Below are 72089 nucleotides of genomic sequence, written 5' to 3'. Positions count from 1 at the left end.
GAACATGCTTACTGAAAATGTTGTAATTAAGTCCACAAGTCTACATCTGGATGTATTCTTGTACCCTACTTAACTGTTCCCTCATCATCCATCATATCTAAAAACATCTTTGAAAAGGTCGAGCTGGCTGAAAAGAGTAACTCACCTAGATATTTACAATTACTAGTTTTGAAGCGATGAAAATCCACCAAATGTGGCGGATATTAAACTAATGGTGGCGGGGTCAGCGTTGAATGGCACAAATAAATACATATTAGGGATAATAAACACATAATATAGTAATAATTATATAATATACACGTACGTAGTTGAAAAATCAGAGCAATTAGATGCGACTATTTCCTGAGAGCAATAGAAAGGAGAACAAGTTCATATAGATACACCTATACGATAAAAGGGAGCGTTTTTCCACCTGTTGGCACTTTCGGGTCACGCTGCTCCTAGGGCAGAGGGGAGGCAGCGTCTGATGAGTTGCCTCTGCCCTGGACGAAACCGTCAGTCAAATTTTTGATTTTTTCGATTTTTAATGCTTGGGGTGCTACGCTCCAAACTAGGGATCCATGGACTAAATAACGAGGGAGTAAGTTGCTCCTCATTTAGTCTGGTCCATCATCAAGTGGATGGGGACTTAGGATCCCGCAGATCCTAAACAACAACCTATATATCTAATTTGCCTTATCCATTTCTTCTTCTATAGCTTATTACTCTTCTAATGCCCAGCTCATTCTAGAGGTTTCTCCCTGGGTGTTCGAATCTGGGGCAGACGAAGAAGCGTGTTCTGCATCTTCTGATGCACCTTCACATTTAGGAGACTCAGGCGATTCATCCAAACCAACCCTATAGAGGTATTTTCTGTACCCACCATACCTCATACAAGAACCGTAGGTTGTTGGTGGAGCAGTCAGGGGCCTAAACTTCCAACATGCGGACCTATTGTATGCCAATGGAAGCGATCGACCTCGCACCTGCATGGTAGTCTCCAATGACTTCCAGGCTACCTGGTAAACGACCTATGTGATGGCGACACCACATCGGCTAAGCTAACCATAAAAAGTCAACAGGGAGATAAAGAGATACTATGGTGCTCTGCATACTTCCCCTACGATGCAGAAGACGTTCCCAGTGGAACATTCATCAGAGCTATCCAATATGCCAAAAGTAGAGGCATGGGGGTAATAGCAGGATGTAATGTCAACGCTCACCACATATGCTGGGGAAGTTCGAACATCAATGCAAGAAGATCGAGACTACTGGAGTATCTAGTAGGAACCGATTTGCAGATCCTAAATGTGGGTAATGAACCCACTTTCTTCAACGTGGTCAGGCGAGAGGTCATCGACATCACGGTGGCATCTCCTGACATCGCGGCTCTGATCGGAGAGTGGAGAGTATCAAACGATATCACACTCTCGGATCACAGAGGCATTGATTTCGTTAAGGGCATGGAACCACCTCCACCCACTCCATTTGGGAATCCGAGAAAGACGGATTGGGTAATGTATCAAACAGAATTGAGCGCTCGAGTCACGATCCCTGGGAAGCGCATCAAATCCACTGCTGAAATTGAGAAGACAACCCAGATGATCACAACTAGCATGAGAGAAGCTTTCGAAGAAAGCTGTGCACTCAAGATGCCAAAGAAGAGTAAAACACCATGGTGGAACTCGGATTTGGCAAAACAGAGGAGAACGACAAGGATGCTCCTTAATCGTGCTCTGAAGGGTGAATCAAGCACTAGCTGGAATCGCTATAAAGAGGCACAGAAGGCTCTTAAGAAGAGCATAAGATCAGCTAAACGATCATCTTGGAGACGCTTTTGCAAAGAGACTAACTCTCTTGAGGCAACCTCAAAGCTGAAGCGGATTCTGGTCAAAGAACGTAGCCGGAAACTGGGTTATTTACGTTTACAGAATGGGAAGTACACAGAAAGCGACGTAGAAACGGGAAACCATTTGCTTGAAGTGCACTTCCCAGGCAGCATCCAAAATCTAATCTCAGGGCCAACAGGCGCATACAGCCCTCAACCGAGAGACTGGAATCTGGCATGCAAAGTAGTATCTCTGGAGCGAGTGAAATGGGCATTTAACTCGTTCCATAGATACAAGTCTGCAGGTCCGGATAGCATCATTCCTGCGCTAGTAATAGAAGGAATGGATGTCCTGCTCTACACATTCGGAATATCTATCATGCATGCCTAGCACATGCTTATATTCCAATTAAATGGCGGGATGTGAAGGTGTTGTTCATTCCCAAACCAGGAAAACCCACCTACACAGACGCAAAAAGCTTTCGATCGATCAACCTAACGTCCTTTCTGCTAAAAGAACTAGAAAGATTAGTAGATCGGTTCATAAGGGATACACACATTCCTAAATAGCCACTTCACCATAGGCAACACGCCTACCAGAAAGGCAAATCCACGGAGACAGCACTCCATGAACTTACGGCAAAAATTGAAAAGGCGATGTCCGAAAAAGAATACGCCTTAGGCGCATTCATGGACATCGAAGGTGCCTTCAATTATGCCTCACTCGCGGCAATTTGTGATGCGGCAAGGCAGCATGGAATCGAACCACTGCTAATCAGTTGGATCCTTCACATGCTAGAGTGGAGAAAAATCCACATATCGGTCGGCCAGAAGTCTATTGTAGCAGGATGTCTCAGGGGCTGCCCACAGGGAGGGGTTCTCTCTCCACTGTTATGGCTCTTGGTGATGGATACCCTGCTGTGGCTCCTGGAGGACAAAAAACTCTTGGCGCAAGCATTTGCGGACGACCTAACTGTAATAATTACCGGCAAGTTTGCGGGCACAGTATGTGACCGCTTGAATGCAACTCTGCACGTAATCCACAGCTGATGCCTCCGCAATGGACTCACGGTGAACGCTCGGAAGACTGGACTAGTTATGTTCACTAGGAACGTCAGGTGGGGCAGCTATATGCTACCCACCTTAGCAGGGGCGGAAATCCAGCTGGCACAAACAGTCAAGTACTTAGGAGTACATTTCGACTTCAAGTTAATGTGGAAGCATCATATCCAGGAACAATATCAGAAATCCTGCAGATTGCTCTGGTGCTGTAGGAGTGCGGCACTTGAAGCTATCCTAAATTTACCCCCCATTCACTTGGAGGTGAAACGGAAAGCGGCCAACGACGCATAGAGGCTCGATACCATTGGGGCGTGGAAAGGCGGCCAATCCAACGTGCATGCGTCTATCTGGAAATTCCTTGAAAAACATCCGGTAGCCCTGATGCCGACCGATCATATGGTTTCCAGATTCGTCTTTGAAAAGAGATACACTGTCGTAATCACCGAAAGAGAAGAATGGTCGACAAGTGGCCCTGAGTCTTTTCAGATTACAGACTTAATAATCTTCACCGACGGGTCAGTCATGGAGGATGGTTCGGGTGCAGGGGTATTCTCGGAGAATCCGATTATAGAACTGGCCCGACCCCTCGGAAAAATGACGACCATATTCCAGGCGAAGATATATGCCATTTTATTGGCAGCAGAAGAATGTCTGCGACAAAAATGGAGGGGTCGCACCATTCGAATCTGTTCCGAAAGTCGGGCGGCATTATCAGCACTAAATGGCAACAACATATCAAGCCAGTTGGTATGGAATTGTGATCAGGTGCTACTGGAACTTGGCCGACTGAACGAAACATTCCTGATGTGGGTGCCGGGGCACTCTAACATCGCCGGTAATGAGGAGGCTGGCAGACTGGCTCGCCGAGGGTCTGGATCCACAATGGTGGGGCCAGAACCAGCTCTTGGAATCCGACCATCTACTGTCAAGTCTACTCTGAAGGGTGAAATTGCAAGGATTCACGCAACCGAGTGGAGAAATTTGGACTCTTGCCGGCAAGCGAAACTCCTTGTGAAAGAGCCTAGGGCCACTAGAGCGGCATTTTTGTTGTCCCTTAAGAAGTGGGTCATGAAAACCCCAGTAGGGCTTTTGACGGGACACTGCCCCTTAAACTACCAAATGGAAAAGATTGGGGTAGTGGTTTCGGCTATGTGCAGCCAATGTGAGGAGGAGGAGGAGACAGCCCTGCACTTTTTATGCAGCTGTCCGGCATCCTCAGATCTCAGACGAAAACACCTTGGCAATGTTTTCTTCAATGAAAATCTGCACACTCTCTGCCTTTTGAGAATGTTCTCAGATTCGCTAAAGTCTGCGAACACCGTAGGCGGGAAGCCATTGAATAGGCAACTTACGGGGATAGTATAATGGGCCTAATAATGGCCTGAGTGCTCGGAGCTGCGGCTCCCCCCAATTAACTAAACTAACTAACTTCTGTACCCACCATCTCCACTTAAGAATTGAGTCAGGTTGTAGTTCGTCTCACCATAGTTTCACGTAGTCCTTGTGTTCGAACTTAGTCTATATGTCCACCGACCATTCTTCGCCCGGTCCCATGCTGTTTGCCATGTAGTCAATGGCCTCATTCGCTCGGTTTGCTTGCTAAGGCTCGCTTCCTACTTCTCGTACAAACGGCTTGTTTCATCGGCTAAAACATCCACTGGAGCCATCCCCGTAATTACGCATGCTGCTCACATGAAATTGCCCGGTAAACGGAGTATGGGCGGAGAGCGCCTAGTCCATACAATTTTCTACAATTTTTATCGTAGATGCCCAAACCGGGGCCTCGTATAAAATAACACTGTAGGAGACAATCTGGTCAGCATTGCGCTCGACCGAGATTATCACCCTGATTTGACTCAGGTACTTATTCTCAGCTGAGGTTAGTAATAATGCCCACCCAATTTGACAGAATCATGTCCTATGCTGTCGCCTACATTGCAGAAAAATTCCCTGATTCTAGAGTGAACTTAAGGGAAGTTTTCCTGTTAATTACTAAAAATTATGGTAATGTAATATTATTAACTTTATTTGAACAGATATCGGTATGGAGGGTATTTGGCAGCCCCCAGATTTTTTGGTTAGGTAGTTTCTGAGAATTGGTTCGTTAAAGAAATGACCACTTTCAACCCCCCGCACTCCTCATCTTTCCAACAAATGTCAAAACAAAGACCGGCTTCGAAAAGTACTAATCGAGACCTTTTATTTGATACCCCACAAGATTCTATTTGATGAAAAAAAAATGTACACCCCCCATTTGCATGTAACTCACTACATGCGTGAACGTTCACAGTTCCCACCTTTCTACCAAATTTGGTGTCAATCGCTACAACCGTCTCCGAGAAAAATGCGTGTAACGGACAGACAGATACTAAACCGATTTTAATAAGGTTTTGTGTTTACACAAAACCTTAAAAATGAGTTTTATTCAAATAAATCTCAATCATTGCAGGGTCGCTCAGTACTTACTTGAGCAGACCAATTATGAATCTCAGATGCAAAATGCCATCATAAGTGAACCCTCTAGAAATCGTTAGCGAGGACTACAACGACAGCGGTGACCAGGTAATCATCTTTAAACTGAGGAGGGAGTCAGAGGCCAAGGAAAAAGGATGCCTTAAGTCGACAAGGGCATCAGGCTGGTCTGTAAAACCATTGGACAGGGGAAGCTTTTTGGAAGTTTGCCTAGGTCAAGCTACTAAGACAGGCGATCCTACGGAGAGAGCTCTGCATGTCACACAATGCATCGCTAAGGCATGTGACGCATCTATGCCTAGAAGGCCTTCATTCCCCAGTAAAAGACCCAACTACTGGTGGAATAGTGAATTGGCTAGCCTTCGATCAGCCTGTCACCAAGCCAGACGGACAGATCAACGGGCGGTAAGAAGGAGTGATCAGGGCCAAAGGAGCATACTTACAAGGTAGTCCGCAAAAACCTCAAGTTTGCCATTCAATGGTGCAAGGAAGAGTGCTTTAAGAAGCTCTGCTCGGAAGCGTAAATGATGGAATTCCTATTGAATTGTGATGGGATTGTTGAGAGGACGGACATCCGCACATCTCACGTGCCGTACTCGTTTGTGGAAAATGATCCAGAGATTGTTCCCTCAGCAGTGCCAGCGAATATTGGGTAGTGGTGACTCTGGATGTAAAGAATACATTTAATTCAGGGAATTGGAACCTTATACGAAAATGCCTGGTCACGATTGGTGTTCTCACCTATCTCGCAGCTATCGTCGATAGCTACCTCCGAGAACGGACGCTCTGGTATAACATCGATGATAGACCCAAGGAGTAGGTTGTCTCCGCGAGTATTCCACAGGGCTCAGTACAATGATGTACTTAACCTTCCAGTTCCGGAGGAGGTCACGGTGGTAGGTTATGCCGATGATACAGCATTGGTTGTAGTCGCAAAACATCTAGAGCATGCTGAGTTGTACTCTTGCGAAGCAATCAGTGCTGTTAGGCTTGGTTAGAGGGCGCTAAATTGGCACTTGCGGAGGAAAAAACGGAAGCGCTGGTAGCGAAACTACGTCGGCACGTCCGAGCCGACCATTAAATATTTGGGAGTGATGATAGATGCGAAGTTTAGTTTTAAATAATAGTGCAGTATGCTTGTAACCCGAGCACAATGCTGACCACATTGCCTCCTAGTGTACCGTTACGGTCTTGAATGAAGTCCTCTAACACACTTCAAGGCCTTGATCCAACATGGATTGTTGCGCCAACGATTATTATTATGCTCGTAATAAGGGATCCTCGATAAGTATGGCCCTGATAAGAATGATGCCGAACATGCGAGGACCACGGTATACTTGTAGGCTACTTATTGCCAAGGTAGTGAGCACGATCTTGCTTTATGCCACCTCTATTTGGAAAAAGGCATTTCGTATATCATATAATGCTTATAAACTGGCTGTGGTCTATAGGAGGACAGCCCTAAGGGTGTATTCTGTCTATAGAACGGTCTAAGATGAAGCCGCCTTCGTCACCTACAGACTGTTGCCAATTGATTGGCCCAATTGTCCAAACTGCGAGGGATTCCCCGAGGACCCAGGGCACATATTCTGTCACTATCCGAGATTCAGGGACGAGAGGAGAAATCTAGTGGTAACTTGAGGTGAAGTACTGATATCGGAAAATGTGGTGAGGAGAATGCTAACATCAAACTGCGAAAAGTGGAAGAGGTGAGGAAGACGCGGTTACGAGAAATAGCTAAAGTGAACTTATTCCACCCCGTGATGTAACACCTCATGATAATTCTACGGGGCAGGAGGGGAGTCGGGAGTGGTCTGAGTCGATAAAAAGCCCACATTTTGGCGTGTTCAGACCAGGGTCTTTTGAAGATTCCTACCTCCTTACAAAAAAAAAGACAATCGGGCAGACAGTAAAGCGATTTTAATAAGATTTTGTTTTATACAAAATATTAGAAAGAGCATGTAGAGCCATAAAACTTTAGACCCCAGTGCCGCGATTGAAAAGGAGGATCCACGACGGATCACATCCCTGACCGATGTTTGCCCTGCCGCAGATGTTTTGGAAGGCGCAGTCTCTAAGGTTCCTGCTCTTCCTTGACATTTTCAGGCCATGATTTTGGGGCATGTCCCTTTTGACTCACAGGTTTAATTTCCAACCACGCAATCTTTCTCTCAAGACAATCTCACCGTCCCAGACTAGCTTTTGAATTGAAAACTCTAGTTCAGGCCATCGGAACTTCATTGATCAGCCGGTCTCCTTCGTACTAATTTCGTTCTCGCTATATGAGCTTGAACTTAAAAGTCCCTGCCGGCTGGTGGATGGGACTAGTGGTTGGATGGTAGGGTAGGGTAAAAAGGGGTAGGAAAAATTGTGCTTACTGGCTATGGAAATATAGGCTATAAGTTTGTAGATAAGTCAAACCCCTCCATGCATCTAACAAATAGACGCCGAAGCCGACGCCGTCTATTAAAAACAATTAGCATAAAATGTTAGCACATTTAAAATTGTACATTTCGAAAATTTAGATATTTTAAATTATGCAACTTAATTGAATCTGATTAGCACGACACGCATCTAACCCATGAATCTAAACTTGTTCAAGAAAAACATGAACATTTTATGATATCCGCTGTGATAACGAATCTCTTGTACAGGTTTTGCAACTCGAAGTCGGCTTGTCAGGTGCAGCCAAAATATTCCTTCGCTAATTGAAAACAAGCGGAAGGAGTTTTACTACGCATAAGAATATCTTTATTAGGGATGGATTGTATCTTTTTTGTGGATCATTCTGGAAACAGTTCTTAGGACAGAAACTTAGTTTGAGAGTTAAATATAGCTTGAGGAATATGTATGGTCGTGCCCATACAAGGGTCGTTTGCTCGATTTAAGATTGGATGAGGACCCCTCCCAGATACCATGGAACGTTGAACTTACCAAGAAATAAATCACGAATTCTTGTGGCTGAAACACCCCTTAGCAAGCGGATTACCTGGTAACTTGAGACTGACGTTATGTAGCATCTGCAGATTTTCAAGAACAAATTGAAGAAGCACCTGAACCGCCTGACCGAAAACCAGATCATTTAAACCTTTGGCATTTTGAACCTGTGAGTTGTGTGACTAACTAATCCAACTAGATTTATTCTTGTCCGTTCATCTTTAGGCGCCGAAATCTTGTCTGCTGGCTTTGTTTGTTGAGTTCGGGATGGGTCGCTGTAGATTGTAATCAGCGCCTAATAATATTTTCTTAAAGAGTCGATGACAAAGAATCGTCATTTTCTTTATTTAATTTGATGGTTTTTTATTTTTGTCAATTACGGGTTCGACAGTATTTCGCTATAAAAGATACTGCCAAAAATGGTGAAGTCAAGTTTACGACACGATTTCAAACAGTTCACACCCTGCTCTGAGTAGCTGTGCTCGTTATAGATAAAAGTAATATCCAAGATGTTCAAACTCGTAAGTGGATTTTTTGTGGGGAGTACCACGGAGGATACGCAATTAGATTTAATTTCATTCTTAGGTTGCTTTGTTTGCTCTGGTCGCCGTTGCATCGGCCGCTGTTATTGATAAGGAGAAGAAAGATGTTATCCCGATCCTGAAATCAGATTCAGAGGTGAAGGAAGATGGATCCTACTTGTTCAGCTACGAAGGTGGTGATGGAACCGTTCGTGAGGAAAAGGGATCTGTTGTCAATCCTGGAGATGAAAAGTCATACGTTGCTATGGTAGGAAGCTACCGGTACATCGATGCTGACGGACAAACTGTTGAAGTTCACTACACTGCCGATGAACATGGTTTCGTTCCAACTGGAACCATCATCCACGAAGCTGTCGCCAATGCTGCTAAGATCGTTTCACTTAACCCTAAGGTAGAGGAATAAGCTTTTGTGTAATTATGTGAGTGTAAATAAAGTGTGCAGATAGAAAGTTCTAGTTTATCTAAACAGTAAAATCTAACAAATTGAAGTATGGTAAATTTGGATCCGGTGTTCGCCCGCAATCTTTTATTGCAGTCGATTTAGTAGCTTCAGCCACTGAACTTATTGTGTCCTTTGTGAAACAGACGATTGTTTTTCGCGAATCCTCCAATGATGCTGGTAATGTGGTTTGATGAGTCTGTAAGATGCAACTTCCGTATGATACCAATGTCACGCAGCAGGAACTCCTCTCTGCTGTCTTTGCCAATTATATCTGCTCTTGTGGAGACGTCTGCGACGAAAAGCCAGGTTTTAGGCATTATTAATTCCTTCCTTCTTGAGGGGGGCGAGGGGAAAGGCCTCTAAGCACTCAGACCATAGTGGTCCATTGTACTCGATTGTCCTGTCTAACGGAGTATCCCGGATTCGTTTATGTATCGCAGGATGTCCGTTAGTGGATGTAAAGCTACCCGCTGCAGTTGCAGCACATCAGCACCAAAAATCTAGGTCTAATGTGTCCATAGGCGGAGCCCTCACATAGAAAATGTTCCGGGGATTCCGCGTCCTCATTACAGGATGGACACGTATCATCTTGGAGAATTCCTATTCTGAACATATGCCCAGTTAGTGAATTATGGTCAGTCAGAATGCCCGCAATATTTTTGCAAGTCTTCCTGCTTTCTCGACAGGATAAACTTTGCAGTATGTTTGTTTGGCAGAAGCATTAAGGCCTGGTGCCTTGAACTGTTCAACTGTTTCATTGGTAAAAGCCGCTCTCAAAGTGTCCCAATTCCCAATTGCAACACCTTCGTGTTAAAGGGTTTGTAGAAACCGCTAATTGTCTTCCTCCCACTTCTAAGACCTGTTCTCCTGGGTGGGTGTACTTCCAAGAGAGTCTCTGTAGACTCAACTCTGGAGTTCGTGAAAGTACCATTTAGTTTTCTAAGAGAGTCCAATTCGGCCGACGCATGCTTATTAGGAACTCTGTACAGCTAGGAAGTCTCCCTTTCACTTTCTATTATAGTTCCTCACAGAATGCTCTAAAAGGGCGCCGTTTCGAATGTTTTGTGAGCCTCACATATTCACGCTGTGAGTTCTGGAAGTTTAACCAGTCTCCATCCTTATTGCTTCTGCAAACACGAAATAGAAATCGTCTGGTTGATTTCCTGAGTCTTTGTAGTTCCCGGTTCTACCATGGAACCGTTTCACCGCGTTTGCCTCGGGATATAGGACAAGCCTCTTCAAAGCACTCTAAAAGTGTGCGGCTCAGAGTTTCCAATTGATCTTCAATTGCCAAAGAGTTCTTAGTGGCCTAGAAAACTCAACTTTGTCGTCAAGAAGTTAATTGAAGTTTGTCTAATTTCGTTTTTGTATTACAGGCTGTTCGCCTACAATAGTCAGATTGAATTCTAGGTATCACCCGCCAGTTTCTAATCAACTCTAACAACTTTGAAGTGCAGATTGTTATGTCCACTACTTCACTACCTCTTGGCTCCATGAAAATAGGCGCGCACCCTACGTTCGCGGTCATCAGACCAACTGAAGTGATACAGTCAAACAGCTTCTGTCCTCTAGGATTGCATTTGCTACTGCCCCAACAAATATGCTGAGCGTTCGCATCACAACCTATTAAAAGTTCAAGCCCACTTGATTTTGCATGCACTACCAGATCCCTTAATTCTTGCGTCGGCGGAGGACACAAAGAATTATACGGTAAGTAGGCAGAGGCAACTATAACGTCTCTCCTCTTACCATTACTCTGGTATTGTAAGTTGACCGCAACAAGGTCCTGGAACCGAGTGGTTGCCTCTAACAACTTTGACATCAAAATGCAGGCCCTCGGTCTCGAGGACCTATCATCGAAGAAGATCCTAGTCCCGTGACTGATCCAGCACCACAAATTCTGTTTAAACGAACCCATGGCTTTTGAACCAGAAATATATAATGACAGTCCTGCAACCTAAAAGCTGTCATTTTAGGCAGGGTCTGCCTGATCTTCTTTTTCTACCATAGATATTTCCCTTATAGACTTTCCGGGCTGGATCATCCTCGTCCATACGGATTAAGTGACCCGCCCACCGTAACCTATTGAGCCGGATTTTATCCACCACCGGATGGTCATGGTATCGCTCATAGATTTATGTAGGCTATGGAATCGTGCATCCTCATGTAGGGGGCCAAAAATTCTTCGGAGGATTCTTCTCTCGAACGCGGCCAAGAGTTCGCAATTCTTCTTGCTAAGAACCCAAGTCTCCGAGGAATACATGAGGACTGACAAGATCATAGTCTTGTACAGTAAGAGTTTTGACCCTATGGTGAGACGTTTCGAGCGGAACAGTTTTTGTTGGCTGACAACAACTGTGCGCGGATTTCATCAACGTAGCTGTTATCGGTTGTGATTTTCGACCCTAGATAGGAGAAATTATTAACGGTCTCAAAATTATATTCTCCTATCCTTATTCTTCCTGGTTGGCCAGTGCGGTTTGATGTTGTTGGTTGGTCTTTGGTGCTGACGTTGCCACCATATATTTTGTCTTGCCTTCATTGATGTGCAGCCCAAGAACTCGTGCCGCCTGCTCGATCTGCGGTGCGATCTCGCGTGCCGCGATCTCGGTTTGCCTAAAACCGTTGGCGATTTTCTTCACAGAGAGGGATTAAGGTCTGTACTCCAAAGTCATCGCATTCCCCAAAAAACTAGTTAAATATGCTCAAGAGATCGTGAATGAGACAGAAGAGTTTTTTAAGACCTTTATTTTTTATGAAGAGTCGAAATTCAACATTTTTGATCTCGATGGCCTGCAATTGGTCTGGTGAATGATGGTCACTGTCTTAGAAGCTCCTAATATTGAGCCAACTGTTAAACACGGCGGTGGCAGCATCATGATCTCGGGTGCTATAATCTCAAAAGAACTCATACTCAGCGACCTCGGAACTCGGATTTAAATCTGATGGAACACCTGCACTTTTTTTGCAGAAAATATAAAAACTACTTAACTTTTCGCCCCCCTGGAACTTGCAGATGAAATCTTATTAGGATTAATTTGTCCAAATAATGCAAACATTGAATCTTCTGCCGCATCTAAAAACGCTACTGCTCATGTTGCTAGCAAGGTGAATTCGAGGAGACCAGCTGATTGAGAGACAGCTGATGGGCAGGAGAGAACAAAGAAACTAGAAGAACATGAGTTTTGGCGACGGAGTCACATCGAACGGGAGGAGTGCCTTTGTTTTACGTTTTCAATCAAGGAAAATTTATCTAAAGACATTGTAGCTCGTCGGATTTTCGTTGCAGTTTTTTCTGAATTTTGTGGATTTTATAGCCTGAATACTAGTAAAGTTAGTCACCTAGTATGGGGGAAAGTGGAAAATTTGAATGGCAAAAAGGCCACTTACGGTGTTAAGTTTCATTCTTGCGTCAGTTTCGAAGATATCGAATAATTTCTTTTTCAGTGAAAAAAGGGGGAAAAAGAATCGCTTTTTAAGGTCTGTCTGTCTGCCCGTTTGTCCCTTTTTCTGTCTGTCTGTCTGTCCATCACACCCAGTTTTCTCGGAGACTTTAGCAGCGATTGACACAAAATTTGGTGAAAAGGTGGGAACTGTGAACGCTCACGAATACGGTGAGTTACATCTTGTTACGTCGAATTTCAGTCGCCCGCCTTTTGTCGAAACGCGCCTTTGCCAGCAAAACATATGACACTGCAAAATTGGGCGACTCTTCTTTATTGGGAAGACCAAGGGTCCCTTCAGCCAATTTCTTTCCAAATTGCGTATAGACATCACCATCAATACTACACTAAAATCTTCTTTGTAATTGTAGTAAAGCGAACCAGAACTTGCAGGCTTAACAATTGAAACGTGCTTCCCATCAATTGCGCTTACACCATGTGAGAAGTTCCATCGCGTACCAAAATCTTCAGCTAAAGCCTTTCACTTCTCAGGACAATTGGAGAAACAGCATAGGGCACAGGTAGGTTACGGCAGTTTTTTTGAGTAGATTACCGTGGTACCTTACTGCCACGGCTCGAACGCGTCCATCTGATCTGGAGTCAACTTCTTCAATACGTGCTAGCGGCCACTTCGATGGAGGCATGTGCCGTTTTTTGACCAAGACCATCCCACCAACCCTTTGATTCTCTGTATTCTGCATCCACTCGGAGTGTCGCTGAAGAGTGTGTAAATACTCCAATACACCTGGTCTATTGCTATGAGCATTTGCCAGCGCTCATGTATAGTCCGCGACATCTTGTCAGGGTCTGGAAGTGCAAGAAGCGGTCTGCTGATCAGAAGATGTCCAGGTGATAGAGCTTGAAGATCGGCTGGGTCGCTACAAATCGGCGTTAACAGTCACGAATTCTGGCAAAGAATGGTAGAAAACTCCTCAAAGGTTGGAACTATCTTCGCCTCGTCGAAAACCCGCTTCAAGTGTCCCTATGTAGGCTTGACTCCGGCTTTCCATAAGCCACCAAAGTGAGGAGAAGCACAGATATTAGCTTCCACGAGATACTGTCCTTGGCCGATAATTTGATGGTTTCGTTGGTGGAGGATTTAATCACTTTTGTGAGGCCTTTCTCCATTCTGTTGTCTGCTCCAATAAAATTTGATCCATGATCACTGAAGATCTCTCTGTAAAGTCCTCTTCGGCTGGTTAACTTCTTGAAAGCAGCTAGGAATGCTTCAGTTGTCATGCCACCAACAAGCTCCAGATGAGTTGCATTTGTGACCATGCAAACGAATAAGCAACATATCCCTTTAGTACCGTGGCTCCACGGCCCTCTGACATCTTTGTTTTAAAGGGACCTGTATAGTCTACGCCACAATATGTAAAGGCATTCACAGGGTTGATTCGAACCGGAGGTAGGTTACCCATCAGTGTATTGTTGCTTGGGTTATGATCTAAACTAAGACGTGATGATGTTGACGAAGGAAGATGGGATATTTCGCGTCTTCCAAGATGTCTGCATTTCAGAGTCTAAAAGAGGGTGGAGTTGTTTTAGCCTGCTCTAAGGGCAGGAATTACCCTTTTCAGCAGCTCGATTTCTTCTCTGAGTCGTGTTGATTGGAGCAGACAGATGATTCTGTCGAAAGGTTGATTGATTTCATCTGAGGTTAGCCTGCTCGTTGTCCTCTTTCCTCGAGGAAGTCTCAGATTGTTAAAGAATCTCATGCAGGTTGCAGTTACTTCTATTAGACTTTTAAAGTCGGAGTAGGGTTCGAAAATTTGTGGTTCAGCTATGGATGTGACAAGATTGTTGATATTTTTAATAGTGGCAGACGGTCTTGTTACTATCGGTGAGACATCTACTTTTTATGTCATCCATTCTGGGCCAGTCCTCCAAATTTTATGATTTAGCAATTAACAGGGGTTTATGCCTCTGGAGGCGCAATCAGCTGGATTAGATCCTTAGATCTGACGTGACTCCATTTCCTATTTATGCCTATTTTCTGAATCTTCGACACCCTATTAGTAAGATAAGTTTCCATTGAAGTGGCATCTTTAGTTAGGCATCCTAGAACAATATTGGACTCTGTCCAACAGTCGATTTTGTTACAATCTATATCCAACGATGAATGCATCAGTTCCGCTAGTTCGACCCCATTTAGTTCGTTCTTACGCAGATTATTGTAATTTTGGGGTTGATGTCGTTAGTAACGACTCCAGTATATCTCACCGCTGGGTAAGCCGATTCTGAGGCATCCCGAAGTCCATGCAGTCCTTTTTTGCAGTTATTAGTGGGTTGAATCTATCGTGGAATCCTAATGTTTACCAGCGGCGGGAGATCTGCCTCTAATTGCTGCCAATCTTGCAGGCTTTTCAGACGTGTTGTATTAGCAGCGCTGCTTTGACAGTTACCGGGGATCATAAATCGTCGCTACGTTAGATAGCAACCGCCTCTTTGTTAGTTTCCTTCATTTGTGTAAGTCTGTTATCTTAAACTGGAACTCGTCTCTGCTTGGGTTCCAAATTACACCCAAAGTCTTGGTTAAGGTGTATTCCTCTATCTTAAGAGGTCCAAATTCCCAATCCTTATTCGGGATCTTGAAAAGGAATTCTGGATCGATCCTTTCCCACTTGTATAAATTGAAACCACCAGATTGAAGAAGATGGGGCAGACCCTGTAATTCAGAACGCCAATCTGCTTTTAGGGCTATCGAATTGGTGGATCCCGGCGCAAATCCGGGGTGTCTGCAGTTCTTTACTAAGGCAGGCCTAGGCCAGATACCGGTTGTTTCGCCGTTGATTATGATGAAGATTGAGGAAGCCCTTTTATTTCTGGATACAGCTGAACAGGAGCTTCTTTCTTCTCGGTTCCAATCATTAAATGGTCAACGTAGAAGTATCTTTGTAAAACCTTTATAGCAATCGGATATCTTCTATCTTCGTCCTTGGCAAGTTGTATCATTGTTCGTATTGCTAGGAATCTGGCTGAGGCCGCACCATAATTTACGGTATTCAAGCGATATTCTTCCATGAGGTCATATTTGTTTTTCCCCCAAAGGATTCGCTGATAATCTTGATCCTTGGGGGCTACTTTAATTTGCCGAAACATCTTCTCGATTTCGACAGTGATATTTTCTCAATCTGGATAAAATTTGGGATTAATCTTACCCGATTTCTTGTCGGAGGCATCGAACACCACCCATTATTTAGTCGCAGTGCTGAGGGAGGGGGATGATGAGGTAAATAGAAAACATTTCTTTTGTCTCCAACGTGTGACAGTCCTTTTTCTAGATGACCAGCTCGATATATTCTTCGAGAAATTCAAGATACGTTTTAGCTAGCTCTTTATCTTTTTTAAACAATTTTTCCAGCTGTTTGTTGTTTGGAATTTTCAAGGGGGTTGGGACCTGCTTCGTCCTCAAATGGAAGCTTCACTTCATATTGTGCGTTGGGTTTTCCAGTGGACTGCTGTCTGATAAAGATTTTCACATTTTGCTTCTGCCGGACTTGGTTCCTTTTGGGCTGTTTCCGGGTCGATTTGGAAGAATCGTTCAATTTGTTTATGGAACCTTGTCATCGATTTCATGGATGTTATTTTCGTTAATTGAGCTTGTTCTGGACTCAGAGTTTTTCCGGATATAATCCAACCCAGTTTAGTTTTCTGAGCTAGTAAAGAATGACATTTCCTTTGGGCTTCTTCAAGAAGCTCTAATGAGCAAATTGGATCAAGATCATTCACAAAAATGCTTTCCTCGGGCAGCGTTGAAGTCAGTTTTGGCATAACCAAAATTTCGAGGAGAGCATGGAGCCTTAAGGGGAGCCTTGAAGTGATTTGGATTGTTCCTCTTTTCGTACGGTTGTTGTTTCGTTACCTCCGACTCCTGTGACGTTTGCAATAATGTTTTCCGTTCGCAACCCGATTCGTTTAGCAGTCTTAGATCCTGGACCGATCAGCGCTCGTCGAGTTATTCTTCGACTAGAATCTATGATTTGACCAATACGGTCGCTGGAATCGTCCTTTTGTTGAGTGTTTTATTAGTACGTTTTCTCATTGCTAGATTGGAGGATACTGATGCTGGTTCTGCATAGCGAAACAAGGTTTGGCGCGGCTTCTTGCTGGTTGATGCGAATTTGGTGCGGCCGCTCATGGGGAGATTCTTGAATGTTTCGTACCGATATATGTTATGTCCCTGTTCTTTGCAAAAACCACAGTTCCGATTTATGGTCCTATTCTTTCTAGATCGACCAGACTTTGTCACAGATATATGTGACCTTTTCTTTTCCACGGTGGGAAACAATTCCTGCGGTAATTTTAACCTGACCAGTACTTGACGCCTCCTCAAAGGAAAATCGTATAATTCTTCAAGCGTGGGCATCTCTTTTGGATATCGTAGACTTTCCTTAAACATGGGAAGTTTTTCGGCATCGAGCTTTCTCATGGGCATGCGAACCAGTACCACCAACCGTAGGTGGTTGATTGACCTGAGGAACAATGATGAGGTTACATATTTTCCTCACCTTGTTCAGCTTCTGAACATCGGGCTTTCAGGAAGATTACACATTATTATTATTATTCTATTAAGGGAAAGTCGCACCGCGTCCTTGAAGAACTATTGTGCCCCTTTTACTGGTTATAGTGTACCTGTTGATCATAGTATCTCAAGCAGGCCTGTAACCGTTAGGAACTTTAGTATGTTCCCCACTTCCAGAAATTTCAGCTTTGCATCTGGTATTAAGTGTTCTCCCAGATGTATCGACCTACTTTGCACAAGTGCCGGACACTGTCCCAGGACGTGCATAGAGGTTTCGTCCTCCTCCTCACAAAACCTGCAGGCAGTGTCCGTAGATATCCCTAGCTTCCCTAGGTGATAGTTCAGCCGACAATGACCAGTGAGAATTCCTACTATGATTCGGAGGTTCTTTTTGGTGAGGTTTAAACAATCCTCTGTACGCATGGGTTCGTATCCCCCAATAAACACCCTGGACTGCTCCATCCCTGGTAGGCCCGCCCAATATAGTTCCCTCAACCGTTTCTCTTCGTTTCTTAGATTCACAGCCATGAAACCGTTTCCAATTCCACAGAAGGGTTCTGGCCCGTGTAAAGGCATCCCTGCTCCCTTCTTGGCTAGTTCATCCGCTGCCTCGTTGCCTTCCAACCCAGCATGGCCTGGAACCCAAAGTATCCAGACCTTGTTGGACGAGCCGAGTGTATTCAGTCTCTCAAGGCATTTCCATACCAGTTTAGAGTTCACCTGGTTGGACCTAAGTGCCTTGATCGCTGCGCTCGGTATCAGTAATTCGGGATACCGCCTAGAAAGGATATCAATCTTCCTTCGATTTAGGCAGCTCCCTGCCTCACTCATACTAGCGGCCATCCTGAATATTGATCTACTTGCCTGCATCTGTATGTGCAGATGGAGAGGGGTTAATCCCAGAAGGACCTCCAGGGATGCCGTTGGGTATGTCCTCATTGCCCCACTGATACACACGCAAGCCAGCCTTTGGAGCTTATGTAATTCCCTGGCTTGTGTGCTGAGTTGGGTTCTTTCTGCCCAGATTACCGCTCCATAGGTAATCATTGGCCTTACTATTTCAGTATATATCCAAAGTAGTATCTTCGGGCTGCAACCCCATTTTTTTCCTGCTATGGATCTGCAAGTCATCAGAGCCCTCGTGGCTTTTCGACAAGTGCTTCCGACATGTGTCTTCCAGAGTAATTTTTGGTCTAGCGTGATTCCCAAATATTTGACCTCTGTTTCTCGTTTCACCCCCATATTATGTAATGTTATGGCTTTCAGGTGATCCAGCTTACGCCTCCTAGTGAATGGTACTATGGTGGTTTTGGTTGGGTTGATCCGCAGTCCCACCTTCCTGCACCAGGCACTAGTAACCCTTAATCCCGTTTGGATTCTATCACATAGGGTGTCTTCATATTTGCCCCTACAGATTAAAACAATGTCGTCCGCGTAGCCCTGGACTTGTATTCCAGTATTAGTTAACACGTCCAGGAGTTCATCCACTACCATATTCCACATCAGCGGCGATAGTACTCCACCCTGTGGACAGCCTTGAGTGGTGTTCTTGATAATAGAATTTGTACTTGTTTGTACCTCTCTTTGTCTGCTTTCTAGCATTTTGCCCATCCAGAGTGCCAGGGTGTTTCCCACTCCTTTGCGGCTTCGGGCATCCTGTATCTCTGAGTGCGATGTGTTGTCGAATGCTCCTTCGATATCCAAAAACGCGCACAGTGCAATTTCTTTTGTTTCTATGGCGTCCCGTAGTACCTCTGTCAGCTGATACAGAGCAGTTTCAGTTGACCTTCCTGCCCGGTAAGCGTGTTGAAAGTGATGTAGGGGATTACGCTTTAGAACGTTAGTTCTAATATAGTTGTCTATGACCTTCTCCACCGTTTTGAGTACGAACGATGTTAGGCAGATTGGTCTGAAAGATTTAGGGTGAAAAGGATCCTTTTTACCCGATTTCGGAATAAAGACCACTTTTGCCCGTCTCCATGCCCTTGGTATGTAACCCAGTGCTATGCTCCCCCTTACCACCCTCAGAAGAGACTCTAAGATAATTCCTAGGCCTCTCTGGATAAGTGCTGGGAAAATGCCATCTACTCCGGGAGATTTCATAGGTTTAAAAGTTCCCACTGCCCATCTTAGCCTAGCTTCTGAACATACCTCTTTTGCTAGTTTCTAGCTCTCTTTCCTTCCCCTTTTATTCCTTGTGGGGGTGTCAGGCAGATTATTGTCGCCTGCGGCCGAGAGGTAGGACCTCGGGAAATGAGTTCTCATTCTCGGTGAATGTCCCATCTTCCTTTTTCAAGCAGACAGAGGATATTCCCCCGTCTTTGGCTACAGCCTTGTACAGCCTGGTTGCTTCTGTGATCTGTGATCCCTTCACAGAATTCCCTAAAGCTGTTCCGTTTCGCTTCCCTGATCGCGTTGCTATACGCAGTCAGTGCATTTTTATACCTCCGCCAGTCCCCGGTTTGTTTAGCCCGGTTAAAGAGTTTTCGTACCTTCGTTCTCATTCTGGCTAAGTTCCTGTTCCACCATGGTACATCCCTTGATGACTTGACTGTCTTGGCCGGACAGCTGGCCTCATATGCGTCAATGACGACTGTGTTGAGGTTTTCCACCACCGTTTCCAATTCCAATTCGCCCCTGATGTCACCGCCCCCTTGAAGGTGGGCAATGATGTTGCTCAGGTGCGTTGTGTAGGATTCCCAATCCGTTCTCTTGGGATTCCTTATTATTCTTTTTATTTCGGAGTTACCCTCAATGTCGAATCTGATTATCCTGTGATCAGACATTGAGGGTTCATCCGACACCGTCCAATTCCTGACCATCCCGTTCATTAGGGTATTTCCTAGAGTTATATCTAGTACCTCTTGTCTGGTGCTGGTCACAAATGTTGGAGTGTTCCCTACGTTGTATATTTCTAACTTATTACTAAGAATAAATTTGAGAAGGTACTCACCTCTACGATTAGTGTCGCTGCTTCCCCAGACTTCGTGGTGGGCGTTGGCATCGCAGCCGAGAAGAAGTAGTAACGCCCTCTCCTCGCAATACTCCATCAGCTTTGCGACTTGTTCCGGTGGAGCCCGGCTCTCGTCTCCTGGAAAGTATCCCGATGCTACAACTGCCTCTCGAGTGCTCCTCCCGGCTTCCAATGAGACGGATAGCCACAAGGTCCCCGGTTAAGAACTCTGAAAGACATATGTATTTTAAATTACGTTTGAGAATTGTGCAAGCTCTTGGTTTTTCACAAGAGGAGTCCCAAATTACCTGCATGTCTCCTCCTTGGAGACAGCGAATCTGCCCCCGGTACAACCAGGGCTCCTGAGCCAGCACTATTCCAATGTTCTCCTTGGAATTTGCCCTTGCAATCACTGCAGATGCAGCTCTCGCATGGTGGAGGTTTATCTCTGGGCTATCCTAGTGCTGGCTCTTCTCCACTGTCGGAGTGTCACCCTCCTCCTCCGACATGGCGCTTTCCTGCGCGTCGCTGTCCACCCCGAGCCCTAGGAGTCCTAGGTCTAGGTCGTCCAGCTTCTGTTCTTCACTGGGCAGCAGGTCTACTTCCCTGGTTGATCCAGTTCTTTCCGCCTCTATGGCTTCCGCGACTTCTTCAGGGACCTCGGTAAATTTTCCACCCGATGCCTCCTTCGAGGTCTCTTTCCTTGGCTTTTCCTTGTGCACATGCGCGGGTATGTTGCCAAATCGGTAGTTGATATGACAACTCCGACGTTTAATTGCCTCCAGGGATCGGTCATCGTGAGGAGTTTACCCTTTCCCTCCACCTTCCTTCTGAAGACTCTCCATAGTCGAGTATGGAGATCTTCATTCTGAGCTATTAGGAGTCTCGTAAGGTCTTCTGTTTCTGCCTTTGGCAGAAAAACTGTCACCATGTGGGCTCCTGGTATATCATCTCCAGCACATGTTGACAGTTCTATCCCTTCCCAGCCTGGCAATCTAGGGATAATGGTTTTAACCCATTCTGCGGTGCCTTCCGTCGCGCAGTCCACCAGTATAAGGCCTGGTCGAAAGCGTATCCCGGTGAACAACAGTTTCGACGTCCAACCCTTTATCATCTGCTTGACGACAAGTTCCTCGATGATTTCCTGTTCCTCCCGAGTGAGTATTTGCTCGGGAAACCTTTTTGGCAGTGTGGTCAGTCGAATGCCCTTGACCGCACTAGCATAGCTACTGGCGGGCTTCCTGGGTCCTGCCTTCACTCCTGACCTGCCCGGGTTTTCCCCTTCCGTGGATTCAGGTCTGGGTTTTTTGGGAGCATTCCCTTCATGCGGGGTGATCTCTGCTGCTCCCCGCTTTCTCGGCTCCGGTAGAGATGGCTTAGGTCTGTCCTGAGCCTTCTTAAGGGCCTCTTCTGGTTTCAGGCCTTCCTTCAGATAGCGCAGGTACCATTTAACCCCGGCGCCACTGAGACCTGTCTCCTTCCTGACGTCTGTTATATTTATCTCAGACGTGCTTTTGCTGGTCCCTGCTCTTTGAGCAGTGGTGTTCGTTGGCTGCCTCCGCCTGATTAACCAGTTTTGGTGCGATACGGAGACCCGCTTTTTTGGTTTTCGTTTTCTTTTCTAGCTTTGTACTCATTTGATTCCCACGGGTATGGGGGTTAAGAGGTCCGCCGTGCCATAGCCCCCCGTAACACGGTAAGGTCTAACTTACTCACTGAGGCGACCAGGTATCAGTGAGGCTTCGTTCGAATACAGTCAGTTACCCCCGACTGCAAACTATCCAATGGGCACGGTTCGCATAACACCCTGGATTGGGGGAGGTGTTTTTCGACTCCCCAGTCTTCATCCGTAGCGTTTTGTTAATAGTAGGGTCACCTCGTACAGGGTGTGGCTATCGCCACTCACTAACGGTCTTGGTAGACGAGAGGCTTGGCCCCTGAAAAGGCACACATCGTCCCAGAGGAGAGACAGTTCATCCTCAGAGAGAGATAGGTTGGCCCCAGGGAGCTATGTTCCGCATCAGTCTATCCTGCAGTGCACTGCTTGACCCTAAGATTATGCATATGTAACTTGGATGATATGACGTGCATCATGGCGGAGTACTCAGTCATTATTATTGCTTGTTTGATGAATCAACTTCCCTAAGCTTTTAACTGATCTGAATCTGAAAGATTTTGAATATAAAGAATATTAGCGCCGTTTCTATGTAGATATTACCGCATATCTGAGTGAAATTACGCGGTGTTTTCAGCGATTAAATTTTTCTATTCGCTATTGTTATTTATTGGTCTTGCAAACACCGATATTTCGGGAACCAGTTGTTCCCTTCACCAGTGCTAACAAGTCTTGCAAATATCGATATTTCGGAAACCACTTGTTCCTTTTACTGCACTGATGAAGGGAATAACTGGTTCCCGAAATATCGGTGTTAGTCTTGTAAGACTTGTTAGCACTGATGAAGGGAACAACTGGTTCCCGAAATATCGGTATTTCCAAGACCAATAAATAACACTAGCGAATAGGAAAAGCAAGTTTTTATTATTTCAAATCACCGCATAGTTCCTAACCAGGACTTCTTTACGGATTGCGAGTATTTCTGCCCGATTACATCACTGCTGATTGTCAAGAGATTAGCCAGGTAAATACCGGCTTCTGGAGACTTTTTCCTTTTTGTGACCCCAAACAACCACTTTTCTTTTCAAAACAATCAATAACCAGTTTCTTACCAGTATCTCTTCTGGTAGTCAGCTGAAGCTCATAAATAAAATATAGCATTATAGATGGGCCCTTTTTGTTATTGGATCTAAAATAATTTACATATCTGAATAACAATAATGATCACCGCATCGTAATTTGTCAATTGGCAGTCAGGTCAAATGACTCAACTTAAGATATCCTCGGGAGATACGGGTAATAACGCCCACGCACGCATGTAAACAAATTCAACTCAATTAATTACGAAGATAACGTGGCTGGTGCGAGATGAATTTATTGTAGCATCGCCACACCAAGCATATTTCACATATTTTCCACCTCCAGACGATGATCAGCCAACGACGATTCAGTTGCACCTTCTGGACAAGTGTGTGAAGATGACATTCAAGCTCTGCATTTTCCAGTAATGATAATTATTCAATATGTCAGCAATGATTTCATTGCTCCGCCTTTTTTGCAGAATGCAATAAAGCTTTATAGCCCTCGCGTATGTGCTCAACAATTCACAGATGTACGCCTATGGTTGGCTCCATTATGCATTATTTCCGCTATGCTCAGCGTTAACTGTGTTGCGATGGGTTTGCAGCATAGGCAACTTTTTATAGTGGATCAGAAACGAACTAAGATAGTTTTCCTGCCGTCCTTCAATACTATCTGTGTATTAAGATCTCCTGAAACCTCTCTCGGGAGTAGACCAAGAATTCAGCACCGAGTCCAAAAAAGAAGCGACTCCTAACTGCGGATGACCAATGAATCAATGAATGATCAATTTATCGAAACTCACAATGGAGTCATTGGGGACGCACATCCTCCATTAGTTACCTGCGTCGTTGGGTCGATCTATTGCACACATTATCGTCAAATCGAGGCTTCGTTATGGAGCCTCTACGTTCTTTTCATTCATTGTTTACTTGGAGTCGAGACGACGCTAGAGTATTTACCGAAGTTGGTATTATTGATGCTACTGGGATTGAGACGGTGATGCCATTCGAATCGTTTGGATTGTTATAAATTGCGACTATTATTATGAATTAAGGTTTGATCACTTCCTTCAAAGAACTAGCGGATAGTGTCCCCAGATATCCCCAGATTCAATACGTGGTAATTTATGCAGTGAACCTTGAGTGCTTTCCTTAAGGTCCCAAAGGTCTTCTTGGTGGGGCTTAGATGGGTTCAGACAGACATGACAAAGTTGCAGGATGGCAATGATCCTTATTATTTCCATGCCAAGTCGACCCACACCTCCCAATTGTTAGCCCCGGATAACCACCATCAACCTGGTGGTGAGTTGACGTGAGTGGTGACAACGACGACTACCTGGCATGACAGCAATTCGGCAAACGATTCTTAAGAGGTTACACATGAGCTGACAGTGTGGCATTCTGTTGCCTTAGTACACGATAGTGACATCTCGTAGGAACGCCTTTCAGGTTAATGTTACAGCTACCTCCGTCCCGATAATAACCTTGACAAGTACGCTCAAAGCTATGACACCAGTAAGCTGGCAGTGCAGACTCAGTTGAGATGAACTCATAAGGGTTTTGGTCAACCCACGAGTGACCTCCCTATTCGGATAGACAATCACGGGGATCATTTAAAGGGAATGCAGTTTCCTGTAGAGACAGAGGTTTGCTGGGACCCAAATTAAAATGACAGCAACACCAATTAAAACAGCAGCCACAATAAACATGATGACACAAACGGCTATAGCCGAAATTTTTTATTAGAAGCAAACATACCACCCTCACCACTTCTGGCAGCTAAAATGGGAGAATCCACTATAAATCCCTTTGCAAGAAGCGCGAAGTTAAGAGGGTTCACTGAAAAAGTGGAAAGGCCAACTGCCCCAACGGTGAAGATGACTGAAAGTGAAAAAGGGGCTGACACCGTAGAAGCTTTCGACCAAAAAGGAAAGACTCCACCGATTTGAGTTCGGAAAAATGTCCTCGAGAAAAGATGCAAACTCCGAGCTGCGTGACATTAGTTTGTCACAAAAAAAAATGGGGATGACTTTTCCAATCAAGCGAAAATGTAAGTCATCTCTCCGGAGAGGATGGACCTCATCCAAAAGGCAAGCGTGGAGGAAGAAAGGCTATTGAAGAAGTGTCGGATGGTCCTACAGACAATGAAGGCTGCTACCATCGTTCAGCGGATAGATGTTAAAAAAGGCAAAATCGAGATGGAAAAACTACCGGATCTTATCTCATCCTGACGAAACTCCTGGAAGACAGCCGAAGAAGAGCTTAGGAAAAAGCGTATCGCTAGTGCAGAACTTAGTTGCACAAAATCTAGTGCCCTCAGCCTGCCAGAAGGGGAACAAATAATCGACAAAAGGAGGCGAGGAGAAAACATTGTGTATCTGTCGACGAAGACGAACTAAGAAGAATTCACCAAAACCAGAAGACGCTGGGGTAGGTGTCAAATCAATCCGGTGGATTCGTGCCGATATACTTGTTGAGCTTGGGTCGAAGACCGGTAAGAAGCGACCAGAGCATTCTAGGCACGGAAGCAGTAGTCTCCAGCCTAGAACTCATGTGCACCCTCGAAATAAGGGATCTGGATCGTCTCATTTACACGGAGGAGGAGGATGAGGCGATAAAAAGGGATTACTCCTACGAAAACAACCTTAAGATGAGAGTTACGACCGCTGGGCACACGAATATATAGGAGGGACTTGCAGGGTGCAGAACAGAAGCACTTTGTATTACAAGTGCGACGAACGCGGAGACAAAGTAAGGACAAAATATTGAGTCCTTTGCGAGAACCGCAGGCTTTTTGCGTTTCTGGAATCTGGCCGCTTCCCCTTTCGATCAAGGTGTCACCCACGGGAATCCGATGATTTTGCATTTTTGGTCATTTTGTCGACCCGGGAGTCGTGGAAATTTTGAATTTTCTTGGATTTTGGCCAGCCTCTCCGTCGCCAGATTTTCAGCGGCTTTGCAGCTTGCGTTTCTGGAATTTGAGCCGCCTCCCCTTTCGATCAACATATCGCATTCACCCGCGAGTCGAGGAAATTTTCAATTTTCTTGGATTTCAGCCAGCCTCTCCGGCAGAGGATTTTCAGCGATATCTTGCGTTTTCGGCATCGTAGCGTCAAAATTCTTGCGTTTCTGGAATCTGGGCCGCTTCCCCTTTCGATCAAGGTGTCGCCCACTGGAATCCGATGATTTTGCCTTTTTGGCCTTTTTGTCGACCCGGGGGTCGTACAAATTTTGAATTTTCTTGGATTTCGGTCAGCCTCTCCGGCGGCGGATTTTCTGCTTTTGGCATCGCATCGAAAAAATTCTTGCGCTTCTGGAATCTTGCCCACTTCCCCTTTCGATTAAGGTGCCGCTCACGGGAAGCCGATGATTTTGCATTTTTGGCCATTTTCTCGAGCCGGGGCTCGTGGAAATTTCCAATTTTCTTGGATATCGGCGAGCCTCTCCGGCAGCGGATTTTCAGCGATATCTTGCGTTTTCAGTATCGCTGCGTAAAAATTCTTGCGTTTCCAGAATCTGGGCCGCTTCCCCTTTCGATGTAGGTATCGCCAACGGGAATCCGATGATTTTGCATTTTGGCCATTTTGCCAACCCGGGAGTCGTGGAAATATTCAATTTTCTTGGGTTTCGGTCAGCCTCTCCAGCGGCGGATTATCTGCGATATCTTGCGTTTTCGGTATCGTAGCGTCAAAATTCTTGCGTTTCTGGAATCTGGGCCGCTTCCCCTTTCGATCAAAGTACCGCCAACGGGAATCCGATGCTTTTGGATTTTTGGCCATTTTGTCAACCCGGGGGTCGTGGAAATTTTGAATTTGCTTGGATTTCGGTGAGCCTCTTCGGCGGCATATTTTCAACGATATCTGGAATCGCAGCGTAAAAGTTCTTGCGTTTCTGGAATCTGGGCTGCCTCCCCTTTCGATCAAAGTACCGCCAACGGGAATTCGATGATTTTGCATTTTTGGCCATTTTGTCAAACCGGGGGTCGTGGAACTTTTGAATTTGCTTGGATTTTGGTGAGCCTCTCCGGCGGCGTATTTTCAGTGATATCTTGCGTTTTTGGCATCGCACCGTAAAAGTTCTTGCGTTTCTGGAATCTGGGCTGCCTCCCCTTTCGATCAAGGTGTCGCCCACTGGAATCCGATGATTTCGCCTTTTTGGCCATTTTGTCAAACCGGGGGTCGTGGAAATTTTCAATTTCCTTGGATATCGGAAAGCCTCTCCGGCGGCGGATTTTCAGCGATATCTTGCGTTTTCGGGATCGCAGCGTAAAAATTCTTGCGTTCCTGGAATCTGGCCCGCTTCCCCTTTCGATCAAGGTATCGCCAACGGGAATCCGATGATTTTGCGGTTTTGGCCATTTTGTCGTGTAAATTTTCAATTTTCTTGGATTTCGGTCAGCCTCTCATGTGGCGGATTTTGTGCGATATTTGGCGTTTCCAGCGTCAGAGCGTGCAAACTCTAACCACTCTCGAATCTGGGCCGCTTTCCTTTGATCAAGATATCGCCAACGGGAATCCGATAATTTTGCATTTTAGAGCATTTTGCCGACCCGGGAGTCGTGGAAATTTTGAATTTCCTTGGATTCCGGCCAGCCTCTCCGGCGGCGGATTTTCAGCAATATCTTGCGGTTTTGGCATCGCAGCGTAAAAATTCTTGCGTTTCTTGAATCTGGGCTGCCTCCCCGTTCGATCAAGGTATCGCCCACGGGAATCTGATGATTTTGCCCATTTTGTCGACCCGGAAGTCGTGGAAATTTTGAATTTTCTTGGATTTTGGCCAGCCTCTCTGGTAGCGAATTTTCAGCGATATCTTGCGTTTCCGGCATCGGAGCTCAAAAATTCTTGCGTTTCTGGAATTTGGGTCGCTTCCCCTTTAGATCAACATATCCGGGAATCCGATGATTTTGCATTTTGAACATTTTGTCGACCCGAGGGTGGCGGCAATTTTGAATTTCCTTGGATTTCGGTCAACCTCTCCGGCGGCGAATTTTCCGTGATATTTCGCATTTTCAGCGTCAAAACGTGGAAACTCTAGCAATTCTCGAATCTGGGCCGCTTCCCTCTTGATCAAGATATCGCCCACGGGAATTCGATGACTTTGCGTTTTAGGCCATTTTGCCCACCGGGGGTTGTGGAAATTTTGAATTTTCTTGGATTTCGGTCAGCCTCTCCGGCGGCGGATTTTCTGCGATATCTCGCGTTTTCGGCATCGCAGCGTAAAAATTCTTGCGTTTCTGGAATCTGAGCCGCTTCTCCTTTCGATCAACATACCGCCAACGGGAATCCGATTATTTTGCATTTTTGGCCATTTTATCGACCCTGGGGTTGTCTAAATTTACAATTTTCTCGGATTTCGATCAGCCTCTCCTTCAGCGTTCAAAGATACGATAGCCATTGATCGCTTTGCATTGAACGATGATTTAATTTGACGGTTGACCCTTATTTTATTATTAACGTACTCTTTGAGTATTACTGAGGAGACTTACGCATTAACTACTGAATCGGAGCTCCTTGTTGCACCAGGAATTCAGGAGAAACACAAATTCCCGGTTGAAATTTCTTAAATACTCGGGCACCCTATCCATTTACGGAATAGAAGCACTTCGATCCACTTAGCCACCAGAAGTCGTGGAAGTTCTTTTTCGTGCGAGCAGAATGATGGCACTTTTGGTGTTTCCTTTGGTTTGATTGAAGTTTTGAACACTAGTTAGTAGCCGATAGTGGCTTGCCTCACCCAAGAAATAAACTGGCTAAGAAATTCCTGAGATCCCCGTGCTTCCCACTCCCTGCCGCCGAGGAAATAAAATTCATTTTTCGCTTGGCCCCTGATTCGCGGACTGAAACGATCTCCAGCAGAAACCATCTACAATGACAAAAAAGATTTACTCACCTGCGTCCAGCTGATCAGCGGCCCATCTCACCACCCGGTCGCAATAGTTCTTACTCTTGCTAACCCCGACCATGAACTTAAAAATTCAAAATCGATGCAGCAAAAGCAACAATTACACCGAATTGTATTTCATTACAGTCAACATGCACATTCTCTTGTCAGATTGACTTTGGAAAAGGCGAATGAAATGCTGTCCATGTCGCAAAGCCGCAGATACTACAATTTAATTTCGTAGCTAAAATACTGAAGTAGGGAGTAGATAGCTCGAGAAGTAAATATGTGTACATATGTATATATATGAAATTAATATCTTTAATCATAGATATTTTCATACTCGTATAGTTTTGTGTATCTTAGGCTTTCAATTTTATGGATTATCGGTCTAGGATAAAAGGCACTTTTATACTCAATGCTTATTTACGTTACTTTAGCAAATTTAATTTATTCGGAATATCTAATTAAATTATATCCATAATTTACATTCTTAGGTCTTTTTGTTGACATTGTGAGAGCATTTTACTTAGCTGTTTATTATCCAATTCGTAAGCAATGGGGCTCGCTAATGAACTAACTCCTGTTTTTCATAATATTTTTTTTCAAACTTCAATGGTTTTTCGGGCAAGTTGTGGCTAATGAATTCTGTGTTTTGAAAATAAAGGAAATGGTTTCTTCCATTATAATTTAATTTCTTAACCCGTTCGCTCCCGAGGAGCTTTAATTGTCCTAATTTGGTTTGTTAAAATAGTGAAAAAAATTCAGGAAGGGAAAAGTTAAGTGTCGAGGAAAAGGTCCGTATTCTGGTTTTGCGGCAACGGAGTGATGGTAATAGGGAAGTAGGGAGAAAAATCAATTGTTCTAGGGCAAGCATTAGAAATTTTTTTAAAAGGTGTGCCTGAGATGGCAGTCTGCGCCGAAAATAAGGGAGCGGGAGGAGGCAGGTGATTACTCCCCGGGCCAGGCGGTCATTAAAGCAAGCATACTTGCGAGATAGGTTTGCAACTGCTCCTCAATTACGTATTGAATTGCTGGAAGGAGAAAAAGTGCTCATTTTAACGAAGGCTATGCTCGAAATGGCTGAATTGGGCATTGGAATTATGTGACTGGACTGTGGACGATTGGAGGCGAGTCGTGTTCTCTGATGATTCGAAATTCAATTTGCTGGGATCTGACAGTCCGTTCCCAGTGATGCTCTGAGATGGCGGTGAGGAAGATGGGGCGGCAGCCCTATCGGCCAAACAAAACCAAATGGCCTAGGGGAACCTCCATAGTGGCTGCACCGGGAGACGCTGTACTCACTTTGGTTTGCCGGCCGTGATGCAGTAGGCGAATGCTCCAAAGGTCTAATCAGGGCGATCAGACCCGAGCTGCACGGGGACTCATCTGAAGTGGAAAATTGGTTACGAAACCTTATCAGGGGTATACTGGTACTATGGGAACCGGGAAAGCCCCTGGACTCACATACTTCGGGTGAACTCCTGTTGTATGTGAGGACAGCTCGGTTATTTGCGATTGGCCCCCCTAGTGGAAGATTCATGGTGGTTGTGGTTGTGCTCAAGCGAGAAGAGACGTTCGGGCCTCGACGTGGTGTTGCGTATCAACACGGGTGCCGTACTCCATAGTTCGGTAGAGATTTAGGTAATTCTTGCATCCACCAGTATGAATGCTAAGCCATGCACTTGGTATAGACTGGTACCGTTGTTGCTTGTCTCAGCGGGGCTCTGATTGTGGTCACAAAATCAATCCATGTCTGAAGAGGACCGTAGGATTAAGTCTCACGGCAGGTGCCTACGTAAAACACCATGGGCTTCAGTCCGTTCCCAGTGTGAAGAAGAGACGATAGAAATTTCACCCCCAGTGTGTTGTACGAACTGCATGCCATTCTCCCTCAGTAATAATGTGGGGATGCATAACATCCAAAAGAATTGGTTGTTTTTCATTACTAAGCGGTGCTGTCAATGCAGAAATGTAGAAAAAAGTTATCGAAGAATGCATTGTTCAGACGGTAGAAGCACTGCATGAGCATTTTGATGAAGTAATGGTTTAGGACGATTCGGTTCCGTGTCATTGAGCTCGTACTGTAAATTAACAAAATTTTTCCCGGGTCAAATTTTTAATCTGTTTTATCATCAATACGGTTCTTATTCACAGGCAATATCTTGGAAAGAGGAGCTTGGCATACAGTCGCTGCCATGCCCAGGAAACAGTCCAGATCTGAACCCTATAGGGAACTTATGGGCAGTCACCCAAGGTTCAAAAATTAAAAGAGGGACGACGATGGCTTCAGTTTCGTATTATTTATTTAAAAAAAGAAACCTAACAATCAAACTTAGGAATTCAGGTTGTAGTTGTTACTTTTGATGTGCTAAATTTGAATTTTGAAACTCAAGGCCGGGATCAGCATGAGTAAGAACTGGCGGAAGCGGGACCGGCTGATGAGCTTGGCAGCTGATCAGCTGGATAGAAGAGAGGTGTCCGTTTTTGTCTTTGGAAGAAAAGAGGAGTGGAGTTTTGCAATCGTAATGAATCGTAGTGGGTATTTTTATACCTTTTGCTAAGAGAAGCCGTAAATATATCTCGTTGTTTTTTTTGCTAACGACGGTACCGACCTTCCATCAGAAGATCTCATTCAGATTCATCTCGGTCTTCTGATTCATCTCGGTCTTCTGAATATAATCTGGGAATGTTACTATCACAATACCGACATCAATTTGAGTTTTTTCCCAACCAATATACACATGAGAACTGATCGCCCCTATTAGCCAAAGGTTTCGTACCTCTAGTAACACCTGCCTTCCTCATTATCGTCAGCGTATTCTATTCCGACAAAAGTATGGGCGAACGGGCAAGGTATTATGTTATAGACGTGTCGGCTAGAAAGCGGAGGTGGCCGCAGACAGCTTAGCCTCTAAAAAAGGATAAGCCTCCATTGCTGACTATGCCCGTTTGAATTTACCATCTCAGAATTGCCGACGGACGTAGATTGCTCTTAAAATACATGGCATGGAACAGTAGATCTTCAAAGTTGAATCACTGCTTTTAAAGAAGTTCACTATGCTCTGCACTGCATCCTCTCAGAGTGAAATTAGTTATCAGTTGCGCGAGTTCGGGCAGGAATTTGTTAACGTAGTATGAATCCAAGCGTTTTTTTTTTTCATTATCCGTCTGAATCGATAAACTTGAGGTAAGGTTATGGTGAACAGGATGACCTCCTTGAAAAGAGCTGTGGTAAGTTGACTATAAAGAAGCGTTAGAAACTCAAGTGGATTCACATTCCCCGAAACATAGGATGTATAAGAAAGTTAGATGGATTTTATACTCCTTAAATTAATGAGGGTGAGTGAAGTAATTAAAGTCCTGACAACAGCAGTAGTCACATCCACAAAAGTTATCAAATGGGCATATACCCTAAGTCTCCAGCAGGGATCATAGGGCCCATTTTTCGAGGGTGATTGAGACAACGTTGCGTCAGCGACTTCACAGAAATTCAAGACATGTTAGAAAACACTTTGTTTGTAACTTATTCAGTATGAGGTCAACGAAGGGATGTTTTTTTTTTGTGAGACGCCTGCAGACCTCCTCTACTAGTGAGCGTCAAGTTTTGCGATTCACTCGTCGGCTATCCTGAGAGAGTGGATTCCACTGCATGGCGTAGCCGGCAATCCAATCAATGCTCCTCTTTAATATGTGATGCTTCCTAGGTATACAAAAATATTGACGGGTTCGATGTTCTTCCCATTAATGCAGATAGGGAGTGTGCGATGACCCGATCATAAGTCCAACTTTACTTGCCACTCTTTCCAAATCTAGAGCCATTTGGCCAAGGTCCATGATCCGGTGACAGAGTAAACAGATGTCAGCAGGCTAGTCGAGATACTTGAGGAAAAATGCCATCGTCCATTGGGCTCTTCCACAGCCTCCGGACAAGGTAGCATGAAAATTTTCACTGATTACAAGAAGAAAGAATATCGGCTATAAAATGGAACCCTGGAAGACTCCGCTTTGGACATCAAAATTCTTTCAAATTTTACTTCGAAACAACACCTAATTTTTTACTCCATTATATGTCACTCTGATAATAGCTGTTAGTTTCTCCAGAATGTTCCTCCGGCGTAGAGCATGCCAGATATATTCTTTGTTGACACTGTGGAAAGGTGAAGCAAGGAAACTCCTGCGCATTGTTCAAAAATGGTTGTTATGGTTCAAAAGAGAGATCAAGATGGCTACGGATTCGTAGCAAGGCAGAGATAACTCATTAGACGCTGCTTCACCTTTGCCCTGGGATCAGCGTGGCCGAAGCGCCTCGCAAGTGTTATAGGGTCCCTTTTATAATTCACAAAATACGACAAGAGTGCGAATTATATCCAACGGAGCATATAACACCTGCGAGCCGCTTCGGTGATGTTGCTCCCAGGGCAGAGGTTAAGTGTCCTGGTACGAATCCGTAGCCGTCTTCGTTCCTCTTTTGATTTTTGGACTTTGGGTGTTATACCCGAAAAGAGGATTCAGTGGACCTTAAAAAGTGGAAGTAAGTTGCTTTCCATTTGGTCCGGTCCGGCATCAAGTGGATGCGGACTTAGGACTCCTCAGTCCTTAAATAAAGATTGTTAAGGTGTTGATATAATTAATGCAGGAGGATAGGAAGCGGAAAAAGGGCTGCTCCCCGTCGATCAAGTTTTCGAGATGGTCTTTAATTTCCAGGATTACTTTAGCTATTATCTTTACGATGGTAGGGAGCACACAGATACTCCCCTCCACCCCAATCGCTGCACTCAAAACGGGTGCCCTTTTTTGGAATTTTGTAGATCATCCCCTTGTTCGATTTCCTGGGAAAGGTCTCGGATTCCTAACTTTCTGTACGAGTGGTAGTGGCAGATGTGCAGTAACTTGTGTGGAGATCTTTGTAGTTTCTTATTCTAGTGAAGAATTCAAGTGGATATGAGGCTTTCTGCGTTCCTAAGTACCCAGGGGGTAAACTATCTTAAATGAAAATATACACCAAGAACTACACTATGGAAACAGATTTGTAGGTTTTGTGTGTAAGATGAGTATCTATCTTGTGCGCTGCGTTACCTCTGAGTAAGGTTTCATTTATAAAGATTTTGGAAGTTATTTTTTAGTGCTGTAATTGCATAATTTGTCGTCCTTGTTGCGCATTACCCTACTGCGCTACGTTACAAAACATCCAAAAAGTTGTCTTTAATGGAGAGATCGGAAACAACAATTCAAAAACCAAAACTTGCTCAGATCCGGTTCTATGCAAAAATTAAGGGCTCAGTTATTTATTCATTCCGAATTGCTGGTTCCAATCTGTCCAGAGGAGCGTTCAAACAACTTCTGGGATGATAGCCAAGGGTAGATTTCCAGTGAGTTTTCCATATTCGGCTAAAACTTTGGAATTTGAAGGAAACGGTTGACTCGACATTTCCGATATTTCATACAATAGCTAAACGTCGAATGTTAGTGACCGGTCTGAAAAAAAAAAACACTTATAAGTTAGTTAGGGGGGCTAGTCCTCTGGAGCTCTAGAGGGGCAGTGCCTTTTAATTGCGCCAGCACAATGATTTCAGGAGATTCGAATAGCCAAACAACGATCCTGAGTGGCCGAAAACGACCTAGAGGGAAGATCTATACCAAAAACCTTAAAAGTTGCCAAAATTGATCGTGAAGGTCTGCCTGCAAATACTGAAGCTCCATTGGAGCGCCCGGCCGACATGCGCCTGCACCCCTCTGTGCTAGTCAGGCTCGGGAATATGAGGGGGGGGGGGGGTTCCTCACGTGTCATAGGGCGTGGGTCGCATCGGACCTTGAAAATAACAGCAGAAATATAAGGATTCATGTAATCCTAACGAGTTAAACCAAAACGCAAGCTAAAGCCTGAAAAAAATGAAAAGACGACGACCCGACCGAGCGCAGGCACATCCTCCAAATAATGGCCTGAGGATGTCAAACAAGGAAGCGAACCTCAGAGGCGCGCCTCAATAAACAACTGAGGCAGAAGAGAAAGAGATCGAGGACGTGATCTTTCGTAGACCTTCCCTCTCCATCGTGGCACTCGGCTCCAGAGATTTACGGCTCCAAACGCGCAGTCGATCCGTTGTTTTTTTTATTTTCGCTTTTCAGGTTTTAGCTCGCCTTTTTGGTTTTATTCGGTTGGCCTACGTGAATCTTTATGTTTGTGCGGTTATTTTCAAAACACGATGCGGATCCACGCACTGGTATCGACACGTGAATTTTGCATAATGAAACGTGGGAAATCGAAGTTCTCAAAGAACTGGACTCCGCAATCCCGAGCCTTGCTACCACAGAGGTATACATGTCTAGGCGGAACATTTTGGTGGAGCTTCAGTATTTGAGCGCGGGGCTGCACAGTCAATTTCGCTATCTTTTTAGGTTTTTGAGGTAGCTCGTCTCCGGTTTACTAGGATGGTCTTTAGATCGTCGTCAATCACATTATGCCATTAGGAAACCTCCTATTGTGGTTTACCCCCTTGAATTAGTTATTTTGTTGTTCGTTATTGCAGACAATGTTTGATACCATTTTATTGCAAAATGTGTCCATCGTGAGTTGGATATAATCTCACTATTTAAATAATTCCATTTGGTCACGAGTTGTTTCCTTCATAAAGTTTACCCTCTTCTTTTGCAGCCTGATTGTAAGAAGTTTAGTTTAGTTTAGTGGAGGGAGCCGCAGCTCCAAGCACACGAACTTTTTGCCATTGTATTATCCCCAGACCCCGCCTTTTCATCGGCCTCTCGCTGACGGCGTTCACAGGGTTTCGCGAATCTGAAAACATTCTACAGAGACAGGGAATGCGCAGACTATTCACTGAAGAAAACTTTACCAAAGTATCTTCGTCTAAGATCTGAGGTGCTGGTAGCTGCGTACGAAGTGCAGGGCCGACTCTTATTCTTCCTCGCCTTGACTGGGCATGAGTGAGACCACCACTCCGACTTTTTCCATGCGGTAGTTTAGGAGGCATTTTCCCGTAAAAAGCCTTACTAGGATTTTCATGTCCCACTTCTTACGGGACAACAAAAACGCCGCACCAGCGGGTTCGGATTCCTTCACAATGATTTTCGCCTTCCGGCAGAAGTTCAAATTTCCCTATTCGGCTGGAGAATAGAATTCACAGTAGATGGCCGGGTACCAAAAGTCGGTTCTGGTCGTATCATTGTGGATTCAGAACCTTGGCGAGCCAGTCTATCAGCTACCTCAATATTAGCGATATTTCAGTGTCCTGCGCCCACATCAAGAATGTTTCGTTCAGTCGGTCAAGTTTCAGCAGCACCTGAAGACAACTCCACAACAACTAGCTTGATATGTCATTGCTGTTATTAAGCCAGTAATCCTCAAAGATTTGAGGTTGGGGGCTGTATGTGTCTGTCGGCTCTGAGATGAAATTTTGGATGCTTCCTGGGAAGTGCACTTCCAGCAAATGGTTTGCCGTTTTCTCATTGCTTTCTGTGTACTTCCCGTTCTGTAAACGTAAATAACCCAATTGCTAGCTACAAGGGCCTGCTTTAGCTTTGAGGTTGCCTCAAGAGGGCCCGCAATGTCGTCCGTCCTCGTTCCGTCCGTCGTATCGTTCCGCGTGTTGGCCGACTATAAAAGACAATGAATGGAGTCTTGCGGTAATGGAGACGAAGATGTTGCATTGGGCTAGTGGCGTGGCCCGTTTTGAACACATTCGAAATGAGGATATTCACCATCGATATGGGTTTGCATCGATCGTGGGAACTTTGTAAGAGAGGTGTCTTCGATTGTGTGGTCACGTAATTCGCGCTAACAAGAATTCAGTTGCCAAGATTGGTCTGAACATCGAAGTCGATGGTAAACGACCAAAAGGCCGGCCGAAACATTAGCGGCTTGATACGCTGAATGGAGATTTAAAGGCCTCGAAATTGCATGCGGATCAGGAAATAGAATCAAATGGCTCACGACGAGTTGACCCCGCTTAAGAAGGAGGCAAATGCTGAAAAAAAAGAAGAAGAAGTTAGTTTTGATGAACGTTCCAATCCGATTACGTTATAAGGGAAATAAGTGGAACACCATAGAATCTCCTTATGTCCATATTGGCTTTTTATGGTCAATTTTACGTTGTGGTGTCGCCATCACATAGGCCGTCAACCAAGATAGCTTGGAGGTTTTTGAAATCATCATGCACGGGTGGGATCTGGCTCTTCCCGTTACTTTGCTACCTAGTAACATCCAGGTCGAGGTATTGGGATTATTCTAGACTCCAAGTTGTTCCAACACCATTACGCTCCTCCTCTGAAAACCAGTGAAAATACTTTCTAAACGATGGTAGCTCGAAAACCATTTTCAGGGTCAGCCGCGCATCCTGTGCTTTCGTTTCCAAAGCTTATCAGATACGGTATACACTTACCGACTCAAAGCGTAGTGTAATCCCTTGCAAGGAAGCAGTCCTTTTAGCTAGGAGAGAGTTTCCTCCTAAGCTACTCACACTGCTCTCTATCTCAACCGGAAGGATTGGTGTAGTCATACAAGACCCATCCATCGACTTTGATAGACTTGTTGCAAATGAAGACTTGGCTGTTGCCGGCTGAGCTTTCTTTGCAGTCATTTTAGCCAAAGAGTTGGGATCGTGCGAAGACCTCTGCCGCTTTGGTTTGCCCTTAGCCGCAGATGCCCCAGATGATTCCTTTCCTTCAACATTGGTAGAACCTGGGAGTTGTGTTTTGCCAGAGGGCGGTCTGCCCGGAGGCGGTTTCTGCGGAAGGGGTTTGTTCAGTGGCGGTTTGCCCGAAGGTATTGTTTTGTCCAAAGGCCGTTTGCCCGGAGGCTGTTTGCTGCCTGAAACAGATGGTTACCCATAGGTAAAACTTTAGGTAAAACTTTGGAGATCAGGAATGCTGACAGAAGGGGACGGCTCGTCCGTTAAGGACTGTGTCTCAATGGGGTTGGTTGCCACTTGAACAAGTGGCGAATCTGAGTCTAGACTCAAGTTCTCCATCGAAAAGCTAAGGGTTGTCCTTTTGCTCTGGGTTGGATCGTCATCAAGGTGCTGTTGTTTTCTTTTGTTTTGTTTTTTAGGTTTTTAGTTTCTTCATGGTTGGCTGCCACGGTCCTTGTTTTACCGGAGAAAATAAATCAGTTTCGGCAGAGCTCCTTTTTGGCGAGATAAGGCTAGTTGAAAGTGGGGGTTGTCCGGTACTCATATGTCACCGTTCACGGCTACATCTTAATCCCTGTGACCATTCAGCTCCCACACGGTAGTCACACCTTGGCTTGGGGTTTCGATTACCGCTTAGCTCCAGGGGTTATCTTTGGTTTCCCGGAAGATTATCCTTTTTTTTTCTTAATGGATGGATGAGGTTGTTTTCATGGGCTTGACATTTGATGAGGAATTTGGCTAGTGCGGTAAGGAGGATCTGGTCTATGCGGGAGCACTTTACCTCGTCGTAGACAGCTTGGTTGGAGTGGATATTGGACTGGGAAAGAGAGAGGCGGAAGAACCTCCTTTCGCGTACCCGAAGGCGCTCCATTTGAGCTGAGGAGACGTCACACCATGCGACGAATCCATATGTAATTAAGGGACGGATTAGCTGCTTATAGCAGTAGAGTTTCACTTTGGGGAGGATGGCGGAGTCTTTCTTAAGTATGGGTCATAGGGTTTTTAGTCCTATTAGGGTCCTTGAAATGATGGAATTTACCTGGGATACGGGTGATAGGCGAGTATTGAGGGTTATTTCCAGCTATTTAGTGGATTGGACGGAGGGAATGGTGGAAGGTCCGATCTTGATAGTGAAGTTGCGGGTGTCGGCCAGCATCTTGCGGGTAAAGGTGGCTCTACCGCGGAAGACGATGGCTTCGCATTTGCAGGGGTTGAGTAGGAGTTTCCAGGATTGGAGGAATTTGTTGAGGGTTTGGATTGAGGTATTGATGCGGTTTTGGGCGGATTGTATTCTCCGGGAAGAGGTGTAGAGGATCAAGTCGTCAGCGTATTGGATAGTTTTGACTGCTTAGGGGGAGTTGGCAGGGTGCTGGAGCGGGATATCGGCGGTGTATAGGGAGAAGAGGGTTGCTGACAGAACTGAGCCTTGGGGGATGCCTGCGGGAGGACTGTAAGGGTCGGAGAGGGTATCGTGGAGGATTGGCGATCAGACAGGTAGTTAAGGATGAGTTTGCATAATTGTGGGTGGAATTTGAAAGTGTGGGAGAGTTTGTAGGTGAGGCCGTCGTGCCAGACCGCGTCGAAGGCTTTCTGGATATCGAGGAGGCAAGCTGTGGTGGGATGTTGTTGTTTAGTTGGAATAGGATGTCGGTTTTGAGGACTAGGAGGGCGTGTGAGGTGCCGTGGCCGCGCCTGTTGGCAAACTGGAAGGGGGGTACAATGGCGTGATCGTTGATGTGTTGGATCATGATATCGTGGATGACGTGTTCGAAAATTTTCGATGTCACGTTGAAGAGGGAGATGAGGCGGTAGCTGCCCGGGGAAGCTGAAGGCTGGATCTTTCTAAGGATTGGGACTATGTGGGCTTGTTTCCATGGGGTGGGAAAGTGTGTAGAGAGGAGGCATTGATTGAAGACTTGGGCGAGAAAGAGGCTTAGGGTTTTGGCGCATTTTTTGAGGATGATGATGGGGATGTGGTCGGGTCCGGTAGATTTTTTATTATTTCGGGAGAGGATGATGGATTCAACTGTTTGGGGTGTGACGGCTTGTATTGGTAAGCAGTGGGGTGTTGTAGGTTCGGATGGTGGGATCGGGAATTGAGTGTGGATGGCTGGCGTGGTAGTGAGGTTGTGTATGTGTTGGCGAACCGCTGTTTCTGTGGGTGGGTCGGACAAATGTCGGGTGGTGTGGTGGGTGGCTAGAAAGCTGTTAGCAATCAGGTCGGCGTGGGTTTTGGGTGGGGTGTTGTGTGGGAGGACGCTGGCTGAGCGGGGTTTGGCTAGTCGGGGGCAGGTACCCCGGAGTTTATTGCATGTTTGCTGATTAAGCGAGATGTTCGCATGCTTTAGCGCGTAGTGATCAGCGTATAGCGTCTGGATCTGGGATTGGATGCGTTGTGTGAGGGAAGGATTATCCTTACTGAGCTCTCTCACCACGACAAGGTAGGTCATGGTAATTTCCTTCAGAATGTTTTGATAAAAGTCCTCTTTCATATAATCTAAGAAGAATGACGAAAGCAATGTAATGAGGGAAAATTTACAACACAATCTTAATTTGACCTTGGGGATTAGTACGCAACATCCAGATTCCAAACTATCGGGAGTACGCCATATCTCTATTCAAAGTTCAGACTCCACTTAACATCATCTTCGGCAACACTACGCCATTCTCGATCAAGACAATACAATGCGAGTCTTCCGTATAATTTATGACATTCATTGATCCTATAGAAGATCGATTGACCAGGTCCCCCCGCATGGCAAGAGGTCGCTCTACACTTAGTACCAGTGCAGCAAGAATGTTGCATTCAAAGGAATTACTTTTGACTTGAATACATTTTGAAAAAAAGGAATAAATTAAGGCATGAATCCCTGTCATTGTGGAAGATGCTGTGCTGCAGATCACTATTTACGCAGATACTTAGAGTCACTAAACAGATATCACACTTTAAGCGGATTTCATTTCGTTTCGGGTGACTTGATTGGAATTCGAATGGAAAAATTTACTAAAAAAATTTGGAGTTCTTCTTGTTCTAGCTTTGATGAAAAGATATATCTGGTTGGGATGCTGCTTAGTTTGGCGCGTGAGCTTAACCCTCTTCATTGATTGATGTAAATAGTTTGTAACAGAAGCTTTCATGCTAAGCCGAGACTGAGCACTCATATATGTCCTTGGTATCTTTTGTTGGATAGTCCTGTTACATTTGGCAGTTGACAGTTACCAAATGAAGGTAACAAAAAGTCGCGGTATCTATCTTGAGTCTTTTGAAATTAGCGACAATTTTTTGCCCTTGAGGCTATATATTTGCATCCCGTTGGCTACATCATTCTTCATTGTCTTTTATTCGGATTGAATTTGCCTCATTTGCCTCATTTGCATTCGAATCTTATTAATCTTTAGCATGGAAGCTGTGTCATTAATCTCCGGAAGAGCTAAATAAATATGAGGCCAATTCGAAAGGGGACCACTGAAACCATTATACATCCGGGGCCAACTCCAACCGCGAATAGAGTTTTAAGGGTTAAAATAAAGACCTCACCTTCGACGGATATCATAACTATTTTTAGTCTAGAATATCTGAATCCAAGCTTCTTTCAGAATTCTTTAAGAAAATTACCCTTAGTCGAATTAATTTTTGTTTTTGGCCAGATGTGCTCCGACTGGAAACCAGATGTGCCAAACCCACGATAATAACAATGATAATAAAAACACATGCATATCTTTGGCATTCCACATCGGCCACCACCAAACTCGTTCGCCAACGGATTTTTTGGCAAATGTTCACTTAGCCCATAAATAAAATACATGGATACGTAGATTACGTAATTTGCCTAGATTCGAATTTTCTATTGCAGTTTCTTCCTATAAAAGTTACTTTCGGCGGTTATCAGTGTGAAGTTGAAAAATTGACTCCGAATTGGAAGCAGTCACTCGCGCAGACAACAGAATTCAGGATGCACAGAATCGTAAGTATCTTCTGATTAAGGACTGCGGTACGTATCTTAGTTCTTATCTGCGTCTAATCTGAGTTTATTTTCAGATACTCCTCTTGGGTCTTGTGGTGGTAGTGTCTGCAGTGCAGCCCTATCAAGGTGCGATTCCTATTATTAGGTCAGCCGCGGACGTGAGATGGGATGGGTCATACAATTTCCACTATGAAAGTGCTGATGGTAGTCTGCGGGTGGAAGAAGGCAACATCGTTAACAAAGGAAGCTCCAACGAATATGTCGCTGTTAAGGGAAGCTACCGGTATTTATCGCCCGACGGACGAACCATTGAAGTGGTCTACACCGCCGATGAGAATGGCTTCGTGCCAAGAGGGACAGTAATTCATTAACTCGTCATAAGTTGCTATTTCCCAAATGTTAAAAGATTTTAGTGTAGGTGTTGTTGTGTGAGGAATGCATGTTAAAATTATTAGTAAAAGTGTATCTGTGTGAACAAGGTGAACTGTTTTTCTTGCATTCCTTCCCATTGTTGCTGCAGATAGTTTTCCAAATTTATGGCTTGTGAGCGACTTTGAATTCGATCTGTCAATATATAATGAACCGGCATCAATCGGATTCTTGTCTTTGCCCAATTTGACCATGGTCTAGAGATATCAAATATCACTTTCAAATGTAACTATTTACGAATTCTAACAGATTTTGCATAAGCTGATTAGTAACAAAGATTGGAGCCGAAAAGGCTGCCCTTGAATTTCAAACTATGCAACTGCACATTTTAAAATTGTGTTTTCGGAGAACTAAAGCCAAATTTATGCACATATTGATTAATGGAGAAAGTGAAAATTAGCCTGCATTCAAGATTAATATCTGAACGACATATTAGATAACACCTTCATAAATGGAGGCGGATTTCAATATGCATATGAATTATGGCGTATTCGAAACATAATAGGGGCTGATGTTTTGTATATGCGCAGCTTTGTTTGGGAGCAATTCCAAAACGTTAGTAGTTTATGTAAAATGCACCGACACCTGACATACTTTCACTTTCACTTTGACCAACTGACATTCTTGGATTGCAATCCATACTGTAACAATGCATTCGTATGACAACAGAAGTATGCTATAACCTTTGTTATTGGGCTTTTGTTAGCTGTGGGTACTAAGATGATCTTAAGGAGATTTTGCAGCCAATTACTAAAAATTATATAATAGTAATCGGTATGGAGGGTATTTCGGAGCCTAGGCCCCCATACGATGGCAGCCTTTTCATTTTTCTCTCGATTTTCGGTTGAACAATTTCGACCCCCGCACTCCCATCCTTTCCAGCAAATGTCAACAATAAGGCCGTCGAAAAGACCTTTGATTTGATGAAAAAAAATGTACACCCTCCTTTTGTATGAACGGCGACACCCTCCCCTTAAATTCGAACTACCATACGTAATAGCTCCCACCTTTCTCCGAGAAAAATGCGTGTGGCAGATAGACAGACGGACAGACAGACAGATAGTAAACTGATTCTAATAAGGTTTTGTTTTATACAAAACCTTAAAAAATCAATAAATCAACGATAGAAAAAGAGGTGGCGATGTTAGGCGCATCATCGGAAGACGAGTTGCTTGCATCCAGCCAGGAGACAGTAGCCGTCGAGAGCACCACGCTCGGTGCCAGTCGCTATGCTGAAACCAATCGCAGGGACCAACGAACGAGGCAGCAGACATACTAGTGGTTTCCAGCCTGGAATCCACCGTCGTCAAGCTGTGTGTAACGAGTACCAGGCAAAGTAGTCCTAATCTGTTTTTTTTATATGGATGGAGGTGGAAATCTTAGAAAGACGCTGCTGCGCCAGGTTGCAGCAGTATGTGGGATTCGCACCCACAAAAACCACCCCCACTCTTCCGCCCCTCCCCGCGAGACCACCGTGAAGTATTACTTCGCGGGGAGGCTCTGGTTCGCTATACCAGCTCGTCCATGTCACGTCTCTGTCGAGCTCGATGCAACTCCAGGAGTTTTGTCTGCACCACGGCTACTGCCTCATTTACCGCCATCCCGTTTTCCTCCGACTTCAGCATCTCTTCCACCAGGTTCGAGGGCTCGATGTACGCCCCTAAGATGCTGTTCAACCTCCTTTTCTGTTGCAGAAATCTGGGACAATGGAACATAACGTGCTCCGGGTTCTCGGGTGTAGCACCACATTCAGGACAGTTGGGAGACTCGTCCAACTCGAAACGATGCAAGTACTTCCTATAGCCACCGTGTCCCGTATGGAACTGTGTCAGGTGATAATTCAATTCTCCGTGCTTTCGGTTGACCCATTTCTCGATACACGGGATCAATGTATGGGTCCACCGGCCCTTGTCGGAGTTATCCCGTCGTTGTTGCCACTTGCCACACGACTCTCTCCTGATGGCTTTTCGGAAATCCGCATTCACCTCGGCTGGATTTGCCTTCCGTTTTTCGTAGAGCCAGTGTGCCTCGCTCGCTAGAAGATCTATAGGGATCATTCCCGCGTGACACACACTGCCTCCGTCGACGCCGTCCTAAATGCGCTGCACACCCTTTGCGCAATTGGCCGGTATGCCGAACCTATCTTCCTCCGGTTGACAGCGTAGTTCAACGCTCCCGCCCAGACAGGGTCCGCGTATAACAGGATCGACCTCACCACTCCCGCAATGAGTAGCCGGCGACTATACTTCGGCCCTCCCACGTTAGGCATCATCGTTGCAAGGGATGGGCTGGCATTTGCTGCCTTCTCTCGCGCATAATCCAAGTGTCCCTTGAAACTCAGCCTGGCATCGATCATCAACCCACACAGCAGCGGTCTCAATACAGAATCTTGAGGCACACGTGCTGTCAACATGTACTCCTTCGGCCTGTCGTCCGTCTCGTACCAGAGAAGTCTGTCCGAAAGGTAACTCTCGATTAGCCGAGCCAAGTAGCTAGGAACACCCAGTTTGGCCAAAGTGCCCTTAATCCAGCCCCAGTTGGCTGAGTTAAAAGCATTTTTGACGTCCAGCGTCACCAGAGCACAGCATTTGCCCATGGACATTGCATTTTGAGTCAATTCCACGACCTTTGCTACTGCATCGACCGTAGAACGGGCTCCCCGAAACCCATATTGCCGCTCCGAAAGACCACCCGCAAGCTCGATGAACGGGAGCAGCCTGTTGTATATCACCCTCTCCAACATCTTCCCCATGGTGTCTAAGAGACAATTAGGGCGATATGAAGAGGGTACGCCGGGTGGTTTTTGGGGCTTCGGTAGCAACACCAGTTTCTGCCTCTTCCACTGGGCGGGAAACACTCCTCCCGCCATGCACGATTCGAATGTGCTTGCGAACCACCTTGGTCTGGCCTTGACCGCCACCTTCAGAGCCTTTGCTCGGAATTCCGTCCAATCCCGGAGCCTTGTTTTCCCCAGTACGTCTAGAGATTTCCCAAAGTTCCTCTTCGGTAACATCAGGGATCGAGACGTCCTGCTGAGCTGCCAGTTGGGGTTCTCTTTCGTCCTGCTCCTGCTGCCGGAAAAGAGTTGTAATTATTTGCAACAAGAGCCGTGAGGTGATTTTTGCCCGCGGATCTTGTTCATTACAACTTGGTAGGCTGTACCCCACGGATTCGTATTAGCCTCCATGCAGAGCATGTAGCATTCCCGCTTGCTTCTCCGAATGGCCTTCTTAAGGTTGCTTCGCAGATCCCTGTATTCCTCCTCACGCTCCTGGTGCTTCGGCCTTCCCCTTGTCCTGTGGGAAAGTCTCCTCGCTCGGAGACAAGAGGATCTCTAGGCAGCGATTTCCGTGTTCCACCAGTAGTTTGGCCTCTTGCCGTGGTGCAAACGTCGTCGTGACATCGTAGCGTGGCATGCTTCGGTTACACGCTGAGACAGCTGTGTGACCCTTTCCACCGCTGTTCCATCCGGATCATGGGTTCCTTCCAATGCGGCCAGGTATGTTTTCTCGTCGAAAGCTCCGATAGACCAGCCATCCGCCTTAGGCTTTCCACCTCCGGAGCGTCGTTGACTGGTTCCCCGGTTCCCAATGCGGAGGAAGATGGCCTGGTGGTCACTGTGGGTGTAGTGCTCACTCACTTGCCAAGCCATCCCCCTCACCAGTGAAGTGCTAACAAATGTCAGGTCAACGATCGAACCCGAGCCTCTTCCTCGAAAGGTGGGCACGCATCCAACGTTGGCCAGCATGATGTCCAGCTCCGCAAATGACTCCAACAGAATTTGACCTCCGGTGTTCTTCGGTCGGCTTCCCTACTCCAGGGTCCACGCGTTGAAATCGCCCGCAATGATTTTAGGGCTGCGGTCTCTAGCGTCCAACATCAGACTGTCTAACATCTCCTCATATTGTGCTAAGGTTGCACTAGGAGGAGCGTAGCAGCTGTAAATATGGACACCATTGACCTTCGCCCTTATAAAACCGGCTGCCGGGGGGGCCATGACCTTCTGAATGGCCTGTCTTCCGCACGCCCAGATTGCGGCGTTGCCAGACGCATCCACCGCCCAAGTTGCTCTGCCGTGGTTTTTGTACGGCTCGCAAATAACCGCGACATCGACATTCGACTCTCGAATGGTTTGCGAGAGCAGGTCCTGAGCTACCTCACAGTGATTGAGATTGATTTGTATCAATCTCATTTGCCTGTGCGGTTCAGCTTACTCCTATATACCGGACATCTGCTGCTGCCCGTAATATGCCGGTCGTCCACGCCCTCTTTCCCACTACATAGCATACACCGTGGATCTCCAGTGCAATCTTTGATGAGGTGGCCCTCTTCCCCACACTTCCTGCAACTTCTCGACCTATCATGCTGGCTAGTGCATGCCGCCGCAAAATGGCCGAAATCGAGGCATCTTGAGCATCTTTTTAGAGATATTTGCTCCCTGAGTCTGCACACGACCCAACCTACTCTTACCTTGCCCGCGGTAATTAACTTAATAGCTGACTCCGCCGACAAACTAATACTAGCGGTCTGTGTGCCGCCATATGCCTTCTTCATCCTTTTTATGGCACTCTGGTCTATATCGCTAAGGTTGAAGTGTTGCTTTAGCGCAGCACAGATGTCCTCCCGTGAGGTGACCTCATCTAGGTCCTTGCATTCAACCACTATCTCCTGCTTCCGAGCTCTTACCTCAGCTTCCTCTCCTAGTACATTTTCCACTTTCCCGCGGAAGTTATCGGCCGACTTGTCGGCGGATCTACTTAACTCCAGCATCAGATCCCCTCTCTGTATTTGCCTGATACGGCTCACACTATGCCCAAATCCTTCAATTCCGGGTCTGACTTCACCTTATGGAGGATGTCGGCATAGGACATATTTCCCTTCTTGGAAATAATTATTATTTCCGGGCGGAGCTTCGTTTTGTCCTTTTTCTTCTTGTTGCTCACCTTAGTCCATTGTTCGGGCCTCCGGGCGTTGGTTTCTTCCACTTTTGGAGGTGTTGTGGTTACAATCGTGAGATTACCGACTTTCGCGGCTACTCTCGCCGGCTCCGCCTTCTTTGGTGATGAGGCTTCTTTCTTCTTCGGGACTTGCTGTGGTCCAAGAGGTTCGTTGGTGCCGTCTCTAGCCCGTTTTCCTGTCTTCCCGCATGCCTTATCATGGGGAGGCGTCACCTGCGTTTCCCTTGTGACCTTGCCACCTGATGCTTTGGAATCTTTTTCTTCGAGTGCCTTGAGGTAAGAGAATTTAATGCCTCTTATCAAGGCTCGAATATTTTGGTGGATATTCCGCCCCTCCTTGATGAACTCGCACAGTTCATTTATTCGTTCCCCGAGTGTAACGAACGCCATTCCGGTATGTTCCCGTTTGCTTTCGCGCCTTGCGCCACAGGGAATGATGTCGATCAAGGGACTATTCATGTTTCTTTCAGAGTCCCGCGACAAATCTCGACTACCAAAAAGAACTATTGTTCTCGGTGGTGATCTCCCAAGCTTCGAACTCCTCCTAAAAGGATCCGGTGTGGACCTAATTTCCACTCCACCATTATCTCTTGTAACATTAGATGCCACAGTAGCCAAGTTTCCCACTACTGAGGCACTGCGGTCGTTGGATATCGACGGCCGGGAGCCCGCTTGCTCACTCCCAAAAACCGCCGGCACTGGGTTTCCGAAGCCCTGCACCGTAAAAAAACTACTTTTCTCCTCTTCCATATTTGGTTTAATTTGTGGGTGTCCTTCCCATAGCCGATTTTTATCCACGGGTGGGCGTTTACTTCCCACCTACCCGGCCTGCGCATAAGCATGCCCATAGACGCACATCTCCGGATGCGTGCATGTGCATGCCCATGACACATTCGCCGAGCACTTCCTTATCCGCACGAAGGGACGCGCCTGATGGGAGATTTGGCAACTCCGCACAGGAAGTAGTCCTAATCTGAAACCCTCAAAGACGGGGATCCCTCAAAAGTAAAGACCGACAAGAACGTCGGTCACCCGAAAGAAGCGAAGGTCCACTGGTGTCCTGCTCAAGAGCCAGTATCCGATGGGAATGCATATTCTTAGAAAGATTACTAAGAACAAAAAGGCCGATACTGTCTACGAGCGGGACGAAAAACACCCCGCTTAGTACCAGGCGATTGCTGAGGAATAGAATAGCAAACGCGTAGCATACGAGCAGAAAGCAAAGCCCACCACCCACCGACGAGGTCGAACAGGATCACAACCGGAGCAGAGTGGGCCAGAGCTTGAATGTTAAGCAATATCTGGAGAAAAGTACCCAGTAACAGCCAGCCGACCAATAGCCATTTACGTGTGGCGCTGGCGGATGGTAATTCCGCTAGCGGCAAACTGGCGCCGAGGTGTGGACCAGTGTTGAGGCGAGGCTGTCGGAGATGGCCATTGAGCATCCCCTGGGCACCAAAGGAAACAGACCGGATACTATTCCCTTGCTTTGGTTCCTCCAAGATGGTCCTTGGGTTTCACGTTATAGCTTCTGAGGACCAAATTTCCAGGGACTTTCTCGGTTCACGCGTCACTAGGATCTGCAACTCCCGAAAGCGCGTACAGTTCAAATTCATCTCCTTCGACGAGATTCCCAGGAGACCGGTTGTGGTTGCCGAACATCCGTAAGGATACAGACAAGCTCTTCCAATCCTTGCACTTTCAAAACACATGGATTCCCAAGGACGATCAAGAAGGAGGAATCCCGGATAAACAGCCAACCTTTTCTGCTTCGTGTAAACGGAGAGTGCCTGGAGGGACCAGAAAAGTTCGACTAAAAAGCGTGGTTCGGAATCAGGAACGGAAAAGTGAAAGTATTCCGCTGCAAAACTGGACGATGACCTGGACCCCAACGACGAACGCCTCCAAAGAGCTGTTGGAAGAAATGAGGATCAACGTCTGACAGGAACTGACCATCTCCCTGCAAGCAGATCATGCTGAGGTGCGCCTTCTCCTAGAGGAAGGAGAGTGTCTGACCAGAGATTCTTCTCCGATCACAGTTGGATACTTTTCAGACTAGATCTCGCCGCAGAGGTCTTCAAACCCTTCAGGGACCTCAAACTGGGGACAATTTGGTCAAGTAATCAAGAACAAACTCTCCGGTGCGCAAATTGGTAAGATTGGCACGAAAGACGAACAAACTGGAGTCAACGGTCGGGGCTCTGGTAAAGGCATTCGATACTGCCTTTAAAGTTTCGTGGCCTGCTAAATACAGCAAAAGGACAATGCCACGGTGGTGGAATAAAAATCTGTTCAGCCTCTGGAAGCTGACCAGGAAAATCTTCAACATCTGCCACAGGCATAAAGATTGGCAGCCATATAAGAACTGCCTGAAGAAGTACAAGTCGGTCATGGTTGTCTATTGTCAGAACATCGAAAACATCAGCGAATCCGCGAGGTTCAGTTAGACTCTGTCAAAGGAACTTAGGACCGCATCTTTTCCTAAAAAGTCGGAAAACTCCACGTCTTCTGGTGAAATTTTGAAGCTACTTGTTCAAACGCACTTTCCCGTCAGAGCCTTTTTTGAGGCTTTGCGCCCACCCCAGCCATTTGAGACTATGAAGTCGGTAATAACCAAAAATAAGACCGGCTGTTATATAAACAATTTCTCCGCACATAAATCTCCGGATCCAAATGGCAAAATGCTAGTCATGCTACAAAAGCAGCAGGAAAGGGTTGTGTCGTGGTTTGTTGAGATTTACCGGAGCTGTGGTACGTATCCTGAACCACAGTCCTGAAGACGCGCACGAGTGGATTTTATACCGAATACGGGCAACCGCGGTCAAGAGTCCGCGATGGACTTTCGAACAATCAGCCTCACTTCTTTCGAGTTGAAAACCCTAGAGAGCGTCCTGGATATCCACTTATGGGCGATTATGGAGAAAACGTGCACCCTGCCCGAACACACTAATTGCGAGTGAAGGATTATCACCCACTAAAACCATTCCCAGTTCTCCACCCAGAACTTCGTGAGACTAAAGTGAAGTATTACTTCGCGATGAGGGCTCTGGTTTACAGCACAACTAACTAACTAAGTTACTATTCAGCTTATCACACTCATCACATCATCTCCTCCACGAAATTACGTAGTCCGATAACTGCGTTGAAGGCAGTGTTGCTGATTGGACAGAAGATCCAAGTAAATCATCCGCGCGATGACACACACTACCTTACCTGATACCGTCCTATATGCACTACACATCCTCAGCGAGATTGGCCGGTATGCCGAACTTATCTTACCCTGGTTCACTGTGCTATCCAGTGCGAACGCCCAAACAGGAGTCACGTAAAACAGGATGAATTTCACCACCCCTGCGATTAGCAGCCGGCGACCAGATTTTGGCCCACCAATTTAGCATCATCCTTGCTAGAGATGAACTAGCCTTTGCTGCCTTTTCGTGACCATACTCCAAGTGCCACTTGAAGCTCAACTTGGCATAGATTATTACCCCCAGATATTTAATCATCGATTTTGAAAAGACCCCGTGAGTACCAATCTGAATTTTGACAGTGTTGTTTATCCTGCGATTGGTAATGAGGACCTTCTATGTCTTATCTCCCGCCAGGTCCAATTTCACTATTTGGAGCGGTGCTTTGATAGCATGAATAGTTTCACTTGCATACAGTTCCACGTCCAGGTGGGGTTTCGCAACTACTGCCACACTGGTTCGGAACCTTGAGGAACACCTGTTGCCACAACATATTCCTTCGGTCTGTCGTCCGCCTCGTAACGAACAAGCCTCTCCAAAAGGTAACTCTCGATTCATCATCATCATCATCAACGGCTCAAAAGCCGGTATCCGGTCTAGGCCTGCCTTAATAAGGAACTCAAGACACCCCGGTTTTGCGCCGAGGTCCATCAATTCGATATCCCTAAAAGCTGTCTGGCGTCCTGACCTACGCCAGCGCATTTCTTTCAACGTTTTTACTTGAGCCGAGTATCGGCTAGTTGCTCAGCAGCATTCGGTCTGTACAATGAGAGCACGTTCCATGAGAAAATGCGCAAATCGTTATTCCCTTGTCGTTGCCGGGTTCGTCATTTTGAAATCCATTCTGTCCGAGGTTCCTTTCGTGGCTTCGTAACTTTGTTTTTCCGTGTAGTGTTGTGAGCCTTAGCCAACCCCCAATCTGGAGCACCAGTTGGTACATTTTATCCCGTTTTTAGGCGCGGGAGACTCGGCTACATCCTTCTCTGCCCGCAGTTTTTCATGAAGAATGAACTCTCGATTATCCAAGATAAGTAAGCAGGGACACCCAGTTTTGTCAGGGTGTCCTTGATCCAACCTCGGTTGACTGAGTTAAGGCATCAAGCGTCACAACGAGCAACACAGGCCGATGCCTCTCGGGTCAGGTTGCAACCGTTGCGACCGCTGTAATGGTATCGACTGTGGACCGCGCTCAACGAAAACCATATGGCCGCTCCGTTAGACCACCCGCAAGCTCGACGAATGGAAGTAGCGTGCTGTATATCACCCTCTCCAATATCTTCATCATAGTGTCTAAAAGACAGATAGGGCGATATGAAGAGGATGCGCCAGGTGGTTTTTAGGGCTTCGGTACCAAAACCAACCTCTGCCTCTTTCATTGAGCAGGAAACATTCTTTCATGCATGATTCAAATGTACTTATGAACCATGCGGGTATGATTTTAGCAGCCAACTTCAAGGCTTTGTTCGGAATCCCGTTCAATCCCGGAGCCTTGTTGTCTCGAATTCGCCCACAGATCCCCCGTAATTCCTCTTTAGTCACTCCGGAGATTATGTAGACGTCCTGTTGAACCATTGGATGAGGTCCGCTTTCTTTTTGTTGTGGGAAAAGTATTGCGATTATTTTGAACAAGAGTCGCGGGCGCGTCACTTGGGGTGTTTTCTGTCCATGAATCTTGTTCGTTACAACTTTGCACACAGCGTCCTCAGCGTTTCAAGGCACAACAGCTTGTAGAAATTCCGCCTAGCTTCCCGTATAGTCTTCTTAAGGGTACTTCGAAGAAAGCGGTATTGCTTCTCAGACTGCCTATGTTCTGGCTTCCATCTGGTCCTTCGGCAAAGCCTCCTCGTTCGCAGACACGATGCTCTCAACAGTGCGATTTCTTGGTTTCAACACTAGTTTAGTTTCCTATTGTGGTGGAACTTCAGTTGCGGCATTGAAGAGTCGCATGCCCCAGATACCTGATGACATAACTGACTCACTTTTTCCAGCGCCGTTCCCTACGGGTCATAACCTCCTTCTAAAGCCGCCAACAAGTCTCTGTCTCGAAGGCTTCAGTAGACTACTCAGCTATTCGCTGCTCAGTCGACTACCACCCCGTCGGTTCCTGTTGACGACTAATGTGGCCTAGTGGTCACTGTGGGTGTTGTGCTCACTCTTCCGTCAGACCATCCCCTTCCCCAAAAAGGTACTGAGGTAGGTCAGATCGACGATTGAGCCTATCCCTCTGCATTGGAAGGCGGGCACCTATCGAACGTTGGCTAGTACGATGTCCAGCACCGCAAAAGTCTCAAGTAAGATTTGGTGCCTGGTCTTTGTTGCTCGACTTCCCAAGTCCAAGGCCCACGCCTTCAAATCAAAATTATGGGGCTTTGGTGCCTAGCATCCAACACCAAACTGTCTAGTATTTTCTCATATTACGCTAATATTGCACTAGGAGGAGCATAATAGCTGTAGATATGGACGCCGTTGACTTTTGCCCTTACAAAGCCGGCTCCTGGGGATGCCATTGTTTTTTGAATAGCATCCCGTCCACATGCTCATATCGCCGCGTTTTCCGATGAGTCCCAAGTAGCACCAACGTAATTTTGGTAACGTTCATATATTACCGCCGCGTCCACATTTGACTTTCGAATGGTTTGCGAGAGCTAGTCTTGCGCTGCCTCGAAATGGTTAAGGTTGATCTGTATCAACCTCATTTAGCCTTACGATTCAGTTCCCTCCCATATGCGGGGCACCTGTCACCACCCACAAAGTACTGGTCGTCTTTGCAACATATATTGTGGATCTCCCGTGCAGGCTTTGATAAGGCGGCCCTCTTCTCCACACTTTCTGTACCTTCTCGACCTATCATGCTCACTAGTTCATGCTGTTGCAGAGTGACCGAAATCGAGGCATCTGAAGCATCTCTTGAGAGATACATACTCCCTGAGTCGGCCCATGACCCAATTTATTCTTACCCTGCCCGCAGTAACCAGTTTAATCCCTGATTCCAACGGCATGCTAATAATAGCGGTCTGCGTACCTCCACATGCCTTCTACATTCTTTTGATGGTACTTTCTTCTCTTTCGCTAAGGATGAATTGTTCGAATAGCGCAGCACAGATATCCTCTTGTGATGTTACTTTCTCTAGGTCTTTTCACTCGATTACTATTTGTTGCTTTCGAGATTTCACATTTGCTTGCTCACCGAAATGAGGATATCCGCGAGAGTTGCGAGAAAGACGCCTACGATGGTATGGTCATGTAATTCGCGCTAACGAGAATTCACTTGTCAAGATTCGTCTGAACATCGAAGTGGATGCTGAGCGACCAAAAGGCTGGCCCAAAACGACGGTGGTTTGATACGCTGGATGGGGATTTAAAAGCCTCGTGACTGCATGCAGATCAGGCATTTGATAGAATGAAATGACGAAACCGATCACGATGAGCCAACCCTGCTTATGAACGGTACCAAGGAGGGAGGGGGGGGGGGGGACGAAAGAGAAGAAGGAGGTCTCTTTCCAAAGCCGTATCTGGAAACCACTTACCCCAGCGCATCCATTGCTTCAATTAATGCAAATTTCACTCGTTCCAGTGATACTACTTTCTGTGTAATATTCCAATCTTTCTGGCGAGGGCTGTCAGCTCGTTAAAAGAATATTAGAGACGCTGTCTGGAAGATACATTTCAAGCAAATGCTGACTACGTTCTCCATCCACTTCCGCTTTGAGGTTGCTCCAAGAGTTGGCCTCTCTGCTAAAGCGCCTTCGCCTGATCGTTTAGCCGACCTTATGCTCTTCTTTAGAAATTCTTGAGCCTCTTTGTAGCGATTCCAGCCAGCGCCTGCATCAGGCTTTGTCCGTCTTCGTAGCTAGTAGTAATTTCTTATTTTACTTATATCGTTTATCGGGAACAACTTGTTCCCTTCTTCAGTGCCGGGTGTATACCCCGGGTGTATTTTTATAAATTACTACTTTTTGCTAGAAATAATGCAAACACGCATTGATTGCAGACTTTGTCGTTGTTTCTGTTTCACCAAATCCTTCTTTCCCGTCTTGAGTGGACAGCTCTATTCGGAAGCTTCTCTCATGCTAGCTGGGCTTGGGTTGTTTTCTCAATTCCGGCACCTCATCTACATTTCATATGAAGATCCGTGGGTTGCATGTCGTCTACGATAGTTTTAGGAGCCGACGCTTGTAATGAAATGGTCCCAAGCTCTTAATAGAGCCGGCAGCGCATTTGTTCCCGAACATTTTTAATATTCAGCCCAGGAAGTGATCCACCCCCCCTCACCCTTCTTCTCAGGAAACCAGGAAATGCACTGTTTAAATGACCGCAGCTCGGAAATAATTTTCAGGGACAGCCGCTCACCCTATCACACATCGTTGAAGAAGGAGCAGTACTGTCTGAGCCACTTGTTTGTGCTTTCATTTGCAAATAGTAGTATGCAGTATACACCTACCGACTTAAAGCGTGATTTAATCCCTTGAGAGGATGCAGTCCTTTTAGCTGGGAGGAGTTTCCTCCTAAGCTGCTCGCACTGCTTGGTATCCTAACCGGATAGATTGGTGTCATCATACAAGACCTACCCATCGGCTTTGATAGCCTTGACCGTCAATTAAGACTGGGCCGTTGCTAGTCGAGTTTTCTTTGCACCCATTTGAGACGAAGAGTTGTGATCGTCAGACGACGGTTACCGTTTTGATTTCCCCTTAGCTGCAGAATCCCTGGACATTGGCACAACCTGGGGGGTTGTGTTTTGCCCAGATGTGGTTTACCGGGATTCCCGAAGACAGTTTTCTCGGAGGCTGTTTGCTGACCAAAGATGGATGCTTACCCATGGGCAAGACCTTAGCTCGGGGTTAGGAGGACTCCTTCGGCTCTTCCGATGAAGATGGGGTACTAATTAGGTTGGTTATCTCTTGAGAAGGTGGAGAATCTGGGCTCAGATTGAAATTCTTCTTCGATGAGCTTAGGGTTGTTTCATCAATCGGGGTAGAATCGTCATGATCGAAGTTTACTTTAATCACTAAAAACCATTTGAAATAGACTTTACCATTAAGAACAGAAGCAGTTTTCTACCCTCCTGGCTAAAGGCAAGCATTTTCTATATCACATTGGAAATTGGGTCTAAAACATTTCCAAAGCAGTATTGCACTGCTCCTTGAAGGCGATACTTTCTTTCAAAATTCTTTTTACAATTTTCATGCAAATTGATTTATAACGATGTCCTGGTCTGTCGGGAAGGGGAAGAGGAGAATTTTCAGTAGCCCCAAATTCTCTCGGGGCCGAAATAATAAAAAGGTAAATTAATTATCTATTTTTTAAGGAAATGCACATCAGTTGTGATCCGGTTTTAATTTCTAGGACCTGACGACGCCCCAATTATTCACAACGATCTCAATTTTAGCTTCTTTGAAGCATACTTTCTTGAAGATCGGTCTCATTACCACTTAACAAGGGATATTGGCATAATAATTCTCAAGGGTAGTTGTGAAAGCATTGGATATAGAACGACATTTAAAGTTAGTTTTAGGAAAAACGAGCGATTTTCGGATAGCGAGCTACCTCCAATGTCACTTCAAGTTTATGAAAGTAATTCAAAATTGAGATTGCACTGCACAAATATCTAGAGCACTTGCAAGTCACCATGTGCACAAAAGGCTTAAAATTGCCCTATTTTCTAATATTTCCCCAAAACTCTCTCACGCTAATCAACAGGTCCTTCGTCACTAACGAACGAATGAAGAATAAACTCAAATAAGGCAAGCATATTCCATGTTTTTCCACTTGACTTCAAGATACTCCAAGGAATTCTGACATCGCAAACACATTTCCACAAAAGAAAATAATTTATCAACTCAAGCTTACTCTTTTTTGCATAACCGCCTCCACTTGTCTATCTCTTCACAATTACACCATCGCACATTCGATTTTCACGGAAAAAATGCAGATATTTTTCCCGAATGTAAAAGCAAAAAAAGATTTGGAAAATCTATGCGAAGGAAACCTCAACCTCAAAGTGGGTTCAGCTGGAAAAATTAAGTGCGAGTAGTAAACATGTCTAAAGGCATCGTGTGCTTGAGAACAATTTTTGCAGTAGTTACAATGCCATATCTAAAGTCAGGGTGTATAAATACTAGGGCTTGCAATTATTCCAAGATTAGTTGCAGTCGAATCATCATCTTATACCCTGCACTTAGAGTATCTAAGATTGATCCATATCTTGTGTACGCGTGCGTGTGTGTGGTTCTCGTATATTTGAAGTGTTTGTTTTAGACTCAATTCTTATTAAATTTGGCTGAAATCAGAATAGAGTTTTCAAAAAGATGCTTTTGGTAATATTTTATGTTACTCCACATAAGGCAGTTATTAAAAAAAATTCAATTTGATTTCGGTGTTATTTCTGGATTCTAACCCAAAATAATGAGACAGAATAAAGTTTGCGAAATTAAATATCGAATTATAAGGATATTGTTTTCGTTTCCTCAAACTGGAGCAAATTAAACAGTTTAATTCGTTAAATTACTCTAAATAATATCCTTAATTTACTTTTTTACCCTACTTGATCCCAAATTGCATTTTTGGTCCATGTGGAGCGCTTTTGCAATTTGACTATCCAATAAAACAAATCACATGACAAAATATTAATAATAATTCGATATTAAACAGTGGCAACTATTAATAATAGCTGCAGCCATATACGAATGTGTTTGCGCACCACAACAAGCTACCGTCTTCAATCAAAATCCGTTCAATCGAATCCAACCGCCTTTCCCACGGTTCAACACTCAACCAGTGTATCAGCCGCCGATACTACCTCAGGTTTGTTATGCTCCATTGATTTTGAATTCCTACAAAAAAGATCGCCACATTAGTTGCATTTTAAATTGAGATTAAACTGGCAACGTTAAATTATATCATCCGAACTTATTTGAATCCAGTGATAAAACGAAAGATTTAAGCCAGTAACCTGATTCTTGCTCTCGTATATTTTGAGTTTCGGCTGATTAGTTTAGACCGGGGAATAGAAAACTTGGAATTTCATCTAATTAAAATGGGAGATCATTTTCATATGAATTGAATAAATTATTCTATCTTAATAAAATTGCAACAGCTTGATATACATATGCATATATTTATCAACAAATTAAGAATTAATGAGACCAACCGCGAATGGCTTATATAGAAAACACATTCAACCATCAAACCAGAATGATCTCTCTTTTATTTTTTTTAGAATATTTACCGGCCATATTCTCCACAAAATTACGTACCAATAACATCCTATCAAAATGATGTATCTTTTGATGGAAGCTTCGCTTATGGATACTCATCAGGAGACGGAACAACAGCTCAAGCGCAAGGTTACTTGAAGAATGCTGGACAGAAGGATCTCGAAGCCCAGGTTGTGCAAGGATCGTATTCGTATACTTCACCGGAGGGAACCCCAATCCGCGTAAATTACATCGCTGATGAAAATGGTGGTTTTGATTGCTCTAATTTTACTGTTCTTTCTAAATCGAATTTCTTCTAAAATTAATTGAAATATCTTTCGCAAAACGCGAGCTCATCTTCATAGATAACCTCTCAGAATTCTTATAAGCACACCATTTACTCCGTGAATATTAACTCCTCTTCACTAATGCCACCCCTTGTTTCTTCTAGGATTCCGAGCTGAAGGAGCTCATCTACCGACACCACCACCCATTCCCGAAGCCATAGCTAAATCTCTAGACTACATTGCACGTGTCCAACCACTCCAGCCATACAATCAAAACCAAAACAATTTTCCGTCTTACAACCAACAGCAGCAATTCCAGCAACAGCAACGTTTAGATCAACTGGGTTTACCACCTTTCCAGTCACAACAGCCACAACAATACCAAACTCCACAACTCCAACCCCAACGCCAAACTTTTGGACAATCTTCCTTAAGACAACCAAACAGGCAATTTCAACAGCAACCTCAGCAACAGAATCAACAACAGTTCCGCCAACAACAGCAGCAAAATCAACAACAGCAACCTCAACAACAACCCCAAGGCCAACAACAGCAACTGACACAACCCTTATTGAATCGTCCTAACCAGATTCCCACGCAGTTTGGATATAATAAATTTGGACGGTTTAAAAAATAGAGCTGCAGAGGTATCTTTGGAGGAGTTAATCCATATCTTACGATTTTTTTGTATTCCGTGTTCATTATTTAGTGTACAGATTAGAAGCCATGGGAAGTATTGTCTTATGTATAACCATAACCATAAAATTTAATAAGTTTCATGTGTAATAAAATATTATTTTGATATAAATTCCACCAGTTTGTGGCAAGTTTGGAGTCTTCGAACGAAGCTTTCACATTGTTCTAACACCAACAAAAACCATGGGGACCAAAGAAAGAATATTACAGACTATTCAAAATCCTTCTTAAAAAAAATTACAGAACACGCTCAAAAAACTGGTGAATCAGGACCGACAAAAAGAGACAAGTTTGGTTTTTGGTTAAAGAATTTTTTTCCAGACAAAATTATTTTGTTTAGGGTGCTGGGAGTCCTAAGTCTGCACCCTCTTGATGACGGGCCAGACCACTTGGGAAGCAACATGCTTCCTCTCTTCTAGTCGACGGACTCCTTTTTTTGGTTAAACACCCAACTAATTCAAAAAAGTTGACTGACGGTTTCGTCCAGGGCAGAGGCAACTCATCAGGTGCTGCTTCACCTCTGCCCTGGGAGTCTACGTAAATTTCTTTAAACTTTAAAGCCAATATGAAACTGGTTCCGATAAAAACGGGACTCCAATCTTTGGAGATTAGGTTAGGTCATACCTTTTATTGACCCCATTATATTGTTCCCTAAAATCACCCATTAGACGCCTGCGACGTTCGTAGGCTTTTGCGAATCCAAGAACGCAAGCAAAGAGAGAGCGCAAATTCTTCACATTTTTTGAGATATCGTCAGAAGGAGACTGATCTACATTTCAAATTCACAACGTCCACTTTACACACATCTGGCTGGCCAAAGGGTAGTATAGGTCCTAGGGCGAAACGTGAATTGGTACCCACGATGGGGCATAAAACCTGGGAAATGCCTGCTGAACCTATCTGATTTGCGCGGAAAGCGGTCCACAAACATACATGGGCCTCTCCAGACGAGACCACTTTCAACCAAATTGACCACGTGTTAATCGAATGCCGCCACCTCTCAGCCTTGATGAATGTCAGAGCATATAGGGGGGCCAATATAGACTCGGATCACTATCTCGTTGGCATGGTTATCCGAGCTCAAATAACAATACAACCTAGAATCCCCTCTGACAATCAGTCGAGAGTGAACACTGAAGCCATCCATAACAGAGCCCTCCGCGACACCTATAAGAGGCAAATGGATACCGCAATAATCGCAGTCAACAGAGGTCCTGGAGATGAAGCATCAACCAATGATCTTCACAACCACCTGAAGAACGTGATCATTTATACTGCCACAAGGATACTTGGCCCCAGCCGCAAAAGGAGTCCGAACGACTGGTTTGACGATGAATGTAAACTAGCAACGGAACGGAAGAATGCCGCATACCGAGTAATGTTGCATTCGCAAAGAACGCGGACACGCGCAGAGACTTATCACGAACTCCATCGAGCGGAGAAGCGACTTCACAGACGGAAAAAGGAAGCCTGGGAGAACCAACAAGTCTATGAACTAGAAAAGTACAGGGAGCAACCGCACCAGGCACAGAAGGTGGAAGTTTTACCAACAAGTCAGCAGGATGAAGCCTTATACACCTCGATGCTCATCCTGCCGAGACAAAGAGGGAAATCTGATTTCCGACAGAATGGACATATTAGAGCGATGGGTTGAGTACTTTGATGAGCTATTGAACAATCAGAACATCGGCGAATTGGAGGTACCGCCAACTGAAGACGACGGACAAATACTGCCACCACCAAGATTAGGAGAAACAGTCCGCACAATTCTTCGGCTAAAAAATCATAAGTCGCCAGGAGCTGATGGAATTACAGCCGAATTGGTTGAATATGGAGGCGACCAGTTACACCAAGTGGTTCATCAACTTGTGCTCAAGGTATGGGACAGCGAATCAATGCCTGACGATTGGCAACAAGGCATTATCTGTCTCATATATAAAAAGGGAGATATCACACAGTGCAGCAATTATAGAGGTATTACGTTGCTGAGTACCATCTATAAGATATTCCCCACTGTCTTCCTAGGCCGGATAGCCCCATACGCCCAGAACATCATTGGCCCATACCAAAGAGGCTTCACTCCAGGCAAATCAGCAACAGATCAGATTTTGTCTCTGCGGCAAGCGATGAAAAAACTGCTAGAATATGGACAACCGTGGCACCATCTGTTCATCGACTTTAAAGCCGCCTATGATAGCATAGCCAGGGTAAAACTGTACACGGCCATGAGAGAATTCGGTATCCCGACGAAATTGATAAGACTAACTAGGGTGACCCTGACCAATGTGCGAGGCCAGATAAAAGCAGCAGGATCACTCTCAAGACCATTCGACATAAACAACGGTCTACGACAAGGGGATGCCCTATCATGCGTCCTCTTTGACCTGGTCCTCGAGAAAGTGATCCGTGATGCTGAGGTAAATGCAAGAGGTACGATCCTCTTCAAGTCCACACAACTATTGGCCTATGCTGACGGAATCGACATCATGGGAAGAACCACGCGAGACGTACAAACTGCCTTCATCCAGATCGAGCAGGCGACAATTGGCGCGGGATCTTGGGCTGCATATCAATGAAGGTAAGGCAAAATATATGATGGTAACGTCAGCACCGAAGACGAATCAACCAACGACATCACACCGCACTGGTCAAACACGAAGAAGAAAAAGGATAGGAGAATACAACTTTGAGACCGTTGACAATTTTTCCTATCTAGGGTCGGAAATCACAACCGATAACAGTTACGATGATGAAATCCGTGCACGGTTGTTGTCAGCCAACAGAGCCTATTTCAGCTTGCAAAGACTGTCCTGCTCGAAACGTCTCACCATAGGGTCAAAGCTCTTACTGTACAAGACTATGATCTTGCCAGTCCTCATGTATTCCTCGGAAACTTGGGTTCTTAGCAAGAAAAATTGCGTACTCTTGGCCGCGTTCGAGAGAAGAATCCTGGTCCGCTACATGAGGATGGACGATTCCGTAGCCTACACAATGACGAAATCTATGAGCGATACCATGACCGTCCGGTTGTGGATAAAATCCGACTCAATAGGTTACGGTGGGGGGGTCACTTAATCCGTATGGATGGGGCAATATCTATGGTAGAAAAAAAAGACGAGGCAGAACCTGCCTAAGATGGAGGGTGGAGTGGGCCAGGACGCCAGACAGCTTTTAGGGATATCGAATTGGTGGACCTCGGCGCAAACCGGGATGTCTGGAGTTCCTTATTAAGGCAGGCCTAGACCGGATACTGGTTGTTGCGCCGTTGATGATGATGATGACAGAAAGAGATTCTTCACATTTTTTGAGATATCTTCAGAAGGAGGCTGTCCGTATGAAATTTGGCATCAACACATCTGTGACCTCAGACCGTGATATCATTCTATACCTGTAATTTTCCAATAAGCGTCGTTTTGTCTGGAGTTCCCACCGCTATTTCGATAGCTTTTCACCTGATCGCATTGAAGAAAGTGGGCTCATTTACTTAAATTCAGAATTTGTAGTTCCGCTCCTATTAGATATTCTAATGGGTTGGATCACTTCATATTTATATTAGAATTTATTGAGCAGATATATTGGTCTTAACATCGCGCTATGCCACTGAACTTAGGGGCGGACAATTATAACGTGATGGCTCCAAGCCCATAGTAGAGCCGACGGTCCATCCAAACTTCTTAATAACCAATTCAGAAATACCAAAAATAATGGGGGGGGGGGTGCTTCAGCTCGTTTCCCTTCTCTGTTATCTAGGAGCAGCCAGGTGATGGAGTTAGGTTAGGTTTTCCTAGACACCAAATTATTCCAAAACTTCAGCAGCACTGCACTTCTTATTTGGAAGGAGAGAGGACTTTTTGAACGAAGATAGATAAGAAAGTCATTTGAGGTTCACATTCATAAAGGGAAAAGCAGTACTCAATCCTGTGTGGAGTTGCCAAACGTCTTAGCAGACGTGTCCCATCGAGATGAAAGGGGGATGTTCGGCGAAACCAAATCTAACAAAAATAAAACCAAACATGAAGGAGCAGAAGGGGAATAAAGTTATGGTCTGCACTGAATGACTGCGAATACCCAATAGGCAGCGAAAGTTACCTTTATTGCGCTGGTAAGAAACATCATGGAGCAATTCGAGCGAACGAGAATTCACTTGCCAAGATAAGATGGAAGCAATTTCCAAAAAAATTCAAGGGTCATACGCTAACATTCACAGGAGAGTGAAGGCAGACCCTCAACTCGCCAGTTGGGAGATAATGTCAACCACATTAGACAATTCCAGAAAAGAGACCTTATGTTGGAGTTCCAGAAATCCAAGGATGTACCCACGGACAAACTCTTGAGCCAAATCGATTCCAAAGCTGTGGCCCCGAATTCTAAACACCCGCGAGTGCGGAATAAAAACAGAAATATGTACTGCTGGGCTTCGCCCCCTTCTAACTTCCTAAGGGTATTTTTTAATTCTTTTACGATCGTCTAGTATTCAGCGAGATCCTTTACACCGCGCTTTCTGATTCTACCAGCATCCTTATTCTTCACAATCTTGTTCAGAGTATGCATATATGCCCTACTTGTACTGGACAGGACTCCAGTTTGCCTAATTTCCTGTGTTGGTTTCTGGTGGTCGGCATTCTCCCCCAAAATTTAGCGGTTTCGGGTTATGATTTCGGTGGTTGGTATTCATGAGGCTATCTGCTGCCTAGCGGAGATCTCTGTTATTAGTTACAGAATGGCGGTACTACTGCTAACACCGACTGTAGTGCCCTTGAAGGCTAATGATTCCTGATTGAATGCCAGCACTTCGTACTCCGATGATGCATCTCTTCTTCATCTTCGTCAGTTTGTTGATTTTTAAATTGGAATCCATGATATGGCCCCAAGAGTATTCCACCATGGATAACCCGCCCGCAAGAGTGAGGATCTTCCTTGAATCTAAAGGTTCCCAAGATATTGAGAGTACACATACTAAAGACCAAACTCCCCATTAGCCATGCGATCCTATTAGCACCTTTTTCAGTGCAGAGAGGACGGGCGCCAGATGTTACTTCGTTTCGTCCTCCGCCAGACCAGTTTGCCCCTAAAATCTTTAGAAGTTAGGTTAGGTCAGGCTTTTATTAATCCTGCCATATTGTTCTCTAAAATCGCCCGTTAGACGTCTGCGACGTTCGTAGGCTTTTGCGAATCCAAGAACACAAGTAGAGAGATCGCAAATTCTTCACATTTTTTTAGATATCTTCAGAAGGAAGCTGTGCATCTACATTTAAAATTTACAATGTTCACTTTAAAATCAACGCATCTGTGACTTCAGATTCCAATGCCATTGGACTTAGGAGACAGCACTTGTGACGTGACGGTTGCAAGTCGTAGTAGAACCGATAGCCCGTTTGTTCCCGAATCTTCTTAGTCTCCGATGTACCAGTCCGCTGTCCGGTTCTGTTACCTAGCAGCGTCTCGACGATAGGGTTAGTTTAAATTTTCCTGGACATGAAATTGTTCCAGAGCCAAGACAAGCAGACCATCCCGACCATAGGCAATCATGTCGCCACCGAGGCGCGGACTTTGGAGGTCTCACCACATTCATACCTCCTTATTGATAAATCTGTATAAGGCATGCTTTCCGACTCACTGGCAGGCTTGCATTTAGTGCCTACCGCAAAGCTAGCCGGAGAGGAAAGTACGGCAGCTCTCAACTTTGAAGAAACTGGAAATCCGACTTCGGTCGGCTTGTCCGCGGTACTATAACCCAAATCTAACCGCAAAAGGAAGAGGAATGCTGGGCAGAAGGGAACTCCGGCCACTAAGGAGGCGGGACTACAGGCTGAATCCCGCTTGTCAGAAATTTCTCCTTTGCCCTTTCCGGGAGGAGGGGAAGAAAGGGAAGCTGGTGACGTCGACGCCACTGGTTTAACGCCGGCATGTGGAAATCAATCCAAGTGGTCCGGGCACCGTGAACCTGAAAAGGCCCCAAGTCGGCAGCAGAAGAAGGCACTGCGAATGAAGATGAAGCCCCTTACGAATGAGGACATGGACGTGGCTGTACCACTAGGTGCGGTAACATCCAGAGAAATCGGACGAAAGGACGTGTAGTCTTCAGGCGAAAGGTGGGTATAAACTGGTAATCCCTCCCGGATCCACCCTGTATGCACCAGAATCTTCCATCAGCGGTAATGCGCGCAAAACACATCTGTGGTAGCCAACGCTTTATTGTGCTGCGCACCAAGGCTAACATCGATGTGTCGCATAGAGATTAGGACCGGTGTGCCAGGAGATGATCAAGCCAGCGATAGAAATCTCAACAAAGCTGGTCCCTCCCACAGGAATGCGGACACGAAGACTTTGACTGCTGCGTTGGAGTTTCCTTCAATTATGGCAAAATGTCAGAGGGACAACAGTATACCATCCTCCGGGAATGTCCATGGAAAAATGCTGGAGCCTGGAGCGAAGCTAAGATTTAACAATCAAGGTCTTTGCAATCGGCCTCTCCACTTATAGTACCCGGATGACGTTGCCTTAGAGTGGCCCCAACATATAATCCCAGCTTTGAGTTCTGGCGGTCTGAGTTGCGCAGGATAGTACATATCGGATGTTGGTACCTGACCCTCGGAGGATAAGGCAGGGGACATTATACGCATGTTGGACGAACAGAACCCGCGCATGGACTTTTAGACACTGCAGGGTAAAATTCATGAAAACCACCAAGGACAAATCTATAAACGTGGAGGGCTTTAGCTTGGTATTTGAATTGGACCAAACGGGTCTAAAGGGGACAGTCAACGCAAGATTTTTGAGCTTTTCCTAGATAGATTGAAATTCAATCATAGCAGGAAGCTGTGAAACGTCATCTTTATTTTGAGAGCGAAGAACAATGATGATCTGCGACTCACACAGCCGCGCGGAAGGTAGTGCATGCAGTGACGAAACCTCCATATGGGGGTTCAGACTGGCGAAGGAACTAAATACTAAATCCCTACCTGATAGTGCCTTTTCCTCTACCATTTACGAAACAGGTGGCAGAAAGAGAAGACGCAAACGTAAGCGAAACTGACACTGCAAACCAGTGAAGGTGTTAAGTGGAAGAGATGAGACCTTTCATGAATGAGGACATAGGAATTGCTGCGAACCGCGATATTACCCAGGAGCGGTGTGAAGGTGGCGGCTTATGACGACAACTTCGCCACCAATTCAGGGATGTTTCCCTCTATTATAAGTGTCATCATGGAAGGAGCGTTGTTTGTGGGCCGCAAGATGCAGACTTACTTTCAAGGGAACCCAAATTCCACCTGTTGTAGCTAAACGAACAAAGATTGGTTTTTTCCTCCAATGTACAATATCTGGGTATAATCCTAGATCCCAAGCCAAATTGGGGGCTCAACATAGAACTGCGGGCCTATATGACCTTCTAAGCTTGCAGGACATTTGCAAGAAAATGGGGTCTCCGGTCAAGCATGGTCAACTGTTAGCTGAAGCACTGATGCTGGGGGTAAGTAACCCACAAAATAGGTACTTATTTGCTAAAATTAAATCTACTTGCAAGGATCTACTTGGAAGTCGAACCCAAGATAGCGAAGACTTACAACCTGTACCAAGTTATGGATGATTTGCCAAATGAGTGCAAATGCATACAAATTTACGGCGGTCTACATAGGGCACTGGCCTATACCCAATCATGCAACAGATTCGGCATATCCTGCAATTCACATTGTTGAAACAGCGGAGAAAAGAGAGAAACCATCAAGTACTTCCTTTGAGCGCATGCATCAAGCTCCTAGCCCAAGATAAAACGGGAAACATTCACTACCAATCATCCAACAACAGAACACTTTGCAGGGTTGGCATCAAGTTCATCGTTCTCAGTCACCTTTGCAGCAGGTCATTCGTCTTTCCAGCAGCCGACAATTTCAACGCAATATTAGAAATTAAGTCAAATATTTTGTGTATATAATTGGCTTTAAAAAAATAAAAAAAAAACAATAAAAATAAGGGCGCAGCAAGAGTTGTCGTGGCGTCTTTTTTGTGGAAGGTTTTCGCCCCGATCTCCACTGAGTCTTTTTCCGTGTGCTGCGGTAGTTCTGCTCCGTCGATGGGGCGTGAGTTAACTCTTTTCCGGTTTGTTCCGCTTCGGTCGATGGCTGACATGTCAAAGGAAGACAAACCTACGGAATGCGCGACCCCTTCGTACCAGCGGTCGCAGTCAAGGTGCCTCCTTTTTGGTAGCGCAATCCGGCGGCGTAATTCTGCCAATTAGAGGCGCAATTTGCGCTAGCAGGCGTCACAACAGATGCCACGCGTTTTAATCACGTCCTTATCGGTCTCGACGAGGAGACCATTGGAGTAATCACGGACGTGTTGGTGGACTGCTGGTTAAGGGAGCAGCTCATGCGCCAGCTGTCAGTGAATGAGGAAGGGAAGCTGCATCACTTGCTCAATGAACCGGGCGACCGTACTCCCAGCCAGCTGCTTCGTGAAATGAGGCAGCTGGGCGGGAATAAGGTCGGCTCAGAGCTTTTGAAGTCCCTCTATTTGCAACGGTTCCCGGAGACTACCCGTCCCTGCTTGGCCTGTCCGGACTCGGGGTCGCTGGAAGTGCTGCTTGCCAGCGCCGACAAAATACACGAGGTGTAAGTATCCAGGGACACACTGGAAATAAAAATAAATAAAGTGAGGACTTCACTGGCGACCACAGTTTCAAAACTGACAGTTACTCTGAAAACGTTGCGTTCGGGAGGTAGATCTAAATCGCAGTCAAGGTGGGGGTCTTCTGCCCGAAATGGGCGTTCCGGTTCGACACCTTACTGGTACCACCGTAAATTTGGAGATAAAGCAACTAAATGTACTGGCGTGAGCACTTTCAACCAAAAAACCTAGGCTCGCTAGCCTCGGGTGCGGCTGAAGCGTAGTACCACGTCGCCTTGCAATTTTTGACCTCCTGAGTAGACACTGCTTTCTGGTCGGCACGGGCCTTGTCCATATACACTCATGCCCCAAAAATTGCGACTAACTACCGCAAACTCCTACACGCAGATGGACATTAGTCTAGGATTGCACGGAACGACTTCTATGGCGAATTTACGTTGGTAATATTTCATAGTCGTATTGTGTTTTGTGAATTTATTAAAAATAGGCGTTAATATCTGCAAACCGCTTCGGTGACGCTGCTCCCAGAGCAGAGAAGTGGCGATTCGTTCTGGCGGAAAACAGCACCCCCAATTTAAGCCCAGACTTTCTGTGTCGCTATAGGCTACCGGGGATCTAAAGAATAAAACCCTAATAGACTCCTCGTTGACGCTCTCGGGGAAGATTTCCACCGGAAACGACACTCTATCTATTGCTTTCGGGAAAATGTCCGACCTTCGCATTCAAGCACTTCTCAGAAAATACCGCAACATCACTACTAAAAGTAATTTCTCCCAGCCGGTTAAGCACGATGTGCAGAACCACATCAACACTACCGGCTCGCCTATCTTCTTAAATCTCTCTATCACCATAAAAGCTGGCGGTTGCAACGAAAGAGTTCGAAGATCTTACGAAGCAGCGTATATGTAAACCTTCCAATAGCTGTTGGTTATCTCCACTCCATTTGGTCCCTAAACCAAACGGCAAATGGAGTCCTTGCGGAGATTACAGGTTCCTAAATACTCAGACAGTTCCTGACCCATACCCTAGCCCACTCATCCATAATTTCGCGCATTGCTTGACAAACTGGCATACTTTCCTCAATCATGGCTCTGGATGGATTTACATGGTTGGCTGCCAACAAGCCTCTTCTTCCGAATCCTGAGCATTTAAGCCATTTTGAGTGCATTTTTCAACATCTCCTCGAGGACGGTCTTGCTTTAAATGTTAAAAAGTGTAAATTCCTGCAACAACAGCTAAAATTGCTCGCCCACATGATCACTCCTGACAGAATTGAACCAAAACAGATAAGTTTGAAGCGATCAAAAATTTTCTCCTGCCAACCACGGTCAAGGATCTGCGACGGTTGGGTATTCTATATTTCTACCGCCGTTTCCTGCCTAAAGTTGCACATCATCAAGCGATCCTTAACGCTGGACTCAAATAAAAGACTTTCGCAAGGTTACATGGTCTACAGAGGCCGCTCGGGCGTTTAAAACCGTCAAACAACAGCTAGTTGATGATCGTCGATAGTCGATGCCTCAGAGACAACTCTTCACCAATGGATGAACCAAACCTGACAACTCAACGCAACTACAGTCCCTACGATCGTGAGCTATTCGCCGAGTATCTCTCCATAAAATACTTCCGATTCACCTCTGAGGGCAGGCTGCTCACTGTGTTCGCGGACCGCGTTGGCGCTTAAAAAGAAGCACGACAAAGCGTCTCCTCGACAGCTTAGGCATCTGAGCTTCTTCAGTCAGTTCATATCCGATATCGAACACGTGTCTGGAAAAGTCTACCTCGTTGCGGACGCTTTGTCACGAATCTCGAAAGTTACAGTCCCTGCCGTGGTCGATCATATGGCAATCTCCCCTTCGCAGAAGGACGACGCAGAGATACAGAGACTGAGGACTAACTCCAAACACAAGTTCAAGCAGTTTCCTATCTTCGGCTCGAATTCCTACTTATTCTGCGAGATCTCGGACAGAGACTTAGGCCATTTATACCGGCCGAGTTTCACACGCAGTACACGATCTTGCACAGCCAGGCATCAAGACGACGAACCGGTTAGTTACTGGAAAATTCTTCTGACCGTCCATGAATAAGGCCGCAGATTCTTGGGCCAGATAGTGCATCGCGTGCCAAAAGTATAAGATCAATAAGCACGTAAAAAGGAAGTAGACGTATTACCCCGGTCGCATTAACGCAACCTGGGTGAAGTGGCGTTCCACAACTGGTATTCTTTATGATAGAAGTATCAACGAACGTCTCAAACCTAAAATTTACCGCATTGTCGTCCGTCATGTCGCTCTCTATGGTTCTGAGTGTTGGCCGACTAAAAAAGACAATGAACGACGGCTTGCGGTAATGGAGATGAAGATTTTCCGTTGGACTAGTGTCGTCACACGTTCTGGTCACATTCAAAATGAGGATATCCGCGATCGTTATGGGGTTCCACCGATCGTGGAAAAGTTACGAGAGGGGCGTCTTCGATGGTATGGTCATGCGATTCGTACTAATGAGAATTCACTTGCCAAGATTGATCTGAACATTGAAGTCGATGGTAAACGACCAAAAGCCAGACCGAAACAACGATGGCGTGATACGCTGGATGGGGATTTAAAAACCCCGAGGTCACCCAGATAGAGCCAAATGGCAAAACCGATCACGACGAACCGACCCCGCTTGTGAACGGGACAAAGACTGAAGAATAAGAAGAAGAAGGCGTATTACGTCGGTCCGCTGAGCGCCTCCACATCATCCATCCCGAAATTATTGGCCCTTTGCGAGACACGCACGGATATACGTATTGCCGCACAATCATCAACACGTTTATGCGGTGGCCTGAAGAAATACCTCTGACATTACTATACAATCATCTGCCGAGGCCCTCTGTCGAAAATGGATCCCGCTGTTTGGTGTACCAGCCGTAATCATCACAGTCCAGAAAATGCATTTTGAGTCTACTCTTTTCTAGGAGTTAGGCAAGCTCTTCGGTTTCGAACGCCACAGGACTACCGCATACCATCCGCAGTCCAATGGGATGCTGGAACGTTGGCACCGGACACTTAAGACCGCTTTAGTGGCTTGCGATGATCGTCGTGGTCGCGGTCCTTGTTTTTCGTCCACCTCAGGCTTCGCACAGCTTGCTGAGAAGAATTTATGGCCTGCCCGCGGATATGGTAGACGGGGAGAATCTGCGACATTGCGCCAATCCTGTGCTGGATATCAGAGCAGGGTTAAATGGTGTCCCTACTCAGGCACGCGGTTTCGAAAATGCACCCGACTCCGCCTTTACAACACACGACAACGAAGGTCAAACCTCCGGGGACTTCGAGGCATGCTCGCAAGTCCCCATTAGGGTGGACGCTCCTCGAAGGCAGCTGCACCCGTCATACGAGGATTTGGACATCTGATTGCAAGAGTGGAATGAAAGTGGTGTAGTAACATGAGTCTGGAAGATCAAGCCAACGAGCCTATATTAAAGGTGGTGACGTTCAATTGATACCTGATCAATTTGTGCAAAGTAGTCCCATATGAAGGAGCTCAGATTTCTTTGGGATTTGTTCTTACGCAACGTCCACAATGCAATTATCTTCAATAGCCATTTCTTATGACAATGCTAGTTTGATAATCCGCAGTTCGTTGTCGTTTGTCATTTTATGCAAGTTTTGGGACAGACTTCGTCGGTTTGTTTCATTGCCTCCAATTGGGCATCCTTTTTCTATTGTACCCTTCCATTCTGCAGAATGTTTCAAACTCTATGCATGACCGCCTGTAGACATCAGACCTATATTGCGACACTTAACTCGGGGGCTCTTTTTATGGGTTCATGGCAGATAGTCTTCTGGGTACTGTTGTTATCCCGTGCTGGAAGACTAGTTGGCACTGTTTGTCCTGTTGTTCCGTGGCGTCTTCAGTTTTTCTTCAAGAAAAACTGTCAGCAATCATCACGTGGAGGTGGAGATAGAATGCATTTTTTGAGAGAGCCTCAGAATAGGCGTTTGAGGATTTATGATGCACTAAATGGTAATTTGGCCATAATCCCTCGCCATAAATTCGTAAAAGATATTAGATATTCTGAGCATACTTTCAGGAGACATCTCGTGCATGCAGTTTTTATGGCAAAAGATGAAGCTCTATCTAAATGAAACTTTCGGTACGGATGCTGTTTATCTTAGGCTTCGCACGCTTCTCGCTTAAATCTTTCTATTTTAAGTAGTGAAAACTTTTGCTCCTAACCGAAGACATAAATTGGTTTTTATTACGAATCTCGCTGCAATTTGCAATGTTTTTACTGATATGCAGACATAGTAAGTATGTTTTGCAGAAACACTGGTTTTCTGGGAGTCCGTAGATAATGAAAAAATTGCAATGAGATGCATGCACCGCGAGGAGTGCACTGAGAAATAATGAGTGCCATCTCCGCCTTAAGGAAATTGAACAACATGCATCAGTGTAATGTCACGATTTGTGCAAAAATCATCGTTATGCAAGCATATTCCACAGGTTTGACAAGGTTCGGAAGGTAAACGGGCAATAATCTGGTCTAAGGATTGATTTAATGCTTGGATGGAAGGTATATGGGGCGTGATGCAACCAATAATGTCACAAGTATGAGGGGTGGCTAATGCAAAGTTTTTAAATTTTAATGAATGCAATTCGTTGTGAGTGTACCGGCTCAGTCGTTTGGACGAATATGGTAATTATTTATCGCTTTATTCAATCAACTCTGGGCATTTTAAGCAAAGACTTCTCCAATCAACGGTGGGTCGGAGCCTGTCGTTCATTTGGGAGTCACAACAAAGTGCTGACTACTCTTTTGACATGGTCTTTACGACATTTTTTGACACATTTATAGGAGCGTAAATAATATTTTTTGTAACTGATTTACCAATAAATAGGTTATCAGATAAATGATTCCCATAAACCAGGAACGAACGATAAGATAAGGGATTTCGTGAAGGGTATGAACCAGCCGATTGATGTCTGAAATTCCGTCATTAATCCACAGTTTCCGATAAAGCGTGAACTTGTCACCAAGTTCAGTTAGTGCAGGTGTTGTCGTAGGTTCTGTGCTATTACACTATCTTTCCGTGGTTTATGAGCACACATGTCACCGTTCCGATGATTACCTGAGCAAGCAATCTTAAATTTACAGATTCGTTGCCCGAACAAGGATGTGACGATCTTTACATGTCGTGATTGAATTTTTAATTCTTCAATTTGGAATTTATGATGAGGAAAAGATGGTCATCGTCTTGTGCAACTTTATAACTAGCTTGGCGATTTGGAGCT

The 72089-nt window shown here is 45.4% G+C and overlaps 3 protein-coding genes across 3 annotated transcripts; all 3 read left to right on the top strand.

Moving 5' to 3' along the window:
- The first annotated feature begins 8638 nt into the window (after window positions 1–8638).
- LOC119658928 (endocuticle structural glycoprotein SgAbd-9-like) lies at window positions 8639–9269 on the top strand. Its single transcript, XM_038066761.1, has 2 exons — window positions 8639–8799; window positions 8864–9269. The coding sequence occupies exons 1-2, from the start codon at window positions 8788–8790 to the stop codon at window positions 9221–9223; spliced, it is 372 nt and encodes a 123-aa protein (XP_037922689.1). The 5' UTR covers window positions 8639–8787; the 3' UTR covers window positions 9224–9269.
- A 31941-nt stretch (window positions 9270–41210) lies between these two features.
- LOC119660460 (endocuticle structural glycoprotein SgAbd-5-like) lies at window positions 41211–41849 on the top strand. The gene is made up of 2 exons (XM_038069025.1): window positions 41211–41370; window positions 41445–41849. Exons 1-2 carry the CDS (start codon window positions 41359–41361, stop codon window positions 41739–41741), a joined length of 309 nt encoding a protein of 102 aa, XP_037924953.1. The 5' UTR covers window positions 41211–41358; the 3' UTR covers window positions 41742–41849.
- Window positions 41850–56162: 14313 nt separating this feature from the next.
- Window positions 56163–58280, top strand: LOC119659124 (larval cuticle protein LCP-22-like). The gene is made up of 4 exons (XM_038067051.1): window positions 56163–56322; window positions 56657–56809; window positions 57225–57468; window positions 57653–58280. The coding sequence occupies exons 1-4, from the start codon at window positions 56314–56316 to the stop codon at window positions 58123–58125; spliced, it is 879 nt and encodes a 292-aa protein (XP_037922979.1). The 5' UTR covers window positions 56163–56313; the 3' UTR covers window positions 58126–58280.
- Window positions 58281–72089: the final 13809 nt, after the last annotated feature.

The sequence above is a fragment of the Hermetia illucens genome, chromosome 1 (genome assembly GCF_905115235.1).
Source record: "Hermetia illucens chromosome 1, iHerIll2.2.curated.20191125, whole genome shotgun sequence".
NCBI classification, from domain to species: Eukaryota; Metazoa; Arthropoda; class Insecta; order Diptera; family Stratiomyidae; genus Hermetia; species Hermetia illucens.
This window is presented reverse-complemented; position numbering and strand designations above follow the sequence as displayed.

Coding starts and splice junctions, on each gene's coding strand:
- LOC119659124 (XM_038067051.1), top strand. Junction 56,810..57,224: donor AGCCGCCGATACTACCTCAG/GTTTGTTATGCT, acceptor TATTTTTTTTAG/AATATTTACCGGCCATATTC. Junction 57,469..57,652: donor TTACATCGCTGATGAAAATG/GTGGTTTTGATT, acceptor TGTTTCTTCTAG/GATTCCGAGCTGAAGGAGCT.